This window comes from Prosopis cineraria, unplaced genomic scaffold (assembly GCF_029017545.1).
Source record: "Prosopis cineraria cultivar Desert tree isolate PC_DT_omini unplaced genomic scaffold, ASM2901754v1 PC1, whole genome shotgun sequence".
In the NCBI taxonomy this organism is placed as follows: Eukaryota; Viridiplantae; Streptophyta; class Magnoliopsida; order Fabales; family Fabaceae; genus Prosopis; species Prosopis cineraria.
Genome location: NW_026555332.1, coordinates 7,495,858 through 7,566,293, shown reverse-complemented (window position 1 = coordinate 7,566,293; position 70,436 = coordinate 7,495,858). Strand labels below are relative to the sequence as shown.

General features: G+C 32.6%; 4 protein-coding genes and 1 long non-coding RNA gene across 9 annotated transcripts; 4 read left to right on the top strand and 1 right to left on the bottom strand.

Annotated features, from left to right (window-relative positions):
* Positions 1 to 24,520: 24,520 nt before the first annotated feature.
* LOC129287302 (uncharacterized) lies at positions 24,521 to 30,894 on the top strand. Of its 4 annotated transcripts, none has more exons than XM_054923532.1 (9): positions 24,521 to 24,663; positions 25,572 to 25,660; positions 25,965 to 26,034; positions 26,480 to 26,570; positions 26,690 to 26,751; positions 27,623 to 27,894; positions 28,060 to 28,093; positions 28,173 to 28,295; positions 30,286 to 30,894. In XM_054923532.1, the coding sequence occupies exons 2-9, from the start codon at positions 25,613 to 25,615 to the stop codon at positions 30,474 to 30,476; spliced, it is 891 nt and encodes a 296-aa protein (XP_054779507.1). In that variant the 5' UTR covers positions 24,521 to 24,663; positions 25,572 to 25,612; the 3' UTR covers positions 30,477 to 30,894. The 4 variants fall into 4 exon arrangements, with proteins under 4 accessions (XP_054779507.1, XP_054779509.1, XP_054779502.1 ...); XM_054923534.1 differs by having other exon boundaries at positions 24,521 to 24,699; positions 25,587 to 25,660; XM_054923527.1 differs by having other exon boundaries at positions 24,521 to 24,699.
* Positions 30,895 to 30,949: 55 nt separating this feature from the next.
* On the bottom strand, positions 30,950 to 34,786 carry LOC129287292 (uncharacterized). Its single transcript, XM_054923509.1, has 3 exons — positions 34,401 to 34,786; positions 32,797 to 33,042; positions 30,950 to 31,933 (listed from the first exon to the last, which is right to left on the bottom strand). The coding sequence occupies exons 1-3, from the start codon at positions 34,715 to 34,717 to the stop codon at positions 31,297 to 31,299; spliced, it is 1,200 nt and encodes a 399-aa protein (XP_054779484.1). The 5' UTR covers positions 34,718 to 34,786; the 3' UTR covers positions 30,950 to 31,296.
* Positions 34,787 to 45,925: 11,139 nt separating this feature from the next.
* Positions 45,926 to 51,001, top strand: LOC129307480 (uncharacterized). Of its 2 annotated transcripts, XM_054948459.1 has the most exons (5): positions 45,926 to 46,143; positions 46,790 to 46,968; positions 47,606 to 47,704; positions 47,819 to 47,970; positions 50,394 to 51,001. In XM_054948459.1, the coding sequence occupies exons 2-5, from the start codon at positions 46,798 to 46,800 to the stop codon at positions 50,779 to 50,781; spliced, it is 810 nt and encodes a 269-aa protein (XP_054804434.1). In that variant the 5' UTR covers positions 45,926 to 46,143; positions 46,790 to 46,797; the 3' UTR covers positions 50,782 to 51,001. The 2 variants fall into 2 exon arrangements, with proteins under 2 accessions (XP_054804434.1, XP_054804439.1); XM_054948464.1 differs by lacking the exon at positions 47,606 to 47,704.
* Positions 51,002 to 54,246: 3,245 nt separating this feature from the next.
* Positions 54,247 to 55,484, top strand: LOC129304896 (uncharacterized). Its single transcript, XR_008591809.1, has 2 exons — positions 54,247 to 54,483; positions 54,583 to 55,484. It is a non-coding gene; the product is annotated as an uncharacterized LOC129304896 (long non-coding RNA).
* Positions 55,485 to 61,020: 5,536 nt separating this feature from the next.
* Positions 61,021 to 63,616, top strand: LOC129305318 (proline dehydrogenase 2, mitochondrial-like). The gene is given in 4 exon segments (XM_054945367.1): positions 61,021 to 61,544; positions 61,547 to 61,597; positions 61,600 to 61,754; positions 62,442 to 63,616. Coding segments are annotated over 4 exon segments (1,521 nt in total). The 5' UTR covers positions 61,021 to 61,171; the 3' UTR covers positions 63,384 to 63,616.
* The last annotated feature ends 6,820 nt before the right edge of the window (positions 63,617 to 70,436 follow it).

Genomic DNA, 70,436 nt, shown 5'->3' with positions numbered 1-70,436 from the left:
CATTCTGCACCCATAGCTTTTAGGTTTACATTAAGTTTTTATCTTCAATTTAGATTTGTAATCTTTTCACATTTTAACAATAATAAAAAACACTTGTTCTACCAAGTCTTACGTATCTTTTACATTCAGGTGAACTGTGGTAAGGAAACTCAAGACCTTTTTGTTATCAATTGAGACTCAGCATCTCTGACATGCCTGGTAATTTGTTGTTCACAAACAAACAATTTTGGCACGCCCGGTGGGACCTGTGTAACAAAGATGGCAAGGATAAAAAAGGACAAAAGGACTAATGAAATAGGTACTAGTTCTCACAAACCAGAAAGGAACTCTACACTTGCAAGGTCAGAACAATTGATGCCTAAAGCTAAGGCGGCTGAACATCATAAGCATATAATGTCGATATCAACAGGTAGCAGCAACATGAGCCCGGGATCAAAGCCAAGAAGTAGATAGGCAAACCCTCTAATCATATCCAATCGTCTTGTAATAGAAGTGCTACGAGAAATTCAAGACCAAAAGGATAAATAGTTAAAAAAACCAAAAGTTCTTTGCTATATCTCGAGAAGCGTCAGAACGCAAGGAAAAGGAAAGACAGCAAATCATGATGCAGGCTTTACATTATAGTATAAAGAATTTAGCCACATCCTTGAGAGGAACTCCTCTAGAAGTAGGGTCAAACTTGGGGCCTATGGAGGACAATAAGCAGGAATTAATGAAGGCGCTGGCCCTCAGGGCCTCCCCATTGTAAGGAACTATACTAATCCTTATGTTTTTGCTAATACTAATTCTTTAAATAATCTCTCATATTATTTACAAGAGCATAGCACGAGTAGCCCGGGGGGCATGGGAATAGTCACAAAGTGTCAAAATAAACCTATAAACTGATTGGTGAACATGAAGGCCCTGAGGGTTGCCATTCAGGACATATATAGATCAGGGCTAAGACCAATTGGCCGTCCCATTCTTTCAAAGCTATAGCCAGAGTACATAGACAAAGACAACCTATACCCTTAGGCCATGTTTAGTATGCAGCATTGAAAGGTTGGGTTTGGCATTGGCATTGAATAAGGCCCAATTTAATGTATTTGGTATAAAGCATTAGCTCTTACTTGGGTTTGCTGAAACCTACTTAGATGGGATTACACAAACCCACCTCCTACCTGGTACTGAAAAATTAAACCTGGGTTTGCAATATTTTATGACAATATTATCGATGGTTATAATACTTTTTGGACAAGAGTGCCCCTGTTGAGTTTTTACCCTAATAAAAGTCATCAGCATTGCAAACCTCAAGTCAGAACGCATCTCCATCGCCACCACAAGAGACTCATCTATTGATCTGCCCTGTCGCCATCTCTTTCGTCCCGCCTTCAAGTACTGTTGCTCCATCCTCCCCCTTCATCAATCTTCTTCTTCTATCTTCTTTGTATCTGGCTTTTCCTTTTCCATATTTTTGTTTCTTCACCACATTTATAGATTTACTTTTCCTTTAAGATATTCCAGTTTGTTTGCATGCTTATTTCTGGTGATCTCTCCTTCATAAATGATTGTTTGCAGGTTTTTATTTGCATAATCTTTAGAATTTTCTGAAATTGTAAGAGCCAAACCCTTTCAAGAATCCTATTACATCTGTCAAGAAAACAAGAATCGATTGTATAAGAAATAATACAAAATGTAAATGAGAGGAAGATATTGCTTACATACCTACTAAATGATCAATGTTAGTCTTGTTCGCTTCAAAATCAGGCAACCTCAATCTCATTTTCTTTAGTCTACGCGTCGTGAAATTAATAGGTATTCTCTTCATTTATTTAGGCATAAATTCAACTGTGGGTTTAGTGTCTTTTCCTTTCCTCTTCGTATTACTAGTTTAGGATACTATTTTCTATTTTGTAGTTTGTCGAATAAGAGAACTACTACATTTTTTTAATTGTAAGTTCTTTTGCCAATAAATTATAGGGTTAGAAAATCCTTAAGAATAAATTAAGTACTATTATCTACTCATTATTAAGTACATCTCCATCTTTCCTTTATTATACGAGCAAAATTAATGATTGTTATTCAGATGATTCAATGATCTAATGAATTATAGACTGAAAAATGTTTATTGATTTATTGATTTACTTTTCCTTTGAGATATTCCAGTTTGTTTGCATGCTTATTTCTGGTGATCTCTCCTCCATAAATGATTAGATGCTGTCGTTGTAAATTCCATGGTGAACTCCCTGTAAGAATCTGAGTGCATGAAGTAGCTTTCCAAGAAGAAATATGCTTTTTTTGAAGCTGAGATTAAATTTTCAGAGCATCAAACATTGTTTAGCTTTGTAATTGTAAGTTGTAACTCACCTCAATTCTGGGGAGCTCCTTTCCCTGAATTTCTCGCACCATTTTCTAGGAAAATATGTCATTCCCTTCAAAGCTTTCGATTGGTACAGTTATGGCACTATCTGAGGAAAATGCGTTAGCTACTTTTCCTTTGTTTTTTGGATTGTGAGTGTCCCTGTTTGATTAAAGACACTTCTTTTAATGCTTATAATCTTCAAAATAGCTGAGATGCTAAGCATTATAGACAAAATTGAAAGACGACATATGCTAATGTTAACTATTAATAGTTGATTACTTCATAAATGAGACCAAATAAGAATGATTTACGTCTATGATTTTGTTTCATTTTCCTTTGTAGTTTTCCAACCAGAAATATATTTTGTAGTTATATAGTACTATTTACTATTCATTTTCAGCAGCTAAAATATATTTATCATGATTTTTTTGAAGAGTGTTATCATTGTGATTTATTGTTAACCACTAATTACTTTTATTCCATTATATATGTTAAATATTAATCTTTTATATATCTGTATAATTGGTACGCAGTTATGGCACTATCTGAGGAAAAGAGAATACTATTACGTTTGTTTCTCTTCTGGATGAGCATGACTAAGGCAGTGTATGCGTTTTGTATTTGTATGTGTATGACTATCATACTAAGGAGATGAAGAATCATACATATACCTTACAAAATGGATTTTATTGCTAAGAGATCTTACCTAAAGAGAATGATGTCTAGCAGTGATGTAGCTTGTTACAACTTACTTAGAATGCATAGATCAACATTTGATAAGTTGTGTTCTATGCTAACGGATGTGGGTGGTCTTAAACCTAGTAAGAACATGCTTGTAGATGAACAAGTTGCCATGTTTTTACACATACTAGCACATCATGTGAAGAATAGAGTAATACAAGATAACTTTAGTAGATCGGGAGAAACTATTAGTAGGCATTTCAACTCAGTACTTACTAGTATGATGAGACTTGGAAATATGTTGTTGAAGAAACTAGAGCTAGTGGCTAATGACTCTAGCGATGAAGGTGGAAGTGGTTTAAGGTAAATATACATGTTATGTATTTATCATTATTTTTGAAAGTTGTGTGAACAATTTGTATTAACTTTTTTCTACTTTTCTATTTTATAGAATTGTTTAGGCACCTTGGATGAAACTCACACCAAGTTAAGAGTTCCTTCTCTCGACAAGGGAAGATACTGGAATAGGAAAGGAGAGATAACTACAAATGTGTTGGGTGTTTGCTCACAAGATGATTTCTTTATATATGTTTTTCCTGGGTGGGAAGGGTCCGCAGCAAATGGACGGGTTCTTCGTGATGTCATAAGTAGAAGGAATGGCTTGAGAGTTCCACAAGGTCACTATTACTTGGTTGATGCTGGGTACACCAACTGTAAGGGATTTCTTCCACTGTATAGAGGGCAAAGATACCACTTAAGTGAATGGAGAGAAGGGCGACATCCTAGAAGTGCACAAGAATGCTTTAATATGAGACACTCTTATGCACGAAATGTAATTGAGCGGTGCTTTGGTATTTTGAAGTTAAGGTGGGCTATACTAAGAAGCGCATCATTTTATCCCTTTCGAACACATAATCGAGTTATAATTGCTTGTTGCTTGCTACAAAACTTAATTCATCATGAAGGTGTAGATCTACTTGAAAATGAAGTTCCAGAAATGGGTTTTGATATGGACGGGATGAAAAATACCTTAATTCAAAACATGGATGCTTCTGATGAATGGCCTACCTTTAGGGATACTCTTGCTAATGAAATGTTCACTACTTTTTCTTCTAGTAGGATATCTAGATGAATTAGTTATTTCATTTAAACATTATTGTTTATTTGAATATGTCAATTTTCTTTGTTTCTTTGAATGTGGTGTATGGTATGATAGAACATGTATTATTGTGATGTCCTTAATAATAATATATTATCTTATTGTCTTATTGTTATTTAACCTCTTCTCAAGTTCTAACATTTTCTTCTTATAGTTGAACAAACATGTCAAGTAGGTCTGGAAAATCAAACATGCACATGTGGATACCCGAAGAGGATGAATTATTAATTCAATCCATGATGGTGCTACATGATAAGGGAGAATTTGTATCTGACAATGGTTTAAGGCCATGTGTCTTAAACACTTTGAAGGACATGCTTGATGGTTTGATACCTAGAAGTGGTATTAAGGCCCATCCCCATATTTAGTCAAGAGTCAAAGAGTTAAAAATTAACTATGGTGTGGTTTTTGACCTTCTCAATTTATCTGGTTTTGGTTGGAACCCTGAAAAGAAATGTGTGACAGCTCCCAAGACTGTTTAGGATGAATATGTGAAGGTAAATTACTGCTGTTAGTTTCTGTTATTTCTGCTGTTTATTTATTTTTCTGGTTTTTTTGCTATTAGTTTCTGCTGTTTCAATTTTTGCTGTTTCTTTCTGCTATTTATTTATTTATTTTTTGTTTTTTTGTCGTTAGTTTTTGCTGTTTCAATTTCTACTGTTGATTTGTTTTTCTAGTTTTTTTTGCTGTTAGTTTTTATTGTTTTAATTTTTGCTGTTTATTTCTACTGTTTATTTATTTTTTAGGTTTTTTTCTGTTAGTTTTTGCTATTTCAATTTTTGCTATTTCTTTTTGCTATTTATTTGTTTTTTTTAGTTTTTATTGCTATTAGTTTCTGCTGTTTCAATTTCTACTGCTTCTTTCTGCTATTTCTGCTGTTAAATTAATGATGTTTTCGTAATTTCTACTTTTCCTGCTATTTCTTTTTTTTTTGTCACAGGTAAACAAGAAAGCTACTAAGTGGAGAAACAAGATTTTCCCCTATTATGATGAGCTATCCAATATCTTTGGGAAGGATAGGGCAAATGGAAAGGATGCTCAAACATATGAAGATATTGTTGAAGAGTTTCATGATCAACATAGGTTTACTTCACCCATAGAAGATACTCCTACTGAGCACATTCCAACTGATTCTCAAATGGATGGATTACATGCCAATACTTCACCACAAGAGAACTCTCCAACTGAGTTGTCCCCTTCTAATGCAACTTTCGGTGTAAAAAAGAGGAAGCGAAACAGCACTGAAGCTCAACCTTCCATGCTTGAAGGCATAAAAATGATTGTTCAAACACTAGTTGATGGGTTGAAGGAGTCATTTGAGCATTTTGGCATGCACCTTGATAGAGTTGAACATGAGAAACATATTGATGGCATGAGGTCGTCTCTCCTTGTTGAGTTGAAGAAGGTTGAAGGACTTTCCCACCAAGAACATCTCAAGGCATATGTGAAGATTATTGGTGATGAGAATATGCTGATTGGCTTTTATTCCATGCCTGAAGAGGACAAAGCTAATGTGATTCACGAAATAATAGCATAAGCTAGTATTAGTGTCACTTGATATTTTGGTATATCTTAATTTTTTAGTGATCCTTAGTAAAGTTGCAAGAGGATCCTTCATATGTAATGTCATGTTTAGATGTCTAATTTTTTATGTAAGATATGGCATATCTTACTTAGGTGCTTGGATATATGAGTAGCACCATTGACTATATTTTGTTTCAAAGTAAGATATGGAGTATCTTGCTTCCTTAACCTTATCAATTATGATATGATAAATGACATCCTTTCTTTCATGTTTTATAGAGCATCTATTGGAAGTTTATGTAATAGTAGTATATATACAAGTATATATACACTAGCTTAATTTGATCATGAAGTTGCAACTTGGTTCCTTGCCCATATGAAAATACCATCAAATGGAAGAATTTGATCAAGAATTCTGTCAATTAGAGGGGAAGTTTTGATCAAAATATTGCAGAATTTGATTTTATTTTATAACAACAATATTGAAATTTTCATTTTTGAATATTAATTATGAGGTGGATGAAGAGATGATCAGAAGGGTGTGAATAGATAAATGGTGGGGCTAAGAAACATATGGAGTACATTTAATATATGTAATAATATATCTATACAAATGATATAATTAAGTATTTTTAAATGCATTCAGAATCAGCTGGTATGTAATACATGTAATAATATATACTATTAATATTAATTAATAATAATAATAATTAATAATGGGGAAGAGGAAGCATCAGATTATTGAATAAATAAAGTAAATGGCGTTTTAGCAAAGACATGTTTAAAGGCATGAAAGCATCAATGAGACTAATGCAGCATAAAACTTGGAAAATAGAGAAGCTATAGCTTCAAGTTCAAACTTACATTTAAAGATCTATGGCTGTTATAACCACTTGCAAAATTTACAAAAACTTATGATATAATACTTGCAAATTCCACAGAATCAGAGATATAACCACTAGATTAGAGCCATATAGCTACAGACTTCATAAATAAATCTAAATGCTATATTATATATACACATACAGCTCATTTAATTTAGATGAGATCAAGTCAATAAACAATACAACAACTTCATGTATTTTTGCAGGAGCTTTCTATGGAAGTCCTTCCTTGATTAGGTGTCTTGGTTTCTCCTCGTGCTTGGTTTCAATTTAGATTTCACACCTTCTTTTTACATTACAGGATGTGTCGTTGGGTTATTTAGCAATGGGTTTCCACGCGGAAGCTCTGCCTCCTTTACTTTCAACTCTGAGAGACATTAGAAGAAATTGACCTTCCTAATATTGATGAATGAAGGCGACAAAGCACAGAAGGGATTATTTCTAAAGATATTAAATGCGATCAACATAAAAGGAACCATAAGCACATAGCACAATTAAAGGGCCAAAGATTCAGCACTACCTAATAAATAGTGCTGAATTTCGAAAGATATTTAATATAAGTGAGTTTTTTTTCCCCTTTCAATACTCAACTTTAAGCTATATATAATTAAAAATGTCTAAAAGCCTATATAAAGTTACACCTCACGCAATATGCTAAATCAGAAAAGGAAGTCTAATGGCTTGGAAGATAGTACAAATATGAAGTTATGGACTTCTGGAATCTGGTTGGTATGTGTAAAAATTAGTCTCTTGCCTCCCTACTTGTGCTCCAATCCATAACAAACCTTATCCTTTAAATAAAAATCAAATGGGCCTATTTCCCGTAAAAAACAAACCAAACAAACGACTAGTTTAAGGGTCTTTTGCTTCCAAAAAAATCACCACTTGGGTGCTTCTCAATCGATCCTAAAGTCATCTTCAAGTTTTACATTATTAAATAAATGAACAATGCTCCCCTTAATCCTTTTACTTAGTTTCACAAGACTATAGAAATTAATTGGTAGCAAAAGATAAATGGCAATGTTGAGACCCTGTGTTTGAAACGGTGCTCTCATATTCCACTTCAGTAATATCCATCAAATCACATTGATTCTAAACTACTTATTGTACTCAGCGACTTAGTACAATCTTGGAAACATAGGTAGTGCAAATTATGAATTCACATAAATAAACCTATGCACACAAGATAAATAGTAGAACGTAAATTTGTTTTCACTTTTCAGGTATCAAGCAAGCATTTTATCCCAACCCATTCAAGAAAACAAAAAAGAAAGACTATCAGTAGTACACCATAGTGAGACCAAAAGAAGATTCTAGTCACCTTTAGGCAGCTTACTACAACATTAGTCCAAGTTAATTTAATATCCGATCAATCTTTTCATCAAAAAATTTCTTATTCAGATCTAGAATGAGCCAGAAAAGAACCTAATAAGCTGCAATTGGTAAAGGAGAATTATCCCTTAGCAACCTTATGATATCCAAATAAGGAAGACCAGGTTTCACCTATAGATACATCAATCAACCAAGAAGATATCTGTTCTTTCATATTCATCTTCCCTCATCTCAGTTAAAGCCTCTCTGTAATTTGCAGGATTCATCTGATAACTTTACATTGGCCAGCCAAGTTTATAAGCAAAGTCAGCATTAACAATTTACTAAGATATATGATTGAAAGTTTTAGTTAAACAAAACATATGTACATATGTCTTTTTATCCCCAAACCTAAGGTTAGAATCCAAGGCCTCCCTGAACGGACCATAAAATGAACTAGCATACATGTTGCACTAGTATGAAAGAGTTTCAGTATGATGACTTATATAGTAGATAAGAAAAGAGAGTCAGGTACAAATCTGTTAAAGCCAACTATTTAAGATACCTTTTCATTGTGCCAGATAAGATGTTTTGCATAAACTGCTATAGTAGCAAGGCTGCTAAAAGGCTTACATAGTTTATATGTACATGTCAGAAAAAGAAACCAACTTGTGTACAATGGAATAGCTACACATACAACTAATCAAGGCCAAGCAATTGAAAATTTTGGTCATACCCCACGCCACAAACAATAGTTTGGCAGAGACCAATACTAGATCCTTTATAAATTTTAAGCCCATGGCAAGGTTTTGTTATTTATTCTTTTTTATTAATAATTTTACTAATACAAGCACTTTCACATTTTTAATGCCATCGCAATAATTAGGGATAACCAAGAAAGTGCAAGGCAAAAATATTTCTAAGCATTTCAAATATAAATGAATATAGAGAGATTCTTGGTTGAAATTTATTAGAAAAAGACATTTCTAATGATCAATACTCTTGATAGTGTTAAAAATTTCATCTAATTATGAACGAAGACTTACTGAGATCCTAAAATACACAACCAATAAGGGAAAGCAAAGTAAATCAAAGGCAGAGCTTGAAGGCTTCAAAGCATACCTGACACACTCTCCTTGGCTCTTCATTTTTGTCTTACAGGCGCTTACGAGTTGATGGAGCTGAGAGAAATCAAATGGCGCGAATGAAACCCTTCACAATATAGAGGTTGATGATCAAAAATGGAAGCCAAAGATCTCTTAAGTTCACCGTCGTAGAAGTTCATCGGCGAGAAGAAGAAATGACGAGACGAAGGGATGATCACGTTTGGGTTTTTATTTTCTATTTTTATTATTTTAAAGGGTATCTTTGTCTTTTTATAATTTATACTTAAGTAAAAAATAAAATGAAATAAGGTATTCCTTAAAAATATTCCTACATACTAAATATAATTTTAAAACCTTATTCTCAATCTCAATCCCAATCCCAATCCCAATCCCAATACTAATCCCTCAAAACTGAAACTTGCGTACTAAACAAGGCCTTAGGGTTACAAGATCCTTAATTTCATACTATTCTCAAGAGACAAAACATAGTCCACCTTAGAGCACATTGGAAGATTCACGATCCAATTTGGAGAAATTTCCAACTATGAGAACTTTACTAACTTAAAGTTGAGATTGTTCTCAAACACACTCACAAGCTCGGTGTTCACATGGTATACTTCACTGCCCTATAATTCAATCGTTAACTAGATGGAGATGGAGTAAAAGTTTCATGTGTAGTTCTATAAGGCAAAATTGAAGGTCAGCATAGCAGAACTCTGCAAGCTTACCCAACAGGTTGAGGAGACAATGGACCAATATTTAGTAAGGTTCGAACGGCTGAGGAGTGGGTGCCATATGCCGCCTCTAGAGACTGAATTTATTAAGTTGGCCTAGGCAAGCCTTGATATAGAGCTTTAAAAGAAGTTCTAAGGGATAGAATTTTAGGATTTCTACGAGCTCGCAGCCAAGGTTTGGGAATATGAGGAATTGCTGAAAGAGGAAGACCATCACCAACAGCCTATGGCAGGAACCTACTTTGGTGACCTTGACGTAGCAATGGCAAAGCTGAAAAATGCAGGCAACTATATGTGCTTAGCCCTGATAAGGAAGGCTGAAGAGACTCCCAAAAGGCTTAATACAGTGTAATACACATTCAACACCACTAAAACAAAGGGATCTTTGATTTCCTACTCAATGAGAACTTTATCTCGCTACCTGCTAACCATAAGATTCCTTCAATAGAGGAGCGGAGAGAGAAGAAGTACTATAAGTACCATCACTCATGGAGTTATAACACTAAGTCTTGTTGGGGCTTTAAGAACATCATCCTAGGCTGGATTAATAAAGGGGTCCTCAAGTTCCTGAAAGAAGAATCCATAGTTGTGGATGAGGATTCATTTCCACCATTTACCACAGTAAACATAGTGGAGATAAACTCCAACAAACGGTGAACTAGGAGAAATGATATTAGGCGAAGAGATAGGAGGTCTTGGATGTTGGATAGAGAGGCACAGTGAAAGATTAAAATATTAAAGTCCCTATCCTGATATGGACTGAACGAACTCGTTTAAGTTAAGGTGAATAGAAGAATTGCCTTTTAATTCTTTGAAGTTGGTGCATGTTTGGATCTCAAGAGCTGATAACGTAGATCTGCTCCTTCTATCAATATCCACACGAACAACTCTCTAACTCGAATAGCGTGCTAGCGTTCTCAACGTCCGTTCTTCTTTGAACGTTCTTCTTTGAGGAATTCACCTGGATGAAACACCATTAAGTGACCTTTGACAAAATTAAAGAACATTTGATAAGGCCCTCGGTCTTAGTAGCCTCGAGGAAGAACACCTATTTTTATTGTATTTAGCTTCCACCGCTACATCTATAGGATGTATGTTAGCCCAAAATGTTGATGGGGGACATGATCAAGCAGTTTATTATTTAAGTAGCGTTTGACTCCCACAGAGACCAGATACTCAACTGTAGAGATAACGTGTTTAGCACTGTATTATGCTTGTACCAAATTAAGGCATTATATAATAAACACATTTATATATGTAGTTTCATATTTTAATTTAATTAAGTATATGCTTAATTAGCTAATCATGACGGGCTGTATAGGAAAATGGAGCTTGGCCCTCGTAGAATTTTTATTAATAATCTTGCCTCCAAAATCAGTAAAGGGCCAAGCATTAGCAAATTTTTTGGCTGATCAACCCTCAACCAGGCTCCCCGAAGATGAAAAAGAATTACTTGTGTTTTCAGTAGATCTAGAGCCTTAAGTGCTCAAGTTCAATGGGTCTAGCATCGAACAAGCATCTGAGGCCGGAATTGTAATAACTTCTCCTTAGGGTAAAAACCATCTTATCTCTACAATTATATTTTGAATGTACTAATAATCAGGCTGAATACAAAGCACTACTCACAGGGCTTGAGTTACTTTAGGAAATAAAGGCCCGCAATATAGTTATAAAAGAGGATTCTCAGTTGTTCATCAAATAATTAACTGGTAAATATAAGTATACAAGCCCGGCTCTAGTAAAGTATTATGCTGAGTGATAGGAAATTAGTCGCTTATCCTCAAAATTACACTAAACCTAACCCTAATGCAATATAGGGCCAACCCTAGGTCATCTCCCAAGGAATGGTTTTAAGTCTAATTGAAAGTTATCTAGTGAAATAAATCAACCAAAGTTTGTGGGAATTTAGTTATCTAGCTAATTATCTAAACTAATTACCTAATATGCAAGTAATTAAAATGCTAGTGAAAGTGAGTGAAATGAACTTCCCTTTTTACAATAATGGAACCCTAGAGATTAGTTGATTTTGGACTCATTATCTTCTCATGATTAGGCTAAGTTTAGCTTCCCTTTCCTCTTGACTAAAGCTGTCATGACTTAAGAAAATTATCCTAAGCCAATTAACCTAATTAGCTAACCTCCCTAGGTCTTAGATTAAAGTCCCTAGTTCAATTAACCAATTGGTGAAGACATTAGCCAAGTGATTCACTCAAAATCCCCTCTCAACAGCCATGGTCAAACACATAAATTGAGCAACCATAAGATTATGTCAAGCTACTCAACAACACAAGCATTAACACCACAAGATTATGCAATATTAACACAAGAAATTCACTAATTGAAAAACACAAGATTATGTGCCAAACAAAGAGTGGCAAAATTCAGTCATGGCTGTCCAAGGAAGAAATTAAATGAAACAATCCTCTCTCTTTACATCAACATCAAATTCAAATTAGAATTTATAAGCTAAGATGATTAGACCCTAGATTAAGGAATCTAACCATCTAGTAAAAAGAGAAGAGGATAGGAAACAAAAGAACTTAGCCAATTTGAAGCTCAAGACTCATCCTCCATCTTCATCTCTCTAGGATTCCACAAAAGAAACTTAGCCAATCTTCATCTTCAAGAACCCTAGTGATTGCTTGTGAAGGCCAAACTCCATAGCTCTTGAATGATGGAAATGAGCTTCAATCCTTGTGAAAATGGAAGGGATGGAACGAAAATGAAGAGAGGAGAAGAATGGTATGAGTTTTGTGGAGGTTTGGTGGCTGAAAATGGAGCTTAGGGTGCTGGAAAATGAAGAACAAAAGAGAGAAAATGAAGAACACTATGAACAAGAGAGAGAGAATGTGGAAGATGAATTAGATATGTGTTGGATCCCATTTGAGACTTAAAATGGCGTGCTCCTTGGTGTCTCCCATCAGCTGAAGCTTAATTAAAATAAGGAAAAAGAAATTAAAATGTAAATGGGAGCCTTGTCACACTTGCAAGGTGGCAACTTCCTATTGGTTTGTAGATGATTCCAATGTGTGCCTAATTTCCCATGTGTCATCCACATCATTTTAGCTGATCTAATCCCTCAAAATAATCATAATTCACGTGCAAACCATCAGCCATTGTCCTCAAGGAGTGTTGACCTCAATTGCCCAATTGATGCACAAGTCACATGCCACCTATGTCACATAAATCACATAATTCAATTAAATAGCATATGATATAATAAAATCTAATTCATGTCCAGAATTAAATTCATAATTAGAAAGGAGAATTTATTAAATTAACCAAGTTTTAGGCTGCACAAAATTGTATAAAAATTTTCACACAAAGGCAAACCAAAAACTAGGACAAACTAAGACACTCAAGAAAGTGTTGACTTTTTTATTTAATTACTCTCAAACTAAAATGAATTTTAAAAATATAATTTCACCATTCATCAACTGGACATAAAATGCACTTTGTCAATTTTTCTTGTACATTTTCTCAAAAGTTCATTTTTGGACCAAAATGCCCCTAGTGCACTGATATTAGAAACTTAGGCAAAGTTCCAAATCTAATGCAATGTGTGCACTTGAAGGTGATAAATTATTAATAAAATGGTCCTAATTGACAAATAAAAGTAGGTAACAAATGTGTTCTATCACTGAGGCTTCTCAAATCTTGAAAGAGTTCAACATTGTAACATTGACATATGTTCCTTGAGCTCAAAATTAGGAGGCTAATGAACTAACTCAAATAGCATTAGGATTAAGGCTATTACTTGAACCCACCAGAAAGATAATTATGGTAGAACAAAAAGAATATCATTCGGTCTCTCAGCGTGGTTTAACAGTACAGTGTGGTGTAATCTCATAAGACTTAGCTCAGGATTAGCAGGATAATTTCAAAAGTTATCTACAAAATCTCAGCCAATGATATCCTTATAAAATAAGGATACATGCCCAATAATTCATTCTAAATGGAGATGAATTATATAAGAAGGGCCCCGATGGATTGTTACTTAAATGTTTGGCCTTCACTAAATACATAGAGATCTTAAGACAAGTGCATGAAAGAGTTTGTGGGGCCTATCAATCAAGGCCAAAGATGCAATGGATGGTGTGCAGGCATGGATACTATTAGCCGTCAATGGTAAAAGACTGCATCAAATATGCTAAAAGATGCAGAAAATGCCAAACTCACAGGCTAGCACAACAAACACCAGCATTAAACATGCATCCTATCATTAAGCCATGGCCCTTTTGAGGGTGGGCTATAGATGTAATAGAGAAAATTTACCCGGCCTTATCCAAGAGCCACTCATTTATCTTAGTGACCACAGATTATTTCGCAAAATAAATAGAAGCTGTCCCTATAAAGAAAGTTAAGCAGGATGATGTTATTGACTTCATACGTGAGCAAATTGTATTTCGATTTGGGATTCCTCAAACAATTACAACAGACCAAGGGACTATGTTCATTGTAAGTGACTTCAAGGCCTTTGTAGAGGAAAGCAAGATCAAACTATTGACATCCTTACTATATTACCCTCAGGCAAATAGGTAGGCTAAAGCTTCTAATAAAATAATCCTTAGGATTCTAAAAAAGACAATTGAGGAAAACCATAAGGAATGGCATGAACGACTTCATGAGATACTATGGGCGTATTGGATATCAAAGAGAAAGGCCATGAGCATGAGGTCGTAATACTTATAGAAATAATAGTCCCTTTATTGCGCATTGTGAATAGCTTAAGAAGATCTCCTGAGGATTATAATGAAGCCATGATGAATCATTTCGATGAAATACGTTTACAAGTGTTGGATTATATGATCGCCTAGAAGAAAGAGGTCTCAAGAATATATAATAAAAGAATAAAAAAATTAGTTTTGGATGGGCGAGCTCGTGTGGAAACTTGTGTTGCTGTTTGGTTCTAAGGACTAGACGCTTGGTAAATTTTCACCTAATTGGGAAGGACCATTTAAAATTAGCGAAGTACTTAAAGGGAACGTGTATTGGTTATCTAGTCTTAATGAGACTCCACATAGACGGGCTATAAACGGGAAATACTTAAAGAAATATTAGCCTTCATAATAACAAGCTATAAAGGTTTGAAACGCGAAGAAGTAAAGACCTAAGGCCTAGAATGGCCTTAGGATAAAGCAAAACAGATAAGAGAAAAAGAATTTTTATCTTTTTATTTATAATAAATTATGGTACAAGGGGTAAATAATAAAAGAATAAAAGAATAAAAAATGTGTTTATTATTTACAATAGACCTGAAAGACATCCCATGTAGCTAAAGTTGCATCCAGCTCAACAGATAGGGATTGATGTCGACCAAAGGGCATCTTGAATTCTAACATTGAATGAAGCTTCTCTTCTAAGATGGCTTGTGCATCATCCAATGCTTTATTGACAAGCTCTAGCTCAGACTCTACATTGTCCTCCTCGGCGTGGGCTAACTCCTCTTTGGCGGTTGCTAGTTAACACCTCAGGTCAGCCACCTTAGCTCGTAGTGAATGGAGATGGTTCACGCAAGGAGCGATTTCCTAGACTTGATTGTTAACAGCAGTTACTCGGGCCTTGGCTACTCATCCCTAACAGACCAGCTATTTGTTAGATAGTCCGAAAGGAATGAGAGCTCCGTATAGTAGCGATTAATGATGCCATAGCATTCTGAGACTTGGGTGTAGGGGAACTCTAGCTCAAGCATGGGAACAACTTTCTCTACGACATCTATAGCCTAAATCATCTTCTCATAATTCTACTTAGGAAGTAAAAGCAAATCCCCGCTAAGTTGAAACTAAATAACCCTCCAAGCATCTAGCACTGCGTTTATTTCAAGAACGCGAATGTGGGCTAGAAGGGTGTTAGCAGGGATTGCCCTCATTGAGGTGAGCTAAAAAGAGAAAAAGTAAGTTAATGATAGTAATAAAAAGAAGGAAAATAGAAAAGAGAAAAGAATGCAACAGATTAATACCTGACTCGAGTCCATGAGTGCTTTGTCTTTACTTGTGGAATGGAGGGTACGGGCAGACCGTAAAGCTAGTCTCAAGGCTTTCTCCACATGAGCTGCGGGGATGGTAGGTTCAGACGTGCCCAATACTGAGGCACCCTAAGTGAAGGCTAAGGCGATTGTCACATTCTTCGAGATTGGAGTGCCAATAGTTGTGGAACCGGCAACAGTCACAACTGAAGGCTCCTCTAATGGTCTTTCAGAGCCCTTGGTCTTAATACCTCCTGCTAAGGTGATGGGGGTACCACCGCTAGGGCCATAGTAGAGGCAACCTCCCAAACCTCATTGGCCTTGAGCCTCGAGTCATTATCTAAGATAGCAGTGGAAGTACCCTCTTGGTCAGTGATACCTCCAAGACCTCTTAGGTCACTAGCACCATCTGAGGCAATGGCAAGCATGGCTTCCTGAACCTCAACAATAGCTACAGGGTCTTTTATATTTTCCACCACCTCTCGGGCCATCTCACAAGCAATCTTTATAGGGTCCTCAAGAATTATAGTAGAGGCAACCCCTTGGGAATGTAGAGTTGCCACAGGAATAGTAAAAGACGCGACTACCTGAGGATCCGACATTATCTCAGGCATGATGGTAGAAGTGACCACTTGAGGATTTGGAGTCTGAGCCTTCAACCCTTTATGGCTAAAAGGACTCATCTCACCATTATCGAAGTCAGTCAACAGGATCACGGTACGTTAATGCTTCTACAAGCCTTTTCCTTTTCGGGGAATAGGTTTGATTAAAGGAGGAAGGGTGGGTGAAGGATGATCAGGAAGGAGGGGTGATCTTTTCTTCCTCCTATTCGATTCAAATAGAGGAGACGGAGCCTATTTCCTCTTATCAGGACCATCTCCTTTATCCGAGCAGCTTGGGGGTGACTCTTCTTAAGTCCAAGCTTCTTTGGGACTAAGACATGAGAGGATGTGTCATCCCTCTCAATCTCTTTAACTATGGATCCTAATAAAGCGGCCATCTAGGTCTTTAAAGCAATAGGAGCATCGATGTTCCCCCTCTAGAAATTCACCAATATTTGTAATTGCATCCAATCACGGCCTATAAAAATTTGGAATAGGTCAAAATATGTTAAAAAGTGAAAAAGGCAAACATAGTGAACAATACTTACTAGTATGGCTCTTTATAATGAGTCTGAAGCGCTTGGGCCACTATTTATTGAAATGAAAGAAAGCATCTCTATCTACTAGTTTCACCTTGCACTATTTCTGGGTAGTGTGTGGAATGGCTACTTGATCAATGGCCTCCTAGTCCAGTAGTTCTACACTAACTTAGGGGAATAGCTCCCGGGGGATGCACTAGCTTAACTCAAACTGGCCTGCCACTAGTTGAGGGTGATATGACTCTAAATAGATCTTCAGGGATTTAAAGGAAGGGCTAGTATATAGAAGCCACATTTTCCTAAGAGTTATGGTTGAGAGAAAAACCTTGTCCCTTAGCAACGAGGTAGGCTTATTCTTTCGATCCACCAAGAATTTATATCGGGTAAGGAGGCAGTGATTTGGAATATTAAAGGCTTCAAGGTCCTTCACAAGGACCATGTCAACAAAAGAACTTGAAGAAATTCTTCAACTCGTCCAAAGGATGAGCACCCGACAAATAGGGGAAAGGATGATTGGCATGGGCATCCTCAGGGAAAGGCTCTTGATGAAGCAAAGGGAAGTAAGCGATCGTCCACAACTTCAAGAACCAGATGGGCTTGTAGAAGTTGCTAAAGGGCTTCTTCATTAGGGACTCCCTCATGCCATCATATAGACGACATAGAAACATAGTCCTTAGGGCTAGTTGGTTGCCACAAAGAAGGGACTGAGCAATTTGTAGATATTGTTATATGGGCTTTCCTCCCCCGGGGGCAAGGATCCAAATGAAGACCAGACTATAAGGGTGATGGGCTCATCAGCTAGTTTCTCAGAGAATAGTTCCATGATCTTTGTGAAGGAGCTAGCACCTCTAAGATTGTTCTCCAGGTTAGCAGAGAGTGTAACGTAAAAATCATGCCTTTCGGGGATAGCATAGAAATTCTTCTCCTCGATGATCCATAGCCTTAGGTACATAAATACGTTCCACAGCATGATTGATATGGGACTCAGTTTAAAGATAAAGGCATTATAGCCAGGTGCCTATAAAATCAGAAGGGCCGTTAATAGGTTGACTGGAATATTGACGTCAGCTAATGAAAGTTGGATTAGGTCATAAAGACCCATCTCTCTCCACTATTACTCGTAGGTCTGTCTCGAGTGCTTTACCCAGTTGGACCAACCATAAGGAGACCAAGGCCAGTTTTAAAGCTTCTGGCAAGATGATTCAGTAAAGGGCAAAGTCATTCGAGCCAGAATCAGGTTACAGACTGAGGTTAATGACTATAGATTTGGTTGGGTGGTAGCAGTCACTTCAGATAGGTCGGGAGAAATAGTCAGATACCTAACATCCCTCTTGTTAGCAATTTGAAACCTCCAAGGAGAGGTGCTGAAAAGATAGAAAACAGTTAGTATTTTTATCCCTAATAAACATAAGGACTGGACAAAAAGTGAGAAACTTACCAAAAGGTGATGGAATCATGGAAAGACGAATCCTCCTGAAATAGAAATAGGAGATATCAGATTAAGAACTTAATCTAGAGAAAATGTGAGTTTAACAATAAGATATGTACCGTTGTCAACCCTCCCAGTAAAGCAACAGGATTCCTGATGGTGAACAAGGAATCAAGTAAACTTCTAATAGAAGTGCTAGATGGAGCAGCAATAAAGGTGGTGGCAACAGTAGAGGAAGCCATTTTTGAGAAAGGGGAAGAACGAAGCAAAAGGCATAAAAGCTTAAACGACAAGAAACGACAAGAAGGGCAAGAGAAATGACCAGAAAAAGAAATAAATTTATATTAACAAAGGGTGCTCAGAGACAAGGCGACGTTTTAGTTTTTTTAAATATGCCACATGGCTTATATTATTAGCCACTGGCACGCAAGGGCCATTGTTTGGGCTAAAATATAAAATGTCACTCACCAAAGTATTAGGTAAGTCATAAAGCTATTTGGGCCGAGTGACTAAAAAGTCAGGCCTAATCAACAATCTGAACAGAGGGGCCGGTCTTAAACTTAATGGAGTGCCACGACAAGATGAGCATGCCAAAATCCTACTAGTTGCAAATCTTGGACCATTGGCACATAAAGACATGATCCTAAATGATCTCAAAATCTGTGGGAGTAGTATCGTTATGCTCAAGTATCTCGACGAGACGAGATGGTTGTTAAAAATGGAAGACACTAAGTAAAGATTATGCCATGAGTTTCACAGGATCCCTAATTCTTTAGAAAAACGTTCTAGGTCCTAAGGGAGAAACTACCATTAATCCGACACTATAAATAGGATACCAAAGCACAAAAGAAAAATAGTCAACACTCAAAAAAAGACTCGCATTCTGCACCCATAGCTTTTAGGTTTATCATTTAGTTTTTGTCTTCAATTTAGACTTGTAATTTTTTCACATGTCAATAATAATAAAAAATACTTGTTCTACCAAGTCTTGTATATCTTTTACATCTAGGTAAATTGTGGTAAGGAAGTTTAGGACCCTTTCATTGTCAATTAAGACTCAGTATCTCTGGTACACCTAGTAATTTATTGCTCACAAATGAACACTAATATATGATCAATTTCTTTTAATAGAAAAAGTTTATGTAAGTTAGGTCTTAAAAGCTCACCAGAGTTAAGGCTTGTCTTCGGACTTAAAGAGCGCTAACAAAAGTACTTACAAATCGTTCACTAATGATACATCTCATTTATTTTAACTCCTCTAAAAAAACACTCATAAGGATCATTTTGAACCTTAAAGATCTTCAAGTACCGGACACCAAAAGTTGAAAAAAATTACAAATTGAATTAAAGAGAAAATGATGAATTTTTCCAAACTCTTTCATCAACTTACAAAAATCATAACTAATTCTATAGAAATTATAATGAGGTGATTTGTGTAACATCTCAAGTTAAAATCCTTGATTAAGTTAAATTAATGGGGGTAAATAGGTAATTTTAAGTAAAATGATTTCAAGATGGTTAGAGACAACTTATAGGCTTATTGGATTTGCCTACGAACATTGGATTGGGCTTGAAAAGGTATTGGACTAGCATAATTGGAAGAGCAAATGAAGCCTAAACTTTTTTGTACTATCTGCCATGGTGGATGGCATAAAATCTAATTTAATGAGCCTTCAAGCTTGACAAAAAATAGAAGAGAAGGAAGGAGATAAATGAAAGGAGCTCTATTATTTGCTAAGGCACGTGACATTTGAAGGTTTTGGATGGTTTGAGCTTGATTTTACTAAGATAAACCTCCATCACTCCTTCCTCTTCTATTCTAGTAGAAATTTTTTTTTATTGCTCATAAATATCTTCCTATTTGATGTAATCTTATTTAAAGTATGGCCATACACTAAATATAGGAACTTCTCTCAGTGGAGATACCATTAGCCCGCACGAAACTTAAAAAATAAATTTTTATTTGTAAGATTTTCATATTAAGTTTAATAATACAATATTAAAAATCTTCAAAAATCATTTTTTATAAATTTTTATTTTAATAATGAAAAATTAAAAATATGAAAAAAAAGTAAATTTAAAATGGACAACATGTATCAATTGATGATAAAATTAAAGGCTCAAATGAGCATTTGAGATGTGTGCTCATCACACTGATGAGCCCGGAAAGTGGACGCTATAGCAGTATAAGGATTTCATGTAAGCACCCAATATATCTATCCTTACCAGCCTCTGATTTTAATAAGTTGGTTTAATATTGTGTATATAATCACCGTAGAATTACATTGAAAAACGACGGTGAATACAAAGGAGGGAGATTTTTTAAGATAAGCTTGGATTTTTTTAAGCATTAAAAATTCAATGATGCAATATTTGATATTATTTTTTAATTCTTGATCATAAAATCTAGAAGATTAATTTTAGGGTCATATTACATTTCTGCTTGTTATTCGATAAGTTTTATTGACATATTTACAATATCAAAATATTTTTTCTAGTTTAAATGGTTATCTTGAATTCTTGATGTATCAATGCCTCTAATTCTTCTATTCTTTTTCAGATTTTTTTTTTTAAAATCTTCTATTCTTTGTTTGAACATTTTTTCTTTCCCACCAATGTATGCTTTTATCTGTATTTGAACAAGACATGACGTTGATAGTCCATTTTATTCACTCAAGTGCTTATTATTTTTTCTCTCCCTTACAAATCTTTTTTATATTGTAATTTGCATGCCTGGGTTATTGTAGATCTACATAAATGGAAGACCCATTGTAACTTAAAAACTAAAGAGGAAAGACGGGGACGATTGCAGAAAATGGAAACGGTTATAACCAGAGAAGGATGCTTTCAAAGGTGTCACACACAAGCAACTGGATAAACAAGCAGTCAGGTTAAAATTAAATTTAAAGGACAAAGTTGTAACTAGATAATATTATAAAGGGCATAGTTTTCAACAATATAATGTGTATTTGGTTTTTAATTTATCAAAAATTTATTATTTTATTAAATTCAGTTATTATAATAAAATTTATATTTGAATATATTTTTTAAAAATCTATTTAATAAATTGAAAATTGAAAAAGTAAAAATTAATTAGATGTTTTAACTCCTCCGATTAATAATGTTCAGCCTTGCAATTTCAAATGGAAAAACATGTATATATGACCTTGAGACAATGAACTTTCAATAGTTTTGTAAATGGATTTTATTGATGAGCTTTGAAAAGTTTATGTAAGACAAAAAACTTTGTCATTTGCAAATCCATAAAAGTCCTTTACAAATGTATGAAGCATTTTAACTGAGTAACCCTATCTTAACTTGAGCCAAAAACTTAAGCGAGCTAAACTTATTTGATCTTGGCTTGAATGAGTATGAACTTAAACAAGTTTGACTTTCTGAAAAACCAAAACGACCGAGCCAGGTCTAAATTTTTTGAGCTTTGGAAGGCCCAAATATTCAGATTTAATTTTTAAAATCATTTTTATTTAATTTTTCCTTTAAAATTAATTAGTTTATTTTATAAAAAATATAAAATATATTTTTTGCATACTTAAATGATGTATAGGATTTAAAACTTTTTTAAAAAATATGTAGGTCTTAAAATATAAAAATTAATATTAAAATATATTTTAAATATTATTTTTAGATATTTTATAGATTAATAATAATAAAAATATTACAATATAAATAATGGATAAACATAACTTTTGGTCCTTGTACTTTACTCGCGCTTTGTTTTTTATCCTTATACTTTTTTTTAAATATTATAGGTCCCTACATTTTTATTTTTCATTATTTTTGGTCTTTATATGAGCAAAGTAAAGAGACCTTGAAAAGGACATAAAACAATGAAAAATAAAAGTGTAGGGATTTAAAATATCGAAAAAAAATATAGGGACAAAAAACAAAACGCAAGTAAAATATATGAATCAAAAGATATGTTTACCCATAAATATCTATAGTAATGCATTTAAATATATAGTATTTTAGTGTAAAATGACCTAAAATAATTTATTAATATTTATAAACCCTAAACCTAAAATGATATAAAATTAGTTAATATTTGTTATATTTTATATATTTTTTTAAAAAATATTTTTAGGGTATTTGGGCCAAGTCTGAATCCAATTGGGTTTAGCCCGAATTTTTTCAATCTTATTTAAGTCGCTCAAATAAGTTTGAAGCATTGATTTTTTTAAAGTGTTAAGCTTGACCCAAACTTTTTTTGAACTTATTCAAATTAAACTGTTGAGTTTGATCCAAATTACTAACTCTAATGTCAACTTACCCTATCTTTGGTTTAGGGGGAGGAGTGGGGATGGATTTCAACTTTCAATGCTACACCTATGGAAGTGGCTTCCATTGCATCAAACCAAGCATTAAACAAGCATCTTTTTACACTTCCACCCGCATTTTTATTTATTTGAGTTCATGTTTTGTAATAGATGGACTTGATCATAATGTGAATAGGGACCATAAAGTAGTGACTAATGGACCAATAGAAGTGATTATTAGTAAAGCCGGCCAATTAGGACTAGAACTTAAATGGGCCAATCCTGTTAAGTTCAATTATACTTTACAATTCTATTTTGCAAAACTTGACTCTAGCCCTAAAGGCTTAAGGCTAGCCTTGCTGGCCTTGACTCTAATTTCTTTTTTTTTTTTCAAATTAAAAACCTAAAACATATATTTATAATTCAAAAAAAAAGTTATTACACATATAAGATTAAGTCTAGTGAAATAAATTTAAATAAATCCGCACCAAAATTATCAACAAATATGTAAAACTAAAACATTTAGATTTGATATCAGATAGTAGCATTAAAATTAACACCAATAAAAACTAAACTTTGTTAGCATAATTAGCAAAATCTTGAAAATTACTACTATCATTATTATCAACATTAACATAGTTTAGCCTTTCTCCTGTGGAGCCTTCTCGGTAGCAAAAATATTAAACTTTTAATTAGTCTTTTGTTTTTTAAACTAATTTAAAAAAAAAAGATAGGGGCTTAAAAGGGTTAGGATCGACCATTTTATTTCTAGGCTTATTAGAGCTAGCTCTTTTAATCCTGAATTACCATTTCTTATATATCTTAGAGTAGTAACTCAGCCCTTACTATTTTTAGACTTAAAAAGGTTAGCTTGCCCTAATTGCTAGCTCTAGTCATTAGGTTTAAGAGCGATGTGCTTACACGGAAAGATATTTTAAAGTATATAGACCATAGAAGCAAGTTGTGTAAAGTGTGAAAGTTAGTTCATATGTTAGGGTATAAGTTTCTTAGGATAACCACAATGGCACTTAAAAACATCAAAGTAAGTTTGGGAGAAAACACGGTTAAATTTTACTAGTATCTTCCACATATTTAGAGTTAGTAATTCGGGCTAAACCCAAACCCACCTGAATTGAGCTTTTTAAAGAGAGTAATATATTATAAGCCTAATTCAAATAAATTCACCCCTTCCAAATTGCTAGCTCTACATATATCCAACAATGGTGCAATCTTATTGAGGTTGTGGTATTTAAATGCTTTTTATGAAAGATAGTGTAAAAAGAAAAATGAGAGTGAAGGAATTTAAAAGATTGAAAATGTAAAATTGAGACTAAAATGAAGGCACTGAGCACCAAGCAACAAAAGGAGAGTAAGAAGTTTTGTACTCTATTAGTTTTTTAAAGTGTTTTTTCAGTCTCACAATTATAACACCATTAGTTTTATCAATAAAAAGTTTTTATATTGAATTCTCAAATATTAAAAAACCAACATATTAAATATTAATTTTAATTTTTTAAAATAACAATAATTAACATAGAGAATAATTATTTAAAACTAATAGTATAAGGTTAAAAAATCAAGGAGAAATTATATTCAAATCCCATAGAAAGAAGTTTATTATCGAAAGGTTATATAAATTTTACAAAATATTACAAAGTCCCAAATCTTGTATATTAATAATTTGATTAAGAGTATTAACAATTGAGCAATGATAATTTACCACTATGTATTACAAGTTACAAATGACCTTTGCTCAATTGTTAATATCTTTTGTAAAGTTGTCAATATGCAGAATTTAAAATTTAAAAGTATTTTATAAAATTTATGGGACTTCCAAACAATAAATTTTTTTTTTGTAAGACTTCAATGTACTTTTCTCAAAAATCAAAAATATACTTTACGAAATTTACGCTGCTTGCCGTTTAAATTCTAAACATTCCCGCGAAATGCACCGGAGGAAATGTCGTTAATTGTAACCCCGATAAAACCCAATCTGGTGAGTAGCGGATCAGTTCTCTTCGTCGACGAACAAGCATTCCACACTCCGTCGGACGCCGTCCACCGTTGCCACTTGCCAGCCCTGCGCGGTTGTTCTCGGGCAAGCGGTGAAGAAGGTTGAACTTTAGGGCTTTCTCTACTCCCAACCTCCGGTGAGATTTATTTGTTTAATCTGGCTTTGAATAATCTAGATTTGAATCTGTTCCCTGCGTGGCTGTTCTTGCTTTGTTTTAATTTTTTTCATTTTAATTTGGCTTTGAATCGGGTCATGTAATCGTTGAATATTGACGCTTTTGAAGTTGGGAATGTTTACATGTTTTTTTTTTCTGTACTAGTTTTTGCTTGAATGGTGTGCAATTGGCTGTTATACCTCTTCCCTCTTCATACTTATTAGTAGCGACTTGTCTGATTTAGGTTGTGTTGTTTTGCAATGTTGGATTTGTTGTGTATTGGCATTCTATTTATTAATCTTTTTATATTATCATCAATTTTGGAAAATTCTCAAGGTATTTGTGATGTATGATCTTGTAAGTGACTTGGCTCGAGTTGTGTGAAAGTATCTGGAGCAAAAGTTGAAAGGTTATTGGATCAACTATGCATATTTCAGAGACTTCAGTGGGTGCTGTAGTATAGGCCCGCCTATGCCAGTGAGTTGGGTGATTATCGCCCATACTCAACATGTGTGGAACGGAGCCTACTAGTTGGATGTTATATTGGAATAACTCAAAGCATAGAAGTCCAATCTTCCAGCTTTGTGCTGTTGGAACTTTGGACTTAGAAGTTTTCTTGCAGTTGACTATATTTTTCTAGTTCCTGCCGAACCAATGCTTTGTTTGGATTATCTTGGGTTTTCTTCTATTTCCCATTCTTTAAGTTTCATTTCAAATTTAAGATGCTATTCATTTAATTGCGTTGCTACTAATTTTGTGTGGGACCAAAGGAAACTGCAACAGCTACTCACTGATGCTTACTGACTGAAATCTCATTCGGGCTTGACTGATGCTCTGATCCCCAATACTTTCAGTTTCTTCCACAACAGCAGCAGCCGCAGTCACCATTTCATAAATGGAGGCTCTGTACTCCAAGCTCTATGACAAGTATACCAAGCTAAAGGTGTCTGACTCTCCCTTTATTGATGCTAATCTCTAAGTGCCTATTTTGTAGCTTCACATTCATTTTTTTCATTGTTAAATAGCCTCAAAGCATTAATAAAAGATGTTTTGAGATACTTGATTTTGATGTTCATTTTTTTAAATTTGTTGTTTCAGAAAATTATATGAACTTTGCATTTGGTTGTGAATTAAAGCTTTGAGATGAACATGGGTGAATAAAATTGATATTTCATCTGATAAATGATGCAGCAAACAAACATGAGTTTGGTTTTGTTATGGATTCATAATTTTCTTTCGTGTTACAGGCTAAGAAACTGTCTGAGTTTGATCAGATAAATAAAGATCAAGAAGTTAAATTTATGAAGTTTATGTCTGGTATGTATCTTCTTTATGCTTATAACTTAGATTACTTTCTTGAAGTTTCTGAAGACCGCAATTATAAATTTATGACAATACGAGTTTGCTGAAGAATTTGTAATAGATTTTGAATTTTGGCCCTATATAAATGGCTTTTAAAACCATGTTCAGGAGGTCTTGCAAACACCTTTTTTTCTGTTTTTAAATTCCTGGCTTCTGACTCTGACCTTTGCCCCCCCCCCTCTTCCTCTTTAGCTTTGGCATATAATTTTTCAAAGTGTGATGCAAAATAATTAATTGCATTGAACTGTGTCTTGTAGCTAGGCATAGTGGTTGAGTTCTGAAAAATTATTTCTTATTTGATGCTTTTTATTTATATTTTTTTTTCTGGCTCTCTTGGTTGAAGCAACTTAAGCACTAGCGCTAATTGTTAGCCATCCCTTATCGGACTTCATTATTACAGCTGCAGAGGAGTTGATAGAGCACTTGAAGAGCGAAAATAACCAGTTGCATGAACAAATAAGTGGTTTGAGAAGTGAAGTGGCTTCAATAAGGCATGCATTTCCATCTTCTGCTTTCTTTCTTGACTGCTTTGTTTCATGGTCAGATTTTGTTCTTTTGTTCATATTGATGTATTTTGTTTGGAGGGCTGAAAGCGTATTAACTATGTTAGGCTTGCCAAAGACAAAGAGGTGTCTGATTATCAAAGGCTTGTAATGGAGGAGAGCAAGAAAAGTAAGACACTTGGATCATTCTTTGATGTTGCTCAAAATTCTTGAACCTACTTTGCTTGCTTTATTAAGTGATAATATCTGCACGTGTTCCTATTGTTCTGTATATGCATTTTATTATATATTGTGGATGACGATTACTTAGTGTGGAATAAGAAAAAGTTATTGTATGTTTTTCCAGAGAGTTTCACACCTTTTAAAGGCAATTTTTCGCCAAGTAAAAGAACTGCAGATTTAATATGCATAATTTCTTCTTTCAACATCTTTTTGCTTTATTATCTATAGTTCTTTAATCTTCCCTAACAGGGTATTGGTATTATAATGGACATTTGATGTACATGGGTTGCATTCCCTTGGGCTTAGTCTCTGTTTATTTACCTGAAAGGATGTGAATAACAGAAAATCCTTTATTCAGAAACCAATCAAATAATTGGTGTTAGTTAGGTTGGCAAATTTTCTTATGTCAAACACTTTTTCCTCGTTCAGCAGAATGGACTTGAATCTTACGTTTAGAGAGAAAGTCATAACTGTTCAAAACTGGTTAGGGATCGATTTTCAAAAGTTGCATGTGACTAGCTTGAGTTTCTTAGCATGTAACATTTTTTTACTTTTCATATTTTCTGGTTAAATCCTTATTAAAGGGGTAAAGTAAGAGTTACTCTTCTGATAGCTACATAAGTCTATCTCTGACCTCTATCCTCAGAATTTCAATGTCAATATTGACTTGTTATTGGATTGTGACTATGTTTTCTTGGAAAGTTCTTGATTGCCTATAAGCTTTACATAATAACCTCATCCAGTGTCCTGCTCTCTTCCTTTCATTTTTATCAATTCCTCTTTCATATTCAGGACTTAGGAGTTTGAACTTTTGGCAGATGAGGTTCTTATTGAAGAAATTGGGAAATTCCAAAAGCTACATCAGGATGGAAATTCTGGTAACTTGAAGCAAAACAATAATAAAATGCGTGAAGGTGATGAACTCCATTCTATATCCAATACCTCATCTGTAAGAAAGACTAGAAAACGTACTAGGCATGATGCATTAGAAGAAATAGATAGGTCTATACCATGTGGAAAAGCTGAAGACAATTCTGTGGCGGGAGACTCAGCAACACAAAACTTATGTAATGAGACTGCCATTGGTGAGGTGAGCCTTTAACACCTGAGAAATGCAAAATAGAGGCAAGGAAATGCTTGCTCATCTATGCAATTATACACTTGTAATTATAATATATATGCACATCTCAATTATCACATTTGAGTGGAAAATATGAATGTCTCAATATGCTGATGTTATGTTGTAAAAAAGCAGCTGATGTGTGGTTCTGGGGCAAGTGACCAATCAGGTTGGTGTTGTTAAAGTATATGCAGCTTCCTATGTGAAATTTTTCACTTGCATACTTTGTTAACCCTTGCTTTCAACAGGTGCTAATTTGCAGGAAAGAAACTGGCTAGTTCAAGCCCTTTTTGAGCATGTCCTGGGCATGAAATTATCCACTGACTATCAAACTGGACGAGTATGCATTTCAGCCATCCATCAATCAAGCGGTAATTCTATTATATTTTTTTAATTTTTAAATGAACCGATTTTTTATGAAATTTTAGTGTATTTTGACTTTAATAATTTAATAATTAATAGTTTAATGTCTCAAAGTTTGATTTTGAGTAAACACGTCTGGGTTAATAAGCTTGAGTACACAGTTTTAATCTGAATCTTTGTTGGAGGATTCTGCAGTCCGGTTGTTTAATTAATTTTCTCTATGTTAATGGCTACATTTTTTTTTAAAAAGGATGTTTTGTTATAATGGGCGGCAGTTAGTCACATCTGCTGTTGTGGGCTTGCCTCTATACCATGTAAATTTATAGAGGTGTTTGGTGGATTATTTTCTTGCATTCTTAAGTATCTCCATGATTTGGACATTCCAATGTATTTTGATAGATATGAGGTGCCGGCAAAATGGAGGCATAATGTGCCTCCCAAGTATCATGGACGCTGTTGCTGTAGCACAGTTGTACCTAAGCACCATGGATGCTGGAATGAACACGACAATATATCAAGTTCTTTTTAGAAGATTGAAAATGGAAGAAATGGGAGACATGAGTGTCTATTGGTGTTAAGAAGATTTTAAGATTAATTTTCATTTACCAGCGTGACAGTAATAACTGTTGTCTAGTGTCATCACATTTGTTACTGCCCAATCAGAGTATTGTGTAGTATATAGCGCCTGCATTTGACTGTGTTTCAAATGTGTTGTGCTGTGTAATATATACTCGGGCATGTATGGACGTGCTATTCTCCCGGATGGCATTTCCCCCCAGTGTACAGAAGTCTTCTGTTTGCGAGTCATGAGGGATTCAAGGACTACATTTACTTCATAGACAGATGGTTCCAGTAAAAATGGTGAATTTTGATGCATCACTATTTTCTGGCACAACTGTCACACCTGACACCCATACGGGAGTCAGGTATGACAGTGTCTTCTGGGTTAATGAAGTTGATTTATATAATATTGACTTTCATGGCAGAGCAGCAAAGTGTTCTGTCCTGGCCATTTAGTTATTATTCATTAATCAATCATTACTTGGATATCTTTTTTTCCCTCCTTGGTTGTCAATTAGCCAGTAGAACAGCGTTGAAATTCATTATCCATTGCTCTTGTAGATTTTTACAATTCAATGATTGAAAGTTACTCTTGGTTCAGGAAGACGTTCCGTAGCCAGTAGACCATCATTGTTTTCTGTTTTGATATCCGGATCACTCTTGGGCAAAACATTTCAATTCAGAAGTAGTTCATGGATAGTTTTTTGGTTGAATGAAGATGCTCTTCTTCAACTTTGAGCCATTTGCATCCCAACTTTGAAAATTGGAAAATAATTTCTCACCTTTCAAGATCTGAATCTTTCTATCCATTTCTTTAGTCAACCCTGATGATGGAGATGCTTCTTAGGATGTGTCTGGTTGGGGGGAGGGGAAATTAGAGGGAAGGGGAAATTTCCCCTCCCGTCCCCCCCTCCCCCCTCCCCTCTCCCCTCCCTTTGAACCAAACAGACCCTTAAATTCTATCATTTGTCACTCCATGCACTTCCATGAGTTTTGAAAAGAAAACTTGAGGTAAATACTACTCTCGTCCCAATATAAGATATTTTTAGACAAAATCACATATATTAATAAAGCTTATTAAATATGTTCTACAACTTCACCTTTAAAAAAAAAGAAAAAACTTTTAAGAATGCCCTTCATCTAATACTTTATTTGTGAAAAAAATATTAAAAGAGAGAGAATATAATGTCAAGTGTAATATTGAAAAAGCATCATTAATTAAACTTTATTTTTATTAAAGTGTCTTATATTTTGGGACGTCAAAATTTTCCTAAAAATGTGTCGTATAAATTGGGATGGAGGAAGTATTTCTAATTTTGAAGGTTGAGGGGTTATTTGCAAATGGCTCAAAGTTTTAGGGGAGCATTTGAATTATTATTTTCCATGAAGTTTATTGCCATTTGACATCTGACTAACAATTGCTTGTCGCTATGGTAGGTTACTCTTTCTGTTTAACTTGGGTAAGCAAGGCTCCTGGAGAGGAAGCAGAGCTGCTGTACCATGTTTTATCTCTGGGCACATTTGAAAGAGTAGCACCAGAATGGATGAGAGAGGATATCATGTTCAGCACCAGCATGTGCCCCATCTTCTTTGAAAGGGTCTCTCGTGTTATCAATCTATGCGACTAAATATGGGGCTTTGTGGGTCATATCTGCACAGTTTAACCGTAGTTTTTGGATGTTGACTTAATGTAAAACAGTGGGCTTAGAACCTATCTGAGTCTTACTTGTATGATACTTCATTTTCCAGTTTAACAGTTGCTCCTTGGATGTTGACTTAATGTAAAATAGTGGGCTTAGAACCTATCTGAGTCTTACCTGTATGGTGCTTAAGTTACCAGTTTAACAGTTGTACCTTGAATGTTGACTTGATGTAAAATGTTTGGCTTAGAACCTATCTGAGTCTTACCTGTATGATGCTTAAGTTAGCAGTTTAACAATTGTACCTTGAATGTTGACTTGATGTAAAATGTTTGGCTTAGAACCTATCTGAGCCTTACCTTTATGGCTGTATGAAACTTAATATATTCACTGATTCTGAAGTAAAGTTGCTGTTATCTGCTTATGTAATGATTCACATTTAATTTGGTGCACAACTGAAATATCACTAAACCTGCTGCCAAAATTTCATGACATAATGTTCAGTACAGGTTTTGTCCTGAATTACTGCAAAACATGCAAAGCTTAAAGGAGAAAGGGATAGCGCATCATTCTTTGGGAGAATGGCAGTAATGTCCCGAAATAAAAAATTAATAACAATTAGATTCTTGACAATTTTTTTTTAAAATAAGTTACAAAAACTGAATTTATAATTATTTAAATTGATATTTGTAATTTATTTTTTAAAATTTTTTATCAAGAACTTAACTGTTATTAATTTTTTGTTTTAGGACTTACTTGTCATTCTCCCTTGTTCTCTCTTGGTTTGACAAAATAAGACAAGTGTTATTTATTCCCATTTAATTCTGATCTTTTGGGTGTGCCTGAAGTCATATTTTAGCAGTAATCTACCATCCAGTCTCCTCAAACAGAAGCTCTCTACCATGACATAGCAGCTAAGCCTTTCCCATTCACTACCCTCCAACATTGTCACTTGTTCTCTCACTCTCACTACCCTTTCTCTCCCACAGGCCCTCCCTCCTTCCTCTTCAACCCATCTCATATTCTCAACAATTGCTGTGTTCAGTCCCACAGTTGCCCTTTTCCTCTTGTATGGATCATGAGCTCTGTACCAATAGAAACCATTAGGATCAACCCTATCACTCTTCCTTGCTTCCATGCCTCCCACCATAACCACCTCTCTCTCCACGTCGGCATTCACGTGAACGACGCCGTTTTCTTCTGTAATCTCTCCTCTCCCACAAGAATATATCTCCTCCCACCTTTGCTGAAGTGTCATGCTGTAAAATATGGACTTCTTCATTTGGCTCCTTAGTCTTCTGCTCACTCCTTCCCTTACAAATATAAAGGGGCAGTACCATCTTCCTACAGTCACTGGAGCAGACCGTTGCCTTGTGTAGGGGAAGTGGAAACGTGGAAGCTGTGATCTTAGAGCAGTGTCCACACCAAGAGCTTCAGTGAGCTTCCTATAGGAAATAAAAAATAATTATTATACATAAATATTTGAAATATAATTGGGAGAATATAATCTCTAGTTCTTGAATTTTTCTCAATTATTGATTCTGTCTCTAAACAACTCAATCCCTATAGTTTCTTAACTTTAAACTAAATTTTGATTCTAAAGAAAATGCACTATTTTAATTTTCAGGAAAATTTTTCCTCCTTATCAAATCTTTATTATTTGAAGTTAGAGGCAAAATTGCAAAATAGTTTAACTTTAAGACAAGTTTATTACTTTAACTAACTTGTCTTGGTATTGATAAGTTAGAGATGATTTATATATAGAATTAAAAAAAGTAAACTACAGGGATTAAGGTGTTCTGAATCAAATTTTAAGGATAAAATCAATAACTAAGTGAGTTTAGGAAATAAAAGTTATATTTTCCCAATATCAATCATAATAAAAAAAAATGTGTATGCTTGAAAATATGAATATATCAAGAAACAAAAACCAAACTGAATTCATACATGGATCATACTTCCATTGATCCAATTTGTCACATTAACTGTTAACCATACATACATAACAAAGATTCTATCTAATCGGGGAGTATATGCAATTAGAGAGGGATAGATATGATAGTAGATCGCACCCATCAAAAGGGATCATCCCCATGTGTATCTCTCTATTATTTTTTTCATTGCTTGTAGCAAAGCATCTTTTTATTAGAAGAAATGCTATTTGAGATGAGGTTGGGTATTAAATGTGGGCACCTTTCCCAACATTGAACCTCTCTTTATTTGCATGGATTGATAATTAGAGGAGATCCAAATTAAGCACAGATTTATCTCAAATAAAAAAAAAGGAAAGGAAAGGAAAAGGCAAGACCTGCAAGATCTGCGAGAGTAGGATGTGGATGAGATGCGAAGTGTCCATCCTTTTGTCCTGAGGAAACTGGGAGGGATGCCATCAGGAACAATGGACTTTGCAAAGAAGCCGCCACTCTGGTGAGTATGGATCTTGAAAATTTGGTACACGTCCTTCACATTGAATGCTTTTGGCTTCTTGTCACTCAACAGATTGCTCAAGCAGCAACTCACTATGTCCCTCTCTTTTGCGCATCTGCACGCTTTCCTACACAAATTTCAACCCACTTTTTGAGTCCCTGAAAATTCATACTCCATTTGTTCAGCATTATAAGGTAGTTTTAATCAAATGATATCTTCAATGAATTAATTAATTGTTTTGTAATTACACATTATTCTCATGGTTATCCTTGTTTATTGGGATGCCTCAATTAGAAAGTCTTATTAATTACACTTCTAATTAAGGTATTTTTAGGAAAAAAAACCTTATTATTGTACTTTGGAAGATTGAAAAATACCTTATATTTTTAAGAAAATTATACATAGGTCCTGTAAATCAGATTTATCTACAAGTAAATTCTGTGAAATTAAAAAAAAAATTATAGTCAAGTTCCTTGGGATAGTTGGGGCCTAGGTGTAATTTGAAATTAGTGTGCAAAAATCATAATGCCCTGATTAAAAATAAATTACATCGATCAAGTAATTTATAATTATTTTATCAGTAATTTACAACTATCACCTTAACTTTTTACAATTGTAACTCCACATATATAATAGTTAAATTGACCATGCTTTACAAGTTTAATACTAGTTATGTACAACTACTTCATTAGTAATTTACAAATATCACTTCAATATTTTACAACTATAATTTCATATATCTAATAATTAAATCGATCATATGTTACTGGTAAAATTTAATACTATTTGTTTACAATTACTTCATTAATAATTTATAATTATTATTTTAATTTTTTATAACTGTAACTTTACATATCTAATAGTTAAATTGATCATGCATTATAAGTAAGAATAATATTATCTTCACACGCTAATTTCAAGTTACGCTTAGGTCCTAAACAACTTAGATGTGATTTCTAAATTTTGCAAGACTCATTTGCAAATAAGTCTATTCCGTGGAATCTATACATAATTTTTCCTATATTTTTTAACAAAATCCTTTGAAAAAAAAAATGCCAGGGAGGGAGTATAACCAAAACAATTATAAGAGAGTTACTTCGAGATACTCGAAACACAATTAAATAAGATGCATTGCGAATTTAATAGTTAATAGAACAAAATGACAACTAAAATAATTGTGATTTTGCTTTGTTAAGTTGTCAATCCACCTATATAAATATTTGTAATATCTAATCGTGTTGCAGGGATCTATGCATAATTCTCCCAGCAATTTTTGCATTTTGTATGAGGCTAGATTCTTTCCTACGTAGTGTTAAGGTAAAAATAAATCTTTATGTTTTTTTTTTCCCTAAGCAAAAACTTGCTTATTGATCTCTTCAGTCCCAAGCTAGCTAGTGATATCAACTAGAGTGTGAATCAATCAAAGCAAAAACTAAAGTATAAGGAGTTAGTTCATGGTGGGAACACAAATACAAATATACAAACCCTTTGTGTCTGCCATTGGCTCTGACGATGTAGTAGCGATTAGAAGAGAGGGGCTGATCCGGGACGGGGATGAAGGCAACCTTGACGGCGGAGGTCCGGTAATGCTCCGACCAATGGACGATGGTGAAGATCTTGTCTTGCGGGAATGGAAGTTTCTTGACCTTGTTGCGGCGGCACAGTCCCCAGCAGTATCTGTCTTCAGCATCGGCGTCCTCGTCGGTGATGACCAGATAGCCAGAGTACGGTGCATCAGGCGGCGGCACTTCCATGGTGCTCGGATTACTTCTGTACATCGACAGTGGCCTCGTTACGTACATCTTCACTCTTCACACGGAGAGAAAGAGAAGAACCCGGAAAGGAATTTACTTTGTTCAGTTTCTTTCTCCACCAAGATAACGATCAAGTCCTGAAAATGGATGATGAATCACTTAAATATATATGACAAAATAAAAGTAACTCGCTGCATTCACATGGAATTCAATGCAGCCTAAAACATCAGATTACTCCTTAATATTAAAACAATATAACCTAGCCTTATTATTAATAAAAATTATTTTTAACCACTAGTTGATAAAAAAATAACTAAAAAACCTTAAAAATTATTTAAAAAGATCAATAAAATTTCTAGATCATTTTCTATTTTTTTGGGTCTTAGTATGTAATTTTTGAATTTTTTTATTTAATTTTTTGATTACTTTTTTATAATTTTTGAGATAATTTTTTATAATTTTTTTATTAATTAATTATTAAAATTAACTTTTATTAATAATAAGGATCAGATTTTATTATTTTTTAAAATTAAAAAAATATTATATCAAAAATAAATTTTAAATTTTAAATATTTCTAGACCTATTATTTAGAAGTCAATTTATTCTTTTATCCTTACATTTAACTCCTTTTGTTTTATGTGGTCATAGTTTTTGGACTAACAATTGTTGGCAGATGATGAATCACTTTTTTGATTAGATTTTCAAGATCAATTGAAAGTAATTCTTTATATCCACACAAATTTAAATTTAAAATTTTATGTGTAAGTCATCATAATTTCTAAATCAAAACTTGTTAGTGGATGATGAATCACTTTTTTTTATTTTTTGGTTTGATATAACTATCTGATTGTTGGGATGAATTCAAATCTAAGGCCTTATGTTTAAGCAACCTAAATGTGTGCAGTGATGGATAAAACTTTTTTTGGGGAAAAATTGTTTTTTAGATATAATTATCGATTTTACTTGAAGAAAATGGAATTTCCTTCTTACATATGAAGAAATAGTATTGGTTGGATAAGAAAAACTTTTAACTCAATTACTGTATTCCCCATTTTTTTTTTTTGGTCAGACTGACTCAACGCAATGATCAGGTTGTTCTCCGAAAGCTTCTTTAATGCCTTGCTTTTCTTTTTTTTTTTTTCCCTTCAAAATTTGAGTTTTGAAAAATAATTTCTACTTTGTTTTTTTTTTCCGGACAAACTTCTACTTTTTTTCACTTCACACACTTGTTAAAATGCGATCCTACCCTCTTTCTATCCATAGTTTCGTGTGTTAATTGTCCATTTAATTTAGTAATTTAAGATCATGGATAAAGACAAACCAAATGTATTATTCATTTAGTTACTGCCATAACAAGTATTATAGTCATGTTTTCAAGAGCATCCAAGTAATAATACTCAATGCACATGCACCACATGAAATGAATAATCAAATAGATCGTTCAGATTGTATATGAAAAGAAAGTATTAATAGGAGTTGGTTTTAATGAAATGTAAAGTTTTAAATTTAAGTTCACATTCAGGTCAAAAAAAAAATCAAGTTCACATGAATGTAAAAAACAAATCATTTGAAGGATATTTTGACAGTATCAAATTCGAATATTGTCCAGGTGTAATTAGAAGTGGAATATTTTGTATTTTTAAAGTTAGAGAGAAAAGTCACAAATAATTTGAAGTTAAAAGAGGCACTTGTAATTTTCTTATTGGCCCACGTTCGAAGTGCCGCGGAGAAAGAAAAAAAATAAATAAAGCAGCTTCTTTTACTTTATTTTATTGGTTTTTTGCCCAACCTTTTACTTTAATTTGCTGGGCTTTTCTTTTTTTCCTCCTTTTTTTGTGTAGTGGGCTTTGACGGCCACTAGTGGTTCTCATCAACTTCGTGCAAAGGTCTCAATGTCTTTTTAACATTGAGTTTGATTATGTAAAGTGGTTTTATTTATCAGCAGTTATCTTGGCGATTAAGAAATATTATCTTCATCTCATAGGATTATACCAACATAATTAAAAAAAAGTCTTTCTATGCATTAGTAAGTATATGTGGAATAAATTTTAAATGATTATGAGCTTAAATATATTAAAATAGTGTTTGAATTGGTATATTTGGATTTAAAATTTAGATGTAAAATCTCAAATTTTAAATTCAGTATTTAATTTTTTTAATGAATTATGTATTTAAAATTTTTTATTTGAATAGTTTAAATAAGAAAGATTATTACTATCAGGTAGTTTTTTAAGTGTGTATATAACGATTTGAAATAATAAGAGTTTAAAAATGATTTCAAATTATAAAAGAATTAAGATAAAATTTGAATTTGGATAAAATTCAAATTCATAAATGTTTAAATGTTCAAATAGGAGATTTGACCCAAATTCAAATCAATATGTATCTAAACACAAAATTGTTAGGATTTTACAGCTTAAAATCACTTCAAATCAGATACATCAAAACATAGATTGATTGATCGGATTGCCCGAACCCTATAATCTTAAGATATGTCAAAGCACAATGTTATACTCCAAAGGTGTGTTTGGATTTGAGTTGGAAAATTTGAGTTTAGTTGTAATTAATGTATAAAATTGATTTTTAAAATTAAATGCTAGCAGCAGTAGCTCATGAAATAACAATGATTTTGTGTTGATATTGATTTTAACATGTATAGTTATGATTCTTATAATTGATAATAAAATAAACAAGTACCAAGACTTTGAGATTGTTGAGTTTCATGAATTAGGGGTTTAAGCTTTATGCATCTCTAGAATTCAACCAAAGATCAAATTTTATCATGAATCAAAGTGTCTAAACTGTTTTTAAGTTCACTTAATTAGTTGAAGATTAAGGGGCAAGATGTTAAAATTGTGAAGTTCTGCTTCAATGACTACATTAGAATGAAATAGAGTTGTGGGAATGTGTTAGTGCATTTCTCATGGAGGATATTTTCCAAACAATAAGATCCTTAAGTGATGTGTTTTCGTCTCTAGTTTCCAAAATTGTGAATCCAATTGCAAGTTCACTTGCTAGTGTTTCAAAGGGTGTTTATATCAAATGATAAGTGATTTCTTTAATTTAATCATTAATGTCGAGTACGAACTATGGGAATGCAATAGGGTTAAAATTCTATGGCATAGTTTATTGCTTGAAAGGATCCTTTAATACTCAATTCGAATTAATCTAAGCCCTCATTTAAGTTCACTCGGCTTGATGTTAGGTAGGTTTAGGATATTAGAAACCCTAACATTTTTTTTTAAAAAAAAGAGCAAGTATCTTTGAAATTAGTGTCTCCATTTTCCACATTCATACTCTCCCTGTGTTACATTTGTTTACATGGTAGAATCATGTGATTATGTCAAAGACTCTATTATAATAATTGTTCATCTCAAATTTGAAATTATATTAAAATAAAAGTATTATTTAAGAAATTAGATGTGGCTCTTTTCCTACTATTAAATTAAATATAAATTTATTTGGTGATACTTCAGATGATCAAATTGTAGTTGTTAAAAAAGTGCTCAACTAGTTTTGTGATTTCAGCCAATCCAAAACCCATGTATATTTCTCTAAAAATGTTGCTGCTGTCACTTGTAACAACATTTGTCATAAACTAGACTTCCAACATACTGATAATCTTGGGAGATATCTCGGGGTACCTTTGATCACTAGTAGAGTTAGCATTTGCACCTATCAGTATCTATTGGATAGAGTTCAACAGAAGCTCACAAGTGAAAGAGTCAATCTCTTTCTCTTGTTGGACGGATCACTCTTGCTAAAGCTATTCTCACTTTCATTCCATTTTACACGATGCAAAGTACTATGCTCCCATCCTCCTGCTGTCATGCCATTAAAAAGCTTATACAAAAGTTTATTTGGGGGTACTTGGAAGATCACTGTGGTATCAATCTTATCAAGTGGAAAGAGATATGCCAACTATTGAGTAATGTAGGCTGTGGACTAAAGAATCTAGAATCGCAAAATAAATCTTTTCTTTTCAAGCTAGTATATAAAATGGTTACTGAACTTGATTGTAAAGTCCTAGCTCAAACCGAGTTTCACCATTCCCAATCACACAATCAACAAACCAAAAACACAATAACATCAGAGTAGTAGCCTTTTATTTTTTTTCAAATTATAGGATCCCAACTTCTTAAAATATGTATTCAAATAAGAGGGTTAATGAAAGCATAAACATAGTATATGACTTAACAAGATATAAATTCTTAACCTTGAAAAAAAGCCGTGTGCCGCGGCGTGCAATACATGCACTGCGGCATGTGGCATAGACCACATGCCTGACTTCCTATGTCATGCTTTGCGGTGTGATAGGCCATGCACCATGGCACGCCAACCTAAATTTTTTAATGTCATTTATCAACAAAAATGACGAAATTTTGATGTGCGCCATTTTCACATTCGACGTCCAATTGAAGTGATTCAAGTGCCCACATGAAACTTACAACATGTACCAGCTAATAGAATAAGTTTAGACTCGATCTAACGGTCCGATCTAAAATTAAACAATCAGGTATAAAAAATCACTTTTTCTTTTTAAAACTTTCACCTTAAGTGCTCAGTTCTCATTCCTTGTCCCATTAGACCATTTTGGGCCTTGAATCAAGTCCAAAAGGACCATACACCTGATTAACACTACATATCATATATATCACATCATTTGCTCATTTTGGCCTCTCAATGCCACATTACACAATTATGGACTTATTTGAGGAAAACATATACAACACATATTCACATATATACAATTAGACTTATTTCACTTTCAACCCTCCAACTCTTATATATGGGGCTCTGCCTCACTATTTCTATCAAGTTCTTATATATTTACACAATTCACAATCAATTCACAATCAACTCACAATCAACACATATATACACAAGTGAAACAAATTACACAATAACATACACTTGCTTATTTCATATTTAGGCTTACCCATATATCGTCCATTGGGGTACCCTCAGCATAATGCAATATCATATATATATACAAGCAAGTTTGTTTCACAACATAATTCACTTTCTCAAATTACAATTTACTTTTTCAAATTTACATACATTTATGTATCTTAGTTGGCAACTTAATTCTATCAATACATCATACATTCATTTACACTAATGGTAGTCATACCACTACCAAATAAGGCTACTATTTTCTCACTTTCTTTCCTGGCCTTCTAGCGCTCTCTTCGCCTTATTCAGAGGTAACTTTAATTACCGGTTAGTAAGCAAAATCATAAATAAGCGATAAAGTAGCATGTGTATCAATAAAAACAATATCTTATGCATATAAAGGAAATCATTCTCATCAATTCCATTATGCACATGCAATGCATTCCTGGTTCCACTTGGCAGAGTAATCTCTATGCTCGGACCAGGACTTCCAATCATAAAGAATAAAGCCCACCATACTATTGCTCAGATCAGGTAATTCTCTTTGCGTATGGGTGATCTCTTAGGTCCGTCATAGTAAAGTTAAACTTTACGCTATGGATCATTAAGACTTCATAGCCTTATACAAAGCAAGACCACGATCCCCTATCTTAGTTTAGGATAACCTCATGGATCATTCTATATCCTAGGTTTGTCATAGCAGAGTCAAGCTCTATGCTTTGGATCATCAGGATTCTTCTCCTTAGTCTGTCATGATGGAATCAAGCTTTATGCTCTAAAACATTAAAACTTCCTATACCTCCTCACAGTAGGGTCGTGTCCCCTTACCATAATTCAAGGTATTCTTGCAAATGCGATGCATGTCAATACACATGCCCTTTCAAATTCATTTCAATCAACACTTGTAATATTCACCTTGACATTACTAGGATAACACTCTTACACACCATTGTGATAACCCGAATTAGACAAAATCCCAAGTAAAAGTTATCACAACCTAAGGGTTTAAAAGATAATGAGTTAAAATAATGAGATTCTAAGAAAAACCCTTTTTAAAATAGTGTTTGAACTCAAACCATAGTTGAAAATTAATTAAATATAAATATGGAAGCATGGAAAACAAAGCACCTTAAAACTAGTTGAACAAGCCCTTTTTCCATAAAATTTGGTCTGCTCGCCACGACGCAAGCCACGCTTGTCACGACGGATGGCATAGAGGGACAAGTCCCTTGAAGGGCACTTGTGCCGCGGCACAACTGTGATGTGCCGTGGCGTGCACCTATTATTATGATAGCACTCCAAACTTTCAGAGCATGTCATTTTGCCATCTGATGTTTGATTTGAGCAATTTAAGTGTCCACATAAAACTGTTCGAGCCCTCTAACTAATACTATCGGTCCCACACTCAAATAATCCATTATTTAAAAGATGAATACCTGAACTTAAAATGGTTTGTTTTCACTTCAAAACACTTTCAAAGACGTCTAACTCACAATACCAAATGCCATTAGCCTCAAAAATACTTTAACCACCTTAAATGGACCACACACAACATGACAAAACAATCATATCACACAATTAAGTATTCACACTCAAAATAACCACCAAACCCCTAATTGACAATAACATAAAAGGGTGGATAAAACTTAGCACACATATTAATTTGGTCATTTTGACATATAAATCACTTCAAATATATTACTTGTAATTGTATCTTGGCCAAGCACACTCGTTCAATTATAATAACATCAACCTTAGGCCAAGCTACATATACATATCCCAAATTCATGCAAGTGATAATAAAACAATATCATGTTCTTAAGTTGACATGATATAAAAGCAATATTCATTACAATTCCTAAAAAGAGGAAAAGGAAGAGCTGTACAACTATTACTCTTCACTCTTCAGTCAACCCTTCCTTCCTATTTCCTTTACCGAAACCCTCACCTGTAAAATATAACTATAGGGTGAGATAAATATCTCAATAACAGAATAATTCACTACTATTAATTAATATGCACAACCATAAGAGAGTAAAACTATTAAGCACCAAAAATATACTTTTAGCATATTACAAAATACTCTTTTCCATAACATAAATCATTTTCTACTAGCATGATCATTCTACCATTTGAGCTTCCATATTACCCTGACTGAAACCATAGGCTCTTAAGCCAAGTGCACATCTACAATGGTTTGAGCTCACTTTTGGTGGTAGGATCACCTTGCCAAAGGTGTCCTAGTTTCCCCCTATCGCATATGAATTGGGGTGTTGTTACTCCAACAGTGCATTACTAATTTTAAAGAGCATCACTTTCTAACACCATATCCCACATGGATACTAAAGAGATTTTCTCCAACACTGTGACTCACTAAATATAAAGGAGATACATGCTATATGAACTTTCACTGCTTCTTTCTACAAGTGAACTCCCAACTCGTAATATGATTATGCCCATACTTATCATATATAACACATATACGTTTCAAATTTCTCAACTAATCTATATAAAACTTTCATCATTTCAATTATTGCAATTCATTTAACATGCACAAAAATCACACTTCGCAATATACAAAGTTATCAAATTTCAAGTTCAAATTAACATATCTACTCATAAACAGTTAAGCAATATAATCAAATAGTATAAATTATTTCGTTACCTCAACCTTTTGTCACAAAAAAGGGTTATCGTAGCTAAACATTAGCTCCACACGTTCTATATACACAAGGTAGCTTGAGTAACACTCAATCTACACAATTAAGTGACAATTATCAATTGTCACTTCGGATAAACTCCAAATTCTCTAGGTTCTAAGTGCCCATAACACTCAAATTCCTTATCTAACAACACCAACCATTTTCAAACACTCTAACCATCTTATCAAATATCCCAACATACCAAAATCACCATCCAATTTTTCACATTGTTTTAAAATCTTCAAATTATGCCTAGGATTTGTCTAAACCCTCAACAAAATTTTAAATCACCATAAAACTCATAAACATAGGATTAAAAGCTTGATTTAACTGCCCAAGACTTTAAATAAACTAATGGATTTGATCTAAATTCAAGAAAACTGAGATCAAAGCTCCCGATACCCTAGAAGTCAGAATTTTTCACATAAAGATGAAGGAGAGAGAATGTGAAACTTACTCAAGGATGATTCAAGCTCTAATTGCATCCAAAATGGTCTAAGGATCACGCCCTAGCAGACATCGGTCATTTCCCGTCGCCTCCTCACGATATCTCTCTTTTATTCTCTGATTCTGGTCTATTTTTCATGAATTGATAAGCGATGATTTTGTACATGCGCCGTAATACATTAACACACCCCCACAGTGCATGGCATAAAAAGTCCCACTAAAATTTAAACTCCCTTTTATGCCATAGCCCGCTCAAACATCAATCTAACCTTCTCCTAAGGCTGTCCAAGGATTAAAAATCATATTAGTCTCCCATAGACGTCATTAATCACTAATTTATCTAAATTGACTAAAATACCCTTGAAAACACTAATAATTACTAATTTATAAACTTAGAATGTTACAACACTCACACACTTGCATGCATATACTTTCACAGTGTTGTTACTCTATCAGCTTACAACATAATGCATGTAGTTATATAAAAATACTTGTAAATAATTTCACAAACAAATAAGTAAAATGGTTACTCCAATTACCTTTAACTCTTACTATTAAGGATTACCAACCATATTAAGCTCTCAAGGGTACAAATTCTCATAAGCAACTTCACAGGTGCTCAATCTACATAACACAGTGCCTCTTAATCAATTCTCAATACTTTTCACAAGCATTAATTCAACTCAACCAAATCCCTTAACACATAAAATAGTTTAATTGAATCCTTTTGCATTCACTTATCCATTATTTATAATCATTAGCTCTATAAGTTACTCAAACAACCATAACAACTTCCTAACTTAATCATTTATCCAATTTCTCAGTTTCAACCTAACTTTTTGGCCATTTTGAACTTAAACTCTCAAAGCTCAATCATTTAACTCCATGCTAGTCACAAAATCTTAGTTCTGTATTCGATAGCCCGTTTTAACCCTTTCTTTTAGATTACAACACCTTAAAACCTCACGATTCGATTTCTCAACCAATAAAATTCAATGAAAAAGGGATAGAATTGAAGCTTAGGATTGTGTGATACTTACCCAACAAGTTATTAATCAAAGCTGACTCTAAACTTCTAGATATCGTTTTCCCTAACAAAGCTAAACATCTCCACCCCTCCAGATGCGTTTTCAGCCTTTTCTCTTTTAATTTCACGAGCTAATCACGTTAGCTTTAAGTGATCCCTAGACGATATGCCGTAGCGCACGCCACGTCTGCCGCAATGCGTGGCACAATGAGTCCAATCTTACTTTTGCTTGTGTATTTTGCATTGGATTGTCTTTCTACCTTTTAATCTTACCAATATAACATCCAAACAATACAAAACATCAACTCAACACCTAAACCACAATCAATCTACTAATTATTAATTTGTTCTTGATTAGCAACTAGTTCTTGAGATTAAAATTCAAGATGTTACATTGATCTTTTATGGGTTTGTGTTTTGAAAGGCAAATACAAATTCCAGATATTTTCCACTTAGAGCATTCAGTGGCGAAGCTGTTCTCCCATATGGAGGAATATTGTGCTGGTATGGTAAGACACTATGATGCATCTCAAATGGAAGCCTGGCTATGGAAAAGATATCAGATTCTGGTCAGATTTTTGGGTGGGGGATAACAACCCTTTAAAGCATCTCTCCTTTGCTGAACTCTAGAGCATATGATCAGATTATCTTGATGATAATAGTTAATGCAAGTGGGAATATTTTAAGGATCTCTTACCTTAATCTGTCTTGAATCATATCAAAGGTGTAATTATAAATGTAAATGACCTTTCTCCTTACTTTTGTTTTTGGCATCTTAATAGTAATGGTGAGTTTACTATTAAATCAGCTTATACGGCCTTCCAATCTATTGAATGGAATGATGTTGAGGCTAAATGAAAGAGTGTTTGGAAGCTACCTTTGGCATAAAGGGTTCAGACTTTTATCCGGTTACTTCTTAAAGATTGGCTTCTCACAAATGTTAAACGTCTTCATTGTAAGATGACACATGACTCATAATGTTTCATCTGCCATGACCTAATGGAGAACGTTAATCATGCCCTCAAAAAATGTCCTTTTGCAACAAATATCTAGAAAAAAGTTCAACCCCTTGATATGTATGCATTTCTATAGGAGGGGCTTTATTGCATGGTTATCTGATATACTTCAATCACCCTATGTTGAAATTTCTTAAAAATCTAGCATAGTATTTTAAGTTAGAAACTATAAGAAGTTCGCAACAAATGCAGCTTCACCGAGGAGATTATTGATGAATTTTCCTTCCTAATACATATTAAAGCTATTATGGATCATACTCATAGGTCTTTTTTTTTATCTTTAAAAATTTGATGTAATTACTTTTCATTTTTCAGTACATATTGCATATATACTTTTATTTAATGCAATTCCTTTCCACTCAAAAAAAACAAATAAATATAAAGTGAGTTACATTATTCATAATTTATAAATATTGTGACTTTTTATAAATTCTATATACTAATATATTAGTGATATTGATATTGTGAAAAAATAATTTTGAATAAATTAAATGTACAGTATAAAAGCTAAATTTTAATATAAGAATTGTTGTGTATTCAAGCTAAAGATGATTAAGTTCTAGTATTTTAGAATATAATGAAATGGTTCATAATAATCATAGTTTGTGAATGGTAATATTTCTTCTATCAATTGCATAATTTATATTACATATTAATATTGATATTAATTAATATTGATATCAATCAATGACAATTTGTTTGCCCGAAAAATAATGGGATTGTTTAAAACTGTTTTTATTTTATTGTTCTGATAACTGATATTTTGTAAAAACATGTTTTGAAAATAAAAATAAAAATAATAATTTATTTTTTTATTATCTTTTATTCTCCAACACAATAATCACATAACACTTAAAAGTTGTTTTTATTTTTCTGTTCTCCAAAATAATATTTTATTTTTTAAAATATTTTTAAAAAATATATTATTAAATAAATTTTTTTATTCTCTTATTTTAGAGAATAAAAAATTATTTTTAAAATAGGTTTTCAAACAAGCCAACACCGTCTGGTTTTTAGCACGCCTAGCAGTTTAACGATTTTTTTTTTTTTCCCAACACAATTAAGATTAATATTTTTTGGGCCAAAATTAAAAATTAATATTGTTGATCGTGTATTTTACCTTGATAATATTTTTAAAAATGCTCTGCTTTGTCCGAAGAAGGAAAGTTGAATGTTTCAGAATTGGCAAGCGTCTTCTCCAGAACACTGCAAATAGACCAAAGCATGGGCTTTCCTGATTCCTGAACCGTCGGGGTGAGTTACAAGGCAAAGGACAAGGACCATTATCGGAGATCAAATCGGCATCTTCCTTCCCGGCGAACATTTCTATCACCGACCGTTAGTTCTCTGCACAATCTCCACCATCGTTATTTGAGTTTCTTCAGGTTCATTTCTATCTTCTTAAATCCTTTTCTCTTTCTCGATTTCTTCTCAATAATGCTTCAATTCCTTCTGTTTCTTCTGTGTATAAATAGATCGCTATCTCTCTCTGTGTTTAGACTTTGCAAGATTTACAGGAATGTGTTTGATAGATCTCGTACTTAGTTCAGTATTTACTCGACTATATGTTGATATAGTATTTGATTAAATTAAAATCATTAACAAGTGGCGGAGCTAGCGTTTCTGCGTTAGTCTTATTTGATTTTTCCCCCCTTCCGCTGAACTAGTTAGGATCAGAAATTGGTCATTCTCCAACCTATGAAGCATTCCCTTCCTTGTGATCATCTTGTCGTCATTGATTGATTGTTTATTCTATGCCTTTGTGAATGTCAACACTGTCTGCGAACGGGGTGAGCATTACTGTCTACAAGCAAGCGGGGGGGGGGGTCTCTTAAAGTTCTTGGCATAAATCACATTATAATTTGACCTGATAGTATTTGAGTGAGATAGCTTCTTGTAAATTGAGCTTCCTTATCTGTATTATGTTTGGGATTCTAAGGAGTGAGTTCGTCTTCGTATGCATTTTATATATCGGTTGATGATTTCCTTCACTAGAGTTGTTTTCTGATTACATGTTTGCCGTTGTGATAGCAACAAGAATGTACAATAACATTGGATCGCAAACTGTGGCACCTCAACCTCCAGCAAGATCAGGGCCTAATCCTTTTGGGAATACATTTCATGTAGCTGGTTCAGGTATCATTAGAGGTGGATTGGGTGCTTATGGCGAAAAAATATTGGGATCGAGCTCTGAGTATGTCCAAAGCAATGTAAGTAGCATTCTGGTTTTTATTTTCTCTTGTTGATATTTATAACTGAATTCACCATGCTGATTCATGCACGGGGGATGTTTATATTGTTTACTATTTGGCTCTAGTGTTAGTTGTTCATGGATTTCAAGCCCTTGCATTTTCCATCAGATATTCTCTGTCTTCCTCAATCCTTGTTTGCATCTAAAAAATTTCTCAATCTGGGAAAATTGACACTGATTTTAATTGCTGATTTAACCAGTTTTCATATAATCTGAACTGCACTTATCTGTTAATAGTTAATAGTTAATACTTCAACTGTTTTAGAGTGAGTCATGGCAACTTGGCACTTCCTTTGAAAGTCATGAAGAAATATGTAGTCCTTTTTAATCTATTTCATATGCGTGTAAATTCAATAATGATTGTATAGCTGAATCATTATGGATTCAGGCTTGACTGTATTGGAGTGATAAACCTGTTCAGCTGAGCAATGATCTTAGGTAGCTAATTGGACCCTGCATTGTTCCAGGCCCAAAAAGGGGGGAAAAAGAAAGACCCTGCTGTGCTACTCCTTAACCCTTTGTTTGCTTGTTGATATTCTCTGATGGCATGAATTTAATCCTTTTATTTTAAAACTTAATTTTTTATCGATTGACAGATAAGTCGATATTTCTCTGATCCCCAATATTATTTTCAAGTGAATGATCATTATGTTAGTAACAAATTGAAGGTTGTTTTGTTCCCATTCCTGCATCGGGTGAGCACTAATCCACTATTTATTATTTCTGCAGCCCCCTCCTCCTGCTTTACTTTTCTTATCTTATTTTAACACATGCTTGGCCTTGTGTTTTGCTCCTCTTTTCTGGTTCAGGGTCAGTGGACAAGAATAACTGAGCCAGTGGGGGGCCGGCTCTCTTATAAACCACCATTTCATGACATAAATGCACCAGACCTGTATATTCCATTAATGGCGTTTGGTACCTATGTTGTTCTTTCTGGCCTCTCCTTGGGTCTTCGTGGAAAGTAAGCACATGATGGCTTCTAATGCTACCTTTCCTAATCTTAATTCCTCTTCTTTGCACTAGGTTTCAGTTTTGCTTGCCTCTTAAAGTTTGCTTAATTTCATTTTTGGTCCCTTCACTTTCACAAATAAATAAAATTTCCTCATGGATAACATTATTAATTTATTTAACCTAAACTGATGATTAAGATTTGGTGCAACACTGCAACTAATGCATAATGAAACTCATGCCTAGTCACTGCTACTTTAACTTACCATTGATCAAACATGTAAAAAAAGCTGTTCTGTGAATTTGCTGAAACAGCATTTTATGCATCTCTTCTTCATTGACAATCTCCTTGGCTTCCAAATTTGAAAACTCAGGGTTCTTACTCGCTTGATGATTCTTTCATGATCTTACTTATTTTTGCCCCAGCATGCTTCTTGTGTGTCTTTATTTTGATCTTTGTGCAAGTATGGATCTATGGTGAACCCACAAAGTTGAGTTAGGCAAAATAATGGTGAACGAAGAGGTGTAGGTGTGTAGCCTTGAGAGATGATTTTAGGTATTAGACAAGGGATATCAGTATGGACTGTTTATTCTCCAGTTGATGTTGCTAATGTGTATTCCTTCTGTTGGGGGATTCATCTTATTGTGTTTTAACTACATTGTTAATCTATGTTCTCCAAAGTTATGACCTGGAACAGTTTAGGAAGATTTTACACTTAGAATTGATGGATGGGCAATAGATAATTGCAATGGTTTGGCTTAAATGTTTACGTTTGAGCATTTTCTGTCAATTAGGAGTGAAAATTTCTTACTTGTTTCCAAAAGTTAAAGAGAACAATTAGAGCTAAAGATTTTAAGGAACAAAACCGAAATCTTAATTGAAGTTAAGGAACAAAAATATACTTTTGCCAAGAAATTATATAACATTGACAAGTGTTAACATTGAGCAATGTTATCCATCCCCCAACCTGTTTGCACAACAGTAAATATTTGTACTGTCTTTGGTGGGCAACGGGCAGTAATTTATGATTTTTACTGTACAAGTTCTATTCTCGATGTTTCTTCTTTTGCCAAGGCACCTGCTTTGAAATTGGTATTTCCAAAATACCTGTTCAAACTGCTAATGGTACTAGTGATTAGTTAGAGCCTCTAGAATTGTTATTAACGGCAGCAACCAGTAATCATATTATACTTTGTATACTATTTCATAATTTTTTGGCCAAAATATACTATTTCATAATTGATACTGTCTTTTAAGGGAAAATTTACAAATAATGTTTGTTTCTTCTCTGCCATGCCTCAACACCATCATGTGAATTATATTGCCCTTAGGAAGGCTCAGAAGCATGTGAACAAAAATTTGTGTTGGATAGAAAACGGGAGGGAAGTCATGAAGCATTAATGATGTACTGCTTGGTGTAACCAAAAGCATGTCATTTTATTGAGTGAATACACAAACTCTTTCGCTTGGCTACATGATGTTGAACATCTGTGCTAAAAACATCATCTAGCTCCCTTGGCATTTGATATACATTGCAAAATCCCCTCTTCCGAGTTATTCTTAGTCATTGAATAGATTTATTTTCTTCATAATATTCACTCCTAAAAGTAAAATTAATCTGTCTTCTCGCTTCACACTAAAATGAAATCACATTTTGATGTTGGAATTTAAAAACGGCTTGATTTTCTTTATTTATTTTATCAATAGAACTTCAGTATGATGTTAAAAAGGAAAAAGCTAACTTTTTTAGCAGAAGATAATTTGGAAATTAGATTTTTGTGATATATATATATATATATATATTTGTATCAAATGGAAGGGGAGTTGAATGATTTTTGAAATAATGGGATATTATTGAAGTATTTAATTAATTTTCAATGAAGATAGTGTGATTTACTCTCTTGTACTTCAGAAATACAAATGGTTGGACAATGTAAGTCTTCTATGAGGAACCTGTCATTGCTGAATGCATGCGATAACTGCTTTTATCCTTTCCATATTTGCGACGTTAGTTTTATGTTGAATTCCCTGAAATATAATTTTTAATTTTATGGAAACCTCGTTTCCCATTTAGAAGTGCGAATGTTTGAACAATGGAAGAATGTTATATGCTACCCACCACTGCAAATTGCAGGCTGTAGCTGGCTTTACAGTTTCCATTTTTGTAGGTCATAATCATAGATGATCATTTTCTGATAAAAACTTCCCCGTCTGCATGATCAGTTTCATGTTGAATTCTACTTAAAACTAGATAATTTTAATTTGGTGGAAACCAGAGAAGTAATGTTCTTCTTACGATTGCATTTTGTAATTACTCTCTCTCACACTTAAATCCATTAGTAGGATTTTGGTGTGTGTAACAATGAGAATTCAGTTTTTGCTCATAGTACTCCTATCTGTTTTGGCTTTCTGAAAGAACTGTCTTTATGGTTCAGGTTTAGTCCAGAAGCTTTGAACTGGTTGTTCATCAAGGGATTGCTTGGTTGGTTCATGCAAGCAATGCTACTTAAGGTGACATTGTTTTCACTGGCTGGTGGGGAGGCTCCCCTGCTAGACATCATGGCATACGCTGGGTATACTTTCGCCGGCATGTGTTTGGCCGTCCTCGGGAGAATCTTGTCAGGTTACTCTTACTATATTTTGATGCCATTTACCTGTTTAAGCATGGGAGTTTTCTTGGTTAAAACTCTCAAGAGAGTCCTTTTTGCTGAAGTGAGGAGTTATGAATCATCCAAACATCACTATCTCTTGCTCTTCATTGCTTTGGCTCAGTTCCCTTTGTTTACTTGGCTGGGCAACATTACCGTCAATTGGCTTATTTAGATTTCAATCTCTTTACAACGTGGTATATATGGAATCATTTTTTCGTGGAAACTTTTACTTCTTGTTCGCTGCTTTTCTTGTAACGATTTTTTCATTTGTTTAGTTATTTACTTCCCATTCTCATTTGTCCAACTCCATTTTACTGTATATTTCCATGCAATCCTTTCTTCGGCTATTTGATCTATTGATGTTGAGACAGAAACAAGATTATTACCCCTTCCTTTTCTTTTCTTTTCTTTTTTTTGTTGTAATTCTTTGCCTGAAATTCTGAGGATTTTTTGTACCTTATAGATGGATAGGGATAATTCTATCTTGTATTTAAGAAGTAATAAAAATATTTACATAATATACACATTTATTTTTTATATGACGATGGGGAAGTGTGGTAGAAGATGATGTCTATAGAAACGTGTAAGGTTCCGAAGGCTCCAGACAGTAGCTAGCAGTATAGGTGGGGTTTTTTAAAAAGAAAAAGTGAGAAATGTATTTTGTTTTTTGGCTCCAAAATAATAACATAGTTAGTATAAATAACAATTTAATTTTTAATTTAAACGAATGGTAGTTGTTAGTTGATTACCTTAAGTTGTCATTTACATCAAATTAAATTAAATTGTTATTTATTTAAAATTAAGGTTTTATTTACTGATGCTTTTTTATTTTTATTTTTTTACCGCGAGTCAAGTTGTCATTAATGTTAAATTAAGTTGTTATATAACATAAACGCAAGCTTTTATTTACAGATATTTAAATTGATATTTTTATTATGAACACAAGTTATTTTTTTAGTTATATGTAGTGTTTTGTATTATTATACTAAAGTACCCAACTGTTAATATCCCCCTTAAAAAAAAAGGTATTTTGGTAATTGAGCATGAAAATTTATTTACGCACGAGATTTAGGACTTTAGAGCTATGCATCTTTCATATTTAGATTTTTTATTGTTATTATTATTCTGAGTAATTCTCCCTTTATTTTTCATAACGACAAGGAAGTATGTCAGAAGATAATGACTATAGAAACATGGAAGGTTCTGGAGGTTACATATATACATGGCTGGCAATATCAATATGTTGCAGAGTTTCTAAAAAAGCAATAATTGTATTTCGTTACTTTTTTCTGGGGGTATGAAACACGTCCTTATTCTTTTAAGTTTTATGAATAAACGAATAAAACTAATAATAAGGAATTATTAGTTTTATATAATAAATTAATGAACTATACATATCATTTATGAGGCGTATCACAAGACTGGAGTGTTTCCTAACTGGCTCTATGCATTTTGTCATACTAACTTAAGAAACTTGTGATTAAAATTCCTCACCATGTATTCCCAGAACATAAAATAATTTATTTTTTTAAAAAAAATTGATATTATATACATATTTCATTGATGAATGATCTCATGATGCTCTCTCCAAAACATTTGTTTTTTAAATGAACTGAACTCGTTGATATCCAATTTGTAGAGACTTTTTAATCATTGAATTCGAACTTATCTATACTTATATAATTTTCATCACCTGTGAGTTAGTTTTTTTTTTTTTGGACAAGGAATCAAATTTAACAAACCCTATTTTCATTTTAAAATATATTACTATAAATTGTGAATTGATCTCAGCAATCAATGAGTGACTGATTTTTGTTTTTAAAAATTGTTTTCTGTTTCTAAAAATAATAAATATAAGAAATTGTTTAAGTGTTTTAGATTTAAATATTTATAAAACTGGCTTATTTTTTTATTTTTAAAAGTAAGAAACATTTGAAAATTATTTTTATTTTATTTTTTATTTTCAAAATATATTATATTTGATTATTAAAAATTATAGTCAATTGCTGTCCTAAGCTACTACACCCAAGCAAACCCTAAGTAACTGAACCCAAAACATCTATTGCACACATTGGTGTGTGATGGGGAGAATGATATATGCACAGGGGAATTTCCATTTTTCAATTCATAAGTAATCCTTTATATGATTATCTCATTAAGTCATATTCATTTATTGTCATAACTCAATTAGGGGTACTTTTACTAATAGCATTTTATGCATTCACTCGAACTCAAATTCAAAGCCTCTACGTTAAAGGTATGATTGAGAGTTACTAACTACAAAAATAATTTATGAGAGTGCTTATTTTTGCTCAACAAGAGTGCTTTCAAAACTCTCCTATAACAACAGCTCCCATATATATAGAAGTGTGTAATATCCTAAATTTTGGGCCTGATAGCTCAACAATATGCAAGAATTTAGTAAGCTACTAAGCCTAAAGTAATGAAGAGTTTTTGAAGTGCCTTGAAAAGATATAGTGATTTTTTAGAGACTACATCATAATTTTAAAGTTTTTTTGGGCAAAAGTGTAACATTTCAGAGACTTTAAGGAAGTGTTTGAAACTAAGAAATGAGCTAGTTAAAATTCAAAAGTGTCTATGATAGACTAAAAAGAGGATAAATAAGGTTTAAAAAAGTAACAAAGGTATTTAAGATCAATCTTAAAGAATAATCAGTAAAGTTTTTAAATTAAACAGAGGTAGAGTTATTTAATAACTTTATTTTTATGTTCTAAGTCTTTTAAGAAGGATCATAATTAGATCCTAAGGATCATAATAGATCCAAAAAGCGCTTAGTGAGATTGAAGTTGGATCTTATGGTCGCAATAGACCTAATAGAAAGTTAATGAGTCACAAGGTGTACTACAATTCTCTAGGAAGACGATGGTTTAGTATGAGTTTAAAATATTAAAACTTCTTAAATTTGAATAACTATTATAAAGAGAGTATCCTTAACTTTTTCTTAAATAGCTCAACTATTAACTAGGCTAAGAAAGAAAAGATAAGAAAAGCAAGTAAAAGTAATAGCCTATTCTGTACTAAATGATAATTATCAATATTTAAGAGTAATTATATGTAAATAATATGATGAGATTATGAGAAATTATCCAAAGTTAAAAATAAGCAAAACTGAACGTTGATCCGAAAATGTCAAGCTCAATTGGGGTCAAAATGTAATTTTTTGAAAATTGGAGTCTTAAAGTGTAATTATAAAAAATTATTCAAAATTTAGGAAAATTTTAAGAAAATTAGTATATGGAAGGAGGAAATATTTTGATGAATCATACCGATTTTATTGGCTAGAAATTGCTCAAAAAATTACTTTATAATTTAAATTATATTAAGTTAAGATAATATATTAATTTGCCATATCTAGAGTTTGATTTATGAAGAGCCCAATTTGAGCCCAATTGTACAGGGAGTGCGTCACTTTTGGATCAGGTTGGGAGAAGGAAATTCATATTTTATTTAACCACACACTAGTTGACAATATTTTAAAATTAAGAAAAAGAAAGTGATAAGTGAAAATTGTGATTGGTGGATTTAAGAAAATATTACAATTTCATTAACATTTCCACTTTAACACCACAACATTTCATCTTCCTCGTTTTCGATCAGACCAAGGAGAGAGAGGAGAGTGAATTTCTAAACTTCTTCCATGGTGAATGTATGAGAGGTTTAGAGAGAGAGAGAAGGAAAATAAGCAAAATCACCATCAAAATCACCTTTTTATTTCAAAGTACCTTCATAAAAGTTGTTCTTCTCTTCAAGAATAATAATCCTATAGTTTTAGATTCTTGAGAAGAGGAGTTCAGTGCAGCCAAGAACTGTGGAAGTGGGAGAATCTAAGAAAAAGTTATAACAAAGGAAAGAGGTAAGCGCAAGCTTTATTTTGAGATAAGTATTTTGAGATTTAATTACGTTTCTCATGGAATTGTGCTGCTGCCCTGTTTTTGTAATGAGGAAACGTCAGGATTATGATGATATTAAGATCATGGAAATGATGTTGAAAGAAGTTTAGGCATGATAAAACAAGAATTTAGCAAGCCTTGTGAAAATTGAAAAGCTTGAATTTAAGTGGAGGTGCTGTCCAGTTTTCTTCAAGATAAAGCCATGGATTTAATCAAGTGTAAGTTCATTAAACATGATTTAAAACCGAGGCTTGGGCCATGAAAATATGAAGCATGAAAATAGTTTGGATGAAGCAACCTCAATCTAGGTCTCAAATACCCATAATCGCTTTCAAGGATGGTTCAAAAGGAAAGAGGTTGAATTTGTCAAATCTGAGTTTAAAAATGAGTTCTTTATGAAAAATTAAGTGGAAAAATGATTGTACAAGAAAAAAATTCATGTAAAATCTTGACATATAGAGTGTAAGAATTAAATAAAGAGTAAGTTATTATATATTAATAATGTAATTATTTACTCTAACAATTATCATAAATATTTTATGACAAATATTCAGGGCTAATGAGTGTCATGAAAAACGAATCGGAGGTTTGGTCATGAGAGATTAAATTGAAGCAGGGAAAACAAAGAAAAAATAATAAAGCCAAAAAATAGTAAACTTGATGTCACATGTTAGTTATAAAGTCATGTAATACAAAAATATGTTATGTCTGAAACTTTTTCCTTGTATGCTTAAATGGTATTATTTAATGCTAAGGTTTTCTTAAATCTCACCCCCAATAACTAACCATGTTGGGTTATAAACTTTCAAAGGAAGAGCTAGAGTAAGGAGTGAAGGTAAGTGGATTAGGAGATAATTTTCTCTATGGCATTATTTTTATAGAAATAAAAAATGTATAAATAAGTTCATAAATTATGTAATTTATGATGAGATTTTTGCATGTATAAGTGATATGTGTTGATGTATGATGGCCAATTTAGAGTTCTAAACTAGTCTTGAAATTATGATTTTAGTATGCATGATTTGAATTGTCTAGTTTAGACTCTTTTCAGATGAGGGTTACTATTTTGTTGTTTAATGTGTAGTAACCCATGTCCAATGTTCATAAAAATTTTTATGATAAAACTAGACACATAAAGCTTTCAAACAAGTCCTAAACCAAATCTTTTAGATATGTAAATCTTGAGTTATAGATTTTTTCAATTATTGCACAAATCCTGTAAGAGAAATAGAGCAGCTTTGAAAAATGAATAAACTGTGCTATTTGTAACAAAAAAGGGTTAAAAATGTATTTTTTATAATTTAAAGGACTTCAAAATCTTCCAAGAGAATTTTAGAGCATCCTTATACAAATATATTTAGCTATGAATTTTTAAAATTTAGTAAAAATTCTAGACTTACTAAATGAGTGGCAGCCTAATGATTAATTTGTGAATTTTAATTTATGAGTTTCAATTCTCTTTTCACTTGAGCGATATCACTTTTAATTGTCTATAAAAATTGTTAAAAATTTAAATTTTACACAACGCTTACAAAGTACTCCAATAGGTAAAGGAGATGGGAGCACTCTTTGGGAGAGTGCTCCAATAAGTGTGGCCTATGAGAGCGCTATCTATCAAAGTGCCCAGTAAGTCTCAAAGAATTTTAATTTTAAAAAAATTACACACCTACAAGATCTCTTTTCTAAAAATTCTCTCGTATTTTACGAAGCATTCCTCTATGTGAACCCTTTCGGAGTGTTTAAAATAAAAGTGTTCCAAAAAGGTACTATGAAAGCACTAAAAATAAAAACGCCCAGAAAGGGTTCTATATCATAATGCTTTTAAATAAGCGTTCCTAAATAAAAGCTTTTTTTTTTGGGACAACCTATAAAAATAAATGCTCCTAAATGAAGGCTTTTTTTTTATTTATTTTTCGCACAACATAGAGGAGCATTGTTTAAATAAGCACTCTTAAATGGTTGTTTTTTAAAAAAAAAAAAAACTCATACAATCTGTGGGAGAGCTTGTTCAAAAAATGCTTTTAAATACTTGCTTTTTTAATTTTTTTTATATAATCATTGGGAGCGCTTTTTAAATAAGCACACCTAAAGGTAATTTTTATTTTATTTTGTTTTGACTTAATCATTGAGAGCACTTTTGCAGTAAGCACTCTAATAAATGAAAACTTTTGGAATTGATTTAATATAAAGCTTTTAAAGGTATTCATTTTCTCCCAATTTTTTTATGGTTTGCAGGAGCACTCATTTTTAAAACGCTTTAATAAAGGTAATTTTCTAGAATACTTTATCAGTAGGTTCTCATTTTATTGGAGCTTTTTTCTCTATAATCGCTCCTAAAAGCATGATTTACAATAGTGAGTATATGATAGAATAGAAAAAAAGGTCATTTATAAGATAGAGCGGAGCGGAATGAAGTAGAATGAAATTAAATATTCCTTTGTATGGGAGTTTTACTAAAAGAATGAATGATTTTATTTAATCATTATTTAAGAATTATTATAAAATTAATCTATTTGAATTATATACCAACAAAGATAATGTCTAGTAACAAGAGCTACTTTTTTAAAACGAGACAAATCAATATTCGATTCTCCAGTAAGGGGGGTGCTCATATTTTGTGCCCGACTTTACTTTGAATAGGATTGTCTCTAATAAAAAAATACATATGAGCAATAAAAAAAATAGGTTTGAATTATACATAATTATGTTTTTTAGCTTTAAGGTGATAGGAGAAAAAGGGTAAGAGGGGTGAGCAAGAAGAAAAAAATTTTATAATAAGGGTAAATGTGTAAACTTAGCTATCAATTATTTTTCGAAAACTAATGGGTAACTTATATTTTGAGGTGGTGTGAAATAAATTTTAAACTATTAAAAACAGAACACTCAACAACCTCCATTAATTTCAAGCTGACAGACATTTATTGTCATAATAGTGCTCACTCAAATTATTAGATAAATGAATAAATTTAGCTATGAATTATTTTGGAAGGACTATTGTGAGAGTTTTTTTCATCTTCAAGATATTGTGCCCTTCTCGTGAAGATTGGGCAACTTCGAGGTTGAGTTAGGACACAACGCTGTTTATGACAAAAAGGTTGAGGGTGAAGTTAGAGTTATTGAGCCATTAAGGAATTGAAATGATGCTATTGAATGTTTCATTTTTAATAATTCGGGATTTATTACATACCACCCCATAATATAAGTTATCCAATGATCATCACAAAATAATTTATAGTTAAATTTACATATTTATCTAATAATTTGACTGAGCCCTACCATGACAATAAATATCTATTAGGTTGGAGTTAACAAATGCTACTAGGTGTTTTTTTTTTAAGTTTAAGATTTATTTCACACAACTTCAAAGTTTATGTTACCCACTAGTCCTCTGAAAACGATTGGTAGTTAAATTTTGCACTTTTAACCTTATAATAATATTATTTATGTCAGGTTATTTTATTCTTGACCCCTAAATTGGGGTCCAAAAAGTAGGTTCAGAAGATTATTTCAAATCATTCTACTTCCTTTTAAAAAATTATACCAAGAAATGATATAAAAACTTTTGTCGTCCCAACCCATTTCATCTAAAAAAACTCTCAGGCACTACCTAAGCCGCTATAACCAATACTGTTGGAATTAACTACCGTTAATCATTTCATTCCCAAGTAATTTGCATATACGTTGTTGCGTAAGATGGGAAAAAAGGGAAAATGTGTAAAAAGTGCATGTAAATAAAGTTTTTTAAATTTGCATTAATGCAGAGATGTACTCTATAACTATTTTAGTTGACATTAACAATGGCCATTGAATTGAAACGTGTTGTGCATGATTTTTTTTTTTTTCTTTTGATGCAGGATCATAAGTTTGAATTATATAAATAACAAATTAAAGTAATTGGCAAAAAAATAAATGTAGAGATATGTTAATTTATTATTTTAGCTGGCAATGACAATGACCGAGAAAGTAAAAAAAAAATAAATAAATAATAATTAATGAAAATGATCATGCTTTTTCAAAAGTGAGTGAATCAAGCAGCGCACAGTGTATCGTTCGTCAAATCCAGTAATGTTGGAGGAACAGAATCTATTTTTATTTGTCGCTTAGTGAGTCAACTGTACGTATGGGCATGTGCGACTGAATCTAAGTGGGTCTCTGATTCTGGAATTAGCAGTGATTCCCTTTTTCTTTTTCTTTTTCTTTTTTTAAAAGCAATATTTTTTTTTTTGAAGATTTTATATTATTAATAATAATGAAAATAGACAACCAAAGCCATTTAAAACACAAGCTTAATGGCTCCGGATACAACTCATGGGGGACCACCACCATTATTTGGTGCAGAAAATTTTGACTTCGATTGTTCTTTGCTCTCTTTGAAGCCACATGTTGGCATTTCCTTTTTTAAATAAATTGGTAGCATGATTTATATAAGTCATTTTGCATTAAAAAATAGAGTATTAATTAACTTTATTTCAAAACCACCATTTTTTTATTCCATCGTTGCCCAGTATTTAGAAAATCTTGAGAGTATTGTCATTGCACGTCCAAATTAATTTGAACCTCGCTGTGTGTGGGATTATCATGATTAATAGGAGTCTCACGGGCACCATGAAATGAATTTGGTATTTTCATGTAAGGCGACTATATATATATATATATATATTTTTAAGACTCACATTTGAAACCTCTTGAGATAAGTTGATTAGATTTCCTTATGACTAGTAGAAACAAACGCCCATTGATCAAATCTATTTTCAATAATACTCCCTTCAATTGTTTTTCAATTGTTAATATATTTCTTGAATTTTGACATAATTCAACTTAATCCTTATGCCTTATTGAGTTAAGATATTAATGAAATTAAATTATCTCAAGTCACAAAAACAATAAAGAGTAAGTCATTATGAATTAAAGTTTAAGAATTGAATTGATCTAAGGAAGTATTACTGAAAGTAGATTTAATTGATGGGTGAATGATTTAACTAATTGAAGAAGTTGAATAAAATATGCAATAACATTAAATAAACATGCAAAATACCGAGGTACTCATGAGTCATGGGACTGTTATTGATAATAGCGGATCCACATGATATAAATTTGTATTAGTATCAGCAGAAAGTAGTAATATTTTAGGTTTAAGTGATAATGTAATAAAAAAACCAAGTAAATTTGACAATATAGTGAATATTTTAATGTATTCATTGTATCGCTTGATTTGTGGGTCTGAATCTCAAGAGTTTTATTATTGTGAAATTTTTTTTTGGGGGGTGGCATCAAAATCTAAATCATTAAATATGGCTGTTTTTTTATTTATTTATTTTGAAACGATTATCTTGGAAGAGAATCAAAGTGACGAGGCAAGTTGAGGAATTGAGATGTCGTGATAGGAATTTATTTATTTTTCCCCCTTTGAAAAAATTGCACGTTGAGGACTGAGGATATGGTCGTGGATCCACGTAGATTCAGACTCATCGCCACCTATCTATCTATCTCTCACTATAATTTAACTTGGCCAGCTCACAACCGCTTCTTCTTGGTCCCTTCCTTTTTGGTTTTTTTCTTTTCTTTTCTTTTCTTTTTAACCTTGTTTTTCACGCCTAATTAATACCTCAACGCCTAATAAACATGCTTGTTATTCTGAGAATCACAGTAAATTCTAAAAAAAATAAATTAATGTGAGTTAAGTTTTTTATATTTTTTTCTAAAACAATGAGTCGGACTTATCAATTTAGCCAGATGTGATTACATTTAAAAGTTAATTAAATATCTTATTTGTAATTAAAACTCTTAATTTACAATTGTTAAAATTAATATTTGTAATTTATTTTTAAAATAATTTTTTAGAAATTATACATATTCCTTTTGTTCAGAATTACAAAGTACTTTTAACTGAATTACACACTTCAATGAATTCATAAATTGTCTTTAAAATTACAAGGTATCTCAATTAAAAATTCTTGTTAGTTACACCTCCAATTAAAAGTATTTTCAGAAAGAATATTAAAAAAAAAGTACTTTCAGAAAAACCTTGTTAATCAATTGCACCTTTATTACTCACCCAACCTTCATTTTGTCTTAATTTTTTCCCTTTTATATTTGATGTTCTTACCGTAAATTCAAGTATTTTCAAGTTTAATGAGGTAATTTTTTTCATCAATTCGAAGAAAAATCAAATCCTTTTCACTTATCTCCTAATCGTGACTTTGACTTGGCATTTTAATATTACCTAAATAAAATTAAAATCTTACCTCTCATGTCAATCTGAACATTAACAATCAACAAATTACACTATTTACAAGTTAGTACAATACAATACAACAAAGCGAACGCATAAGTTGTTGTTTGTTAATTATATAATTACATAATGTAATATACAGCGCAAAATATAGAGCGCAATTTAGCCTTTAAAATAGGCTAACCCAATTAATTACTTGACGCGTTATTCTTCTCTCTTAATTACTTTATTCTTTGCCTATAAATCTACCCTCAGGCCCTCCCATTTCAACTCGCATTTTTACTTGAGAGACAATTCTCATTGCAATTCATATTCCAACACAAACCTCTTAGATTTTCTTTCATCACAAAGACACAGAGATCGTCGTCGTCGTCGTTGTCGTCTTCGCGAGATTCATCAAAACGTCTCTGCGATTGTTGATGGCCACCCGTGTAATCCCTCCAAGAATCCTCAAGAAGGTCCGTTACAACACCGCTTCTTCCACCAAGCCTCTCAACTACCCCCAACCTTCCCTCTCCCCCGCCGCTGCCTCTGCCACCGGCGCCGTCGCTCCCTCCCCTGTTTTTCTTGACAGAACGTCCAACCTTCAGAAGTCGCCTCCCTCCCTCGCCGGGGAATCATCTCTTCTCAATTTCGACGACGTCCAGAGGCTGTTCTCGTTCGTCCCCACGTCCAGGCTCCTCCGATCCTCCGCCGTCCTGCATGCCACCGCGTCGGAATCCATGGTGGATTTCGGAATGTGGGTTATGAAGTCCAAGCTCATGGAGGTCGACGTGCTTCGCAAGATCATTCTGGCGCCGTCAGACGAACTTTCTTCGACCACTTCTGCGCCGGCGAGGACGCCGCCACGCCGCACGCAGCATCAAGGGACTGAACGACGCCGGATTGCGAGGCATGCTCGTGTACGGCGTCGAAGACGCCCACGACAACGACGCCTGTGATCGGAACCTTAACGGATTCCTTCACACCGTTGACGTTAGCAGATCGCTTCCACCATCTTCCGTAAGCTTCTTCCTAAATTTTCTCCTTTATTTTTTATCATCCCTAAAAATATATAATAGAAATTAAAATTCCTCGACAATAAGAAAATTCAATTTTTTTTTCATCTTCATCTTTCTCCATTTTGAGCAATAACAAACAATCTGAAAATAGACTCCACCGAACGTGCCATGCCACCACGAGGTTCGTCTTGGACCATCACTTGCATGGCGGTGGTGGTCCCACTGGTGGTGGTGCCTTACAGCTGGAAAATGAAAGTAAAATAAAAAATAAAAGAATTTTTTTTTCCTTTTGGTTTGTTTTCCCTCGTCCCACTTGGATTCAGATTTTTGTACAAAAGTACATTCAATTTGGCCTCGGTGTTTCTCTTCTAGAATACATCCAACAATTTTGTGCTGAGTACTACTATCAATTCCCGTGATATACAATACATTAGCTTCTTTAGCTCAGGACCGTCCATTTTGGTGGGCCTCGTCTCTTCATCTCCGTGGACCCCACATTCGCCGACCTCCTAGTCCTAGGTACCTCGTTGAGTCAAGCTTCGTGACACTTAGCAACATGAACAACGTTATGCAATAGTCCTCTAAGATTCCATAAATTGAACTGAGTTACTGTTATTTGTAGCAAAAGCTAGCTTGATTCATTAATGGATGAAAGTTTTGATCTTTGTGGTTTTGTGATTAATTACAGGTAAGCTTTGTGATAGTGAAGATCACGGCGATTTGTCCCATGACGTTGCTTGAAAGAATAAGCGATTTGTTAAGATGGCAACAGAAAGATCCGAGCTTGAATCTTCCATGGAAGCGAGAAACCCTATCAATTTTCTCAGAATCTAGTCCTTTATATCATACTCAAACCAGACCAGAGCCCCTGACGCCGGAAGAAGAATCTGATCTTGAACTAGCTCACCGGAGACTTGAAGAGCTTTCACGACGATGTGTTCAGGCCAATGTTCCGTTACTGGTGGACGCCGAGCACACCACTGTCCAGCCGGCGATCGACTACTTCACGTACTCCTCAGCCGTGGAGCACAACAAAGGCGACAATCCCATCATCTTTGGGACGATCCAGACATACCTGAAAGACGCGAAGGAGAGGATGATGAAGACAACGGAAGTTGCAGACAAAATGGGAATTCCGATGGGATTCAAGCTCGTTCGAGGAGCTTACATGTCGACGGAACGAACACTAGCCGAGTCACTGGGTCAACCATCTCCGATTCACAATACCATTGAAGATACTCACAAGTGTTTCAATGACTGCGCGTCGCTGATGCTCGAGAGGATAGCCAATGGCTCCGGCACTATCTCAGGCGGAGCCGTGGTGCTGGCGACGCACAACGTGGAGTCCGGCAAGCTTGCGGCGGCGAAAGCTTGGGAATTAGGGATGGGGAAGGTGAATCACAAGCTAGAATTTGCTCAGTTATATGGAATGTCAGAAGGATTATCGTATGGATTGAGCAACGCAGGTTTTCAGGTGAGCAAGTATATGCCGTTCGGTCCGGTGGAGATGGTGATGCCATATCTTCTGAGAAGAGCTGAAGAGAACAGAGGAATGTTGGCTGCGTCTGGGTTTGACAGGAAACTTATGAGCATGGAACTAGGAAGAAGACTCAAAGCTTGTGTCTTCTGAAGAAATGGAGTATTATAATAATTGTAGTAATGGTAATGATAAAAATAAAAAGGATCGTTTTACTTGAGATTTAGAGAGAGAAGAAAATGAAAGAGATGAGAAATGTGTTGTGTATTCGTGTAAAGATTGTTGTTGGACAGATAAAATATGTCTCTTTCGATCTGTTTTTTTCTCTTTGTGAAATTCAGGGGAAAATGTGAAAATGAATTCGAAATTATTATAGTTATTTGAGAGCCAGCCTCGTACAAGTTGTGTATATTATTATTATTATTAAATATTTTATATGATGTGTTTTTGTTTACTTGTTAATTGTTACAGAGAATTGAAAAAATTGAAGTGATGAATTTTTTTTTATTATGTCCAGATCACAATATAATTATTTTTTAGAAGTTTAACGTATATAGGTGTTATGTATATTTTTTCTAATTACATTCTTACTTTATTGATTAATTTATTAAGTAATTAATAAGAATTTTTTGAATAAATTAAATATTATATTTATTATTATATATATAAGTGAACTATTGAAAAAATGTGATTTTTTTTAAAAGTTAAGATTTTAACAAATTTTTTGAAAAATATAAATTAATTAAGAATAACTTATATCGACAAAGTATTTATAATTAATATAAATATATAAAAGAACATTAAAATTAAAATAAAACTAAAACTAAAATAGTGGTGAAATGTTTGAAAAGGAAGTGTACACGGGTCTAGTTCTTCCTTCGACAAAGAGCGTGTGAATGAGCTGGACAATCTATCGCCCGTGATATTAATTAGGTGACTTTTTCATTTGGTGTTGTCTAAAAAAAGGGTAATATGGACATTTTCATAAGTCGCTTTACATTAAAAAAAATCAAATGATACATTTAAAAGATATTCCTTCCATTAAAAAATATAAGACATTTTTAATCTTTTAAAATATAATCATTAATTTTATATTTATTATAGGATGTTTGATAAAAAAATAAATATAAAAAAAAATTAATTTAAAAGTAGATAATTACTTTATTAGGATGGGATTCAACTAAAATGTCTTATATTTTTTAATTAAGGGAGTAATTTATAATTGAAAATAATCATTAAATTTTTTTTTTCAATTTTACGCTTTTACAATTTTGGATAAATAGAGAATAACAAATTATAAGAGAGAGAGAGAGAGAAAGTGTTTTTTAAAAATGATATATTTAATAAGGATAATTAAGTAATATCTTTTTCTTTTTGACAATATCAATAATTTAACTACTTCTATATGTTTTTGGTGATCTAGTTAAAATGACTTATAAATATATTTAGGTAAAATATATGTGTCACTTATAATTATTTAAATAGAATCAAGAAAGTGTTGTTACATTATTGATACAATATGTAAGAAACACTACCCTTATGTATAATGTCTTATCTTATTTCTAGAAAATTGCAAAATGTTAAAATTGAAAAAAAATGCTTATTGTACATATTTTTTTTAATATAGAAAGTAACTTAAATATAAAACTGAAAAAGGATATTGATATGAAATAGTTATTATGTAGCCAGCCTGCTCTCACTGAGAATGAGCTTGAATTCTCATGTGTGTGCACATATAAATAGCACACTCCATCACTTGATATCACCCAAGTTAAGAGATTCTAATTCTATTTGGTGTTGAGGAAAAGACCCTGATAAGGAACAAATCCTAAACATGATCTTAGTGATATATATGACTTAAAAATGTAATCTTTTATTCAGTGGAACTGCACTAAAAACCATACTCTCTTTAATACTATCAATAAAATAAAAAATTTGGTCATGTGATATTGAATTGTAATTTTCGACTATACGTTTTTTGTCAAGTAAAAAGATGTGTATGAACTGGTTTGGTCGTCGTACATGAAATGACACTTTTTTTTTTTGGCCAAAGGAATGAAATGATAATTTAGATATTATGATTACGTTGAATTACCATTTGGTGTTGAAACTTTTTATGTTGACAATAAATTGATTGATACCTTTAAAACAGTTTTTTTTTTCCGCCACGTGTAAAACGGCGCCAAGAAGGGATGGTATTCGTTCTTATCTTTGTGTGGAATATTCTATTTAAATTTTTTTTTGCTAATATTTTCCAACGTGAAACTGTGAGAAAGGGCTTTAGTATTAAAATCACACGAAACAAGAACTATATTTTCAAATTGAGAAACATCCAAGTCTTGGGCCACTAATTTATTCTGATAAGATTAGAGGGTGTCGGGAAGAGACTTGCATAACAAGAATAATTGGACTTTTAGATTGATTGATGTGACATGGGACAAATGGATCCAAGCGTTCAAAACTCAGCCATGAATTTGACTTTTTTTTTTTAAAAAAAATAAATTTAGATTATTTAAATTTTTATTTGTTAAATTTTAATATATTAAAATTGTGTGATTTATTAAATAATTTCAAATAATAATAAATACTCACGTTTAGTGTTAAACTTTGCTCAAACAAAATTACCTCTAATAAAAAGATATATATACAATGAAAAAGAGAAAAAATATAAGTTTTACTTCCTTTTTTTTTGTCAATTATCAACTTAATCTCTACATTTTGAACTGAAACCTTTCAAATTTTTATTGAAAAATATCTTTGCATTAAAATTATTTTCTTTTGATTGAGATTGTTTGCAATAGAATGATACTTGCGTACAATAAAACAAGAGTTAATGATTATTTTTGTCTATAAACTATACATAAAAATTATAAATGTTTTTAAATTTAATTATGAATCAATTTCGTCCTTTGACTTTAAGATTCTTTTTGCCATCACTTGATGTTAAAAATACTTAATGTCCTTAATCATCCATGAGTCCAACTATTTTTTAATATTTTTATTAAGTTAAGGGTCATTTTTACCTCTCAACTTTTATTTAAAAAGCCATTTTTATCCCTAAACTAAAAATTTTATATTAAAAAAATATAATATGGGACCTAATAATGATCAACTAATAGTGAAAAAATAGCAGTGTAATGAGAAAGGATATTTTTAAAATTGAGAGACAAAATTAATTCATAATTAAATTTAAGAGCACTTATTACTTTTTATATACAGTTCTCAAACGAAAATGAACATAAACCAATAAAATGAAGAACAACTCACCTCCTGTAATTTGTTGACCAGAAAGAACTCATTTCTTGTAGTTTTTTCTCAACATAAATAAGCTCTTATGATTTATTGGCTCAATAAACTTAGGATCTACGTATACTAAGTCAAAATTTATTTACTAAATAAATAATTCAGAAAAAAATAGGAATTAAAAATTACATTATCATAAATTATGTTATCCATATTAATAATAATACTAATAATAATAATAATACAAGTCAATTTGACCGACTTTTCAACATATATTTGCATTTGCTTCCTACCAGGAGCATTAATTGAAAGTGACACATTTCCGATTGAAATTTCGTATCATTGACATTGAAAAGGACCAATTGTGAATTGTAATGCTTTAGCCCATCCAACTTGCTCGAACCCTTTTCTGATTTTAGTGGTCTACTTCCATAATCACAGTGATCCCTAAACTTTTCTTTTTCTTCTTGATTATATTATAAGAAAATACATGTGAATGTGATTATTAAATAAGAAATTCTTGCTTATCACATCAAACAATTAAAAAAAAAGAGAGCAATTCTTTTATCATAAATTCTTGCAGATTCCATGGAATGGTCAGAAAAGAACATTATGCTTGCTGATTAGTGGTGCATACAATCTCCTTTATTTCCAAAGCAATGTTTGAATAATTAGGAAACCCAGAAAATTAGGCATGACTATTTCATTCAAAATATTTAAGTGTTTAATTTCTACGATTCTCTCTTTATTTATTATATATTTGTTTGTATGATGGAAATTTAAGTCTATCTTTCCAAAAAGGTCCTTTTCTTTTTGTGTTTATTGGCTGATTGTAGAATGTGATTCTCATGTAGATGAATGTGGTCCCTCCAGTTGATATGGAAAGCCACATTATATAAAAATTATTAATTGTCAAATAATAAAACTCAACTTCTTCTAATTGTTGAAAACGACTTTAATTAATTGAATGAGATTTTAAAAGATTATGATGAGTATCAACAATATTGAACGAGGGAAAAAAAAACATGTTGAACTAGTGAATATTATATGAGTCATTTCTAAATTTGAAACTACTTCGTCAACACTAAGGAAATAAAGTTAAGAATAATACCTAGATACTTAACCTTATATTTTTAATATACTTATATTAAATTAAATTATAACATGTGATTCTTAATTTATTAATTTAATTAATAACAAAATTTATTATAAAAAATAATTTATAAAAGATTCATATATTTTGATTTAATTGAATACAAGCATCTTAAGTAAATAAGTTTAAGTATATAAATTTTTCCTAAAGTTAAATAATGGATATACTGTCTAAAAAGAAAGAGATTTTTTAATTTATCCGTATATATCATATTAAATACATATTCTCCCTCATATGTAAATTTTTACTTCACTCAGAAAATTACAAAACGATAAAATTGAAATAAAAAAATGCAATTAATTAACACTCCATCTTTTCACGTAAAATATTTGGCCTTTTCAATTAATAAAGCAAACGCATTTAATAGTCCAAGCGATCCTGGCAATTACTTTTTTTTATTATTATTATTCCAGAAATTTCAGGAGAGTTGAATCCAATGCCTCTAGACTTAGAGCAGTTATATAGATATTTACCAATTATCAATCTTTTACTAATAAAATTATTATATCAGTAATGAAATTTAAATTCAGACTTTGACAAATCATAAATCAAGTCCTTATTAATTGAATCAATACTTGTTTGCCTAATGACTTAAACCTTAAGTTTTTAGCTAACAAACTGAAATGCTATAAAAGCATATTTTGAGCCTTAAAGCCTCTCTTAATTATAATTAAATATAACCCATTTAAACCTTTTATGAAAAACTCACTTAAAAGTTTTATAACAACAACAACAACAAAATACAAATATATATGATGAATATTAGGGAATAGATTTTAGTATGAGCGTGAATATGATAAGTTATGCAAATAGCACCAACCAGGCATGTTGTTGAGTAGTGTCTTTTTTAAAAAAAAAAATAAATTAAACCCATATTTTTTAATTTTAAGTAAGAATCATGATCTATTATTGAGATTTAAATAATTTAGATCCCTAATAGTAATTAATGATATTATGAAGCTCTTAATTGTTATTTTCTCTGTATATTATGAATATTGGAGAATAGGCTTTGAGATGAGCCGTGAGAGCAAATGTGGAAGAAGACAGCAGCATATGATGAGCTAAGCAAGTGGCACCAACCAAGCATGTTACTGAGTGTATGCCAACATATAAATATATTTCTGCAAAAGAGGACAAAGAGACTTTAACTGAGTTCACTTACCATGGATCCTCTGGTGGGAAACAAAACATGTACCACATTGTTCCAAATCTTGATCACCTTGAAAGCTACACTTCCCTGCTACTGCATCACGCTGCGCTACCTAATTCAGCAGGCTATACGTTCAAACCTTCATTAAATCATATAAATTATGACATGGAATAACCTCTAAAAAAATTAATGTAAAACAAAGGCTTTTCATTTGTAAATTTCTGAAATCTCAATTGCAGAAAGTTCTTAACATTTTTTTAAGGTCCTTATTTGTTATTCTTCCTTAATTATATCCCTCCCATGAGAGATATCTCTTTTTTTAAAAAAAAAATCATTTTGTTTTGTAATTTTGGTATAATTATAATTTAATCTCTAAATTTTAATTCAGTTTCTATAGTTTTGATTGAGTTGAAACTCTGTATTTAAATTTAACCATAGTTTTCATAATTTTAACCACTTGAAATATTAGGCTCTAAGCTCAAGAAATTATTCTAGTCCTTATAACTGTATTTTCTAAAACATATGAATCAACATTTTAAATAGTGAAACTCATAGGGACAAAATTGTATCAATCTAAAGTTCAAAAATTTTATTTTAATCGAGTCAAAACTATTATAAAGATTGAGTTACACTAAATTAAAACTTATAGAACTTATAAAAATCAAGTGATTAAGGGTTTGTTTGGTTTCAGTTTTCATTTTTTATTTTTAAAAACTGTTTTGTAATATAGTTTTTAAAATTAATTTTAAAATAAAATGAAATAAAAATTTATTTGGTTATATTAATTAAAAATAATTTTAGAATTAAAGAAATGAATTGATAGTGATTGTTACAAGTAATTAATGGTGATCATTAATAATAAAAATTGATGAAGGTAATTATAATTTTTAATAATTAAATGTAGTATATTTTAAAAATAAGAAAAACAAAATGAAAACAACTTAAAGTTGTTTCTATTTTTTTGTTTTTAAAATAAAAAAGAAAAACAGTTTTAAAAACAACTAAATAAAAAACACTTATCTAAATAAATTTTAAAATTTTTTTATTTTAAAAAATAAAAAAATAGTTTTTAAAAACAGAACCCTAACTTTTGTTGTTCTTGTCAAATAACTACTATCTAATTATCACATTGGATCCCAATTAATCTGGCTCGAGTTGGAAATGATCACGCGGGTACCGAAACTCTCCCAACAAATTTTTAATGAAATTAGATATTCAAAATTCCAACTCAAGATAACTTGTTAAAGTAGTATAATCCCATTTCACTGACCTATATATGCTTGTTGGCCCAGCAACGATATCATTTTAAACACGCTCAATTTGTTTTTATATGCTTATGTGCTAATATTTTAATTGCATATGTATAGTACAGATTCCACAGAATTAATGTGCATCAACATTGGACGGTACGTAGAAGAGTCAAGTGGAATCTGAATCAAGAATTATTCTTGCAGATACGGAAGCATGTGCCTGCTCAATGAAGAATCAGAGCTACTTTATTTCAAAATGCATTGATTTTGTTTTGAATAATTAAGGGGGAAAAAAGATTAGGCAGGTTTTAATTGATTGGACAAGAAGATTGGTTTTATATGGCTCAAATGGCTCCTTTAACTTTTTTCTGAAGAAAAATATTTAAATATGAACCTGAATATGAGGCTTG

Excerpts from the sequence above, each read along its gene's own strand:
- LOC129287302 (XM_054923532.1), top strand. The coding sequence starts at position 25,613 with ATGGAGGCTCTGTACTCCAAGCTCTATGACAAGTATACCAAGCTAAAG. Across the intron at positions 26,571-26,689 it reads AGTGAAGTGGCTTCAATAAG|GCTTGCCAAAGACAAAGAGG; the intron begins GCATGCATTTCC and ends TAACTATGTTAG. Across the intron at positions 26,752-27,622 it reads AATGGAGGAGAGCAAGAAAA|ATGAGGTTCTTATTGAAGAA; the intron begins GTAAGACACTTG and ends AACTTTTGGCAG.
- LOC129287292 (XM_054923509.1), bottom strand. The coding sequence starts at position 34,717 with ATGTACGTAACGAGGCCACTGTCGATGTACAGAAGTAATCCGAGCACC. Across the intron at positions 33,043-34,400 it reads GCCAATGGCAGACACAAAGG|GAAAGCGTGCAGATGCGCAA; the intron begins GTTTGTATATTT and ends AAATTTGTGTAG. Across the intron at positions 31,934-32,796 it reads TACTCTCGCAGATCTTGCAG|GAAGCTCACTGAAGCTCTTG; the intron begins GTCTTGCCTTTT and ends TATTTCCTATAG.
- LOC129307480 (XM_054948459.1), top strand. The coding sequence starts at position 46,798 with ATGTACAATAACATTGGATCGCAAACTGTGGCACCTCAACCTCCAGCA. Across the intron at positions 47,705-47,818 it reads TGTTCCCATTCCTGCATCGG|GGTCAGTGGACAAGAATAAC; the intron begins GTGAGCACTAAT and ends TTTCTGGTTCAG. Across the intron at positions 47,971-50,393 it reads TCCTTGGGTCTTCGTGGAAA|GTTTAGTCCAGAAGCTTTGA; the intron begins GTAAGCACATGA and ends TTTATGGTTCAG.